This window comes from Malania oleifera, chromosome 11 (genome assembly GCF_029873635.1).
Source record: "Malania oleifera isolate guangnan ecotype guangnan chromosome 11, ASM2987363v1, whole genome shotgun sequence".
NCBI classification, from domain to species: domain Eukaryota; kingdom Viridiplantae; phylum Streptophyta; class Magnoliopsida; order Santalales; family Ximeniaceae; genus Malania; species Malania oleifera.
This window is the reverse complement of record NC_080427.1, coordinates 11,572,725-11,644,813: the sequence shown is the minus strand read 5'-3', so window position 1 is coordinate 11,644,813 and position 72,089 is coordinate 11,572,725.

The following is a 72,089-nucleotide window of genomic DNA, read 5'->3' as shown; positions in this document are numbered from 1 at the left end:
TAGACAACAGTTCTAGCCTTATTCCTAGTTACTACCCTATTCTCATCTTTCTTATTTCTATATACTCATTTGGTTCCTATAATTGTATGATCATTAGGCCTAGGAACTAGGGTCCACACTTTGCTTCTTTCAAATTGATTAAGTTCTTCTTGCATAGACATTAGCCAAGACTCATCCTCTATTGCTTCTTTAATATTTTTAGATTCTTCTTAGGACAAGAAAGCCGAATGACTCATTAGGTTCTTCAAGGAAGATCTTGTAGTTACACCACGAGATGGTTCACCTATGATTTGATCTATAGGATGGTTTTTAATAAATTTCCAATCTTTAGGTTGCTCCTAAACTTCATTTTCATTATCTTTAGATGATTTATCATTTATTTTTGAATTTTCACTTGCATTGTTTTCAATAGATAACTTGTCTAAGCATTTTCTAATGTCAATATTGTCTTCATTATCTTTCTTAGAAAATGGATTAGATTCATCAAATACTACATGGATAGATTCAATGACAGTCATTGTTCTTTTATTGAAAACTCTATATGTTTTTCTATTAAGAGCATAGCTGAGGAAAATGCCTTCATTAGATTTAGAATCAAATTTCTCTAGATGTTCATTATCCCTAAACACGAAACATTTACAACCAACAACATGAAAATAGGAAATATTAGGTCTATGGTTGTTCCACAATTCATAAGGGATTTTATTAAGTGACGGTCTAATCAACACCCTATTCATGACATAACATGCAGTATTTATGACCTCAGTCCAAAAATATTTAGGTAACTTATGCTCATTCAACATAGTCCTACCCAATTCTTATAATGACCTATTCTTTCTTTCTACCACACCATTTTGTTGAGGGGTCCTAGGTGCAGAAAAGTTATGTTATATGCCCTCTAGGTCGCAATAATTTTCTATCCCATCATTTTTAAATTCAGTGCCTCTATCACTTCTTATGTGCATTATCTTATAGCTTTTTTCATTTTGAATTCTTCTACAAAGCTTGGTAAACTGTTCACTTGATTTATTTTTATGTGAGAGAAATAGCACCCATGTGAACCTAAAATAATCATCAACAATCACAAAGGCATATAACTTTCCACCTAGGCTTTACACTGAGTTAGGACCAAATAAGTCTAAATGAAGCATTTCAAGTGGTCTAGTGGTAGATATGAATTTATTTTTTTTAAAACTTGATTTTGTTTGCTTACCCATTTGACACGCATCACAGATTTTATCTTTCACATATGGTGTTTTAGGCAAGCCTTTTACTAAATCTTTTCTTACTAGTTTTGATAATAAGTCCAAACTAGCGTGTCCTAATCGCCTATGTCATAACCAACTAGCTTCATTTATTGCAGAAAAACAAGTTACTTGTTGTGAAGCTAAGTTATCAAAACTAGTAGTATATACATTTTCATGGCGATCTGTAGTAAAAAGAACTTTATCATTTGATTTACATTCAATAATGCATTTATCATTTTCAAATGACACCTTGTATCCTTTATCACATGATTGACTAATGCTCAGCTAATTATGCTTCAAGCCATCAACTAATAGAACATCATCATTGAATAGAGAGGGATCCTTACCAACCTTACCTATGCCAATGACGTGTCCCTTTGCATTGTCGCTAAACGTCACGTACCCTCCATCCTTGGGAGTGATTAACGAAAATTTTTCCGTGTCGTCGGTCATGTGTCGTGAGCACCAGCTATCTAGGTACCACCTATCCTTAAAAGATGACGATCTCAAACACACCTGCAAGATAGACTAAGTAACTGACGCTAGTCCACAAATTTTGTTGGGTCCACGGGGGTAAGTGATTAGATCACCCTTAACTACCCACACTTTTCTAATTTTTACACGTCTATTTCTAAGTGTGCAATCAAATTGAATATGACCAATTTGTTTGCATTTACAACATTTCATTCTATACTTAGGATCTTTAGGTGGGATTTGAGATTTTGATTCACGAGTGAAATGTCTCAAGTAAAGATTAGGTTGTCTAATATTTTCAACACCATTAAAACCAAGACCCTCTTTAGGAAGAGAATTTCTTTGGACTCTAAGTAGTTTTTCAAAATTGTGTTGGCCCTCAGTGAATTTAAAAATAATTTTGGAAGTATCCTCCAATTTTCTCTCAAGCTCAACAATAGTCTAATCTTTTTCTTTCAAAATCGAAGCATGAGATGTTTTTGCAATTCCAAACAATTTTGACCAATTGTCACACTTCTTTTTCAAATCGTCATTTTCTTTGGTCATTTTATTAAACAGTATAGAGACATAAATATATTCAAATTGCAGTTCTCTAAAAGTAGGCATGCAATCAGATTCACAATCATCAGAAGAGTAATATGAAGATAAATAACAAGAAGACGATACCTCATCATCATGTGCCATCAAGTACAGATTAGCAACCTCTAAGTCGCTATGGTCCGAGTCTGAGTCACAACTACTTAATTTATCCTATAAAGTGCCTGCTTTTATGGCTTTCTTATTTTTCGTAGCATCCTTTCTTAGTAGTGGGCAGTCCAGCTTCATGTGCCCAACTTTGTTGCAATTGTAACACGTGGGAGCATTTGACTTTTCTTTTCTTTTACTAGACTCTCCCTTCTCAGATGCACACTCCCTATATCTTTTGTATGTCTTTCTATTCTTCCTGAAGAATCTACTGAACATGGCCATATCATCCTCAAAGTCAGGTTCGTTGCGTTCACTAGATGTATTAGTGAAGGTTTTTAATGCAGTCACCATTTTTGCCCTATTATGTTCATTGAGTCTCTCATTTATAGCTAATTCATAGGTAATCAGGGAACCTATCAATTTATCTAGAGTCATGGCCTTAAGGTCTCTACCCTCAGAAATGGTCGTAGCCTTAGCTTCCCAAACAGGAGGCAAGCCTCTAAGGATCTTCTTAATCATCTCATATGTAGGATAGGTCTTACCTAATGCATGTAGTGAGTTTATACTATGTGTAAATGTAACGACCTGTATAACTTACTACATAATAAATCACATATAATATAGTCAACCCGAACTCGTGGGTAACGGGGACATACATGTCATACACAGCGGAAACTTAAACAACAATAAAATAAATTACATTCGCCAAACCATATAGTGCATAATACCAAAGTTAACTACAATCCACAATAATACTGTGCTTATATACAATCCCCAAAGCTACCAAAAAATTATATCTAGGATCCCACAACAAAAATCTCCTGATCCTAGTTCAAAACTTACCCTCCTAGCGGGGTAGCACAACTAACTCAACGGCAGCCTCGATTCGCCGGTCTGACTAGATTTCCTGAAAATTATTTAAGCTGGGGTGAGACACCTCTCAGTAAGGGAAAATAAACTAAATACAGTAGTGTGGCAACATGAATATTTAGTGCTATAGTAGATATACAATACATTTCACATTCTAGAAAACATTGATTATAACATAGCTGAGTAAACATATAATTTCATAATTCTAATAAAACATATTGTTCATGAATTGTCTGATATAACTAATAATACTGAAATTTACCCAGGATGTATAGCCAGACGATGTCATGTATTACCCCCCATGACAAGTGGTGCAGCTCAAAGGTGAGACCCAACAATGGTTAACCGACCACTGTCAAGTAAAAAATATGTCTGTAAATACAATGGGCCCGCCAAACCATGGTTCGGACTACCAGTGGACGTCTACAACTCTACACTAAAAGCCACATCGACTATCCATCTCCCACTCCCTCTACTTGTAGGGGCGGTTAGCACAAGTCTGAGCTGTAATAATTTGAACTGTATAGCTATGGTACCGTGCTCCTGAAACTGAACTGAACTATCATCTGAGTTCTGAAAACATATAATACATGATAATATACTATTTAATGTAAATATATTGATAACATTTTCTGTAATAACATAAATAAATGCGGCCCTACACCGAAATCATTCATAAATACAGCCTTGCGTCGAACATTTCATACATATTGATATGAATAAATTTATTATTTATCATGTATTCTAAAATCATAATGTACTTATTCCATAATTTCTAAAAATCACTGAAATATACTTTATCTGTAAAATTACCTTAACATGATACAATTTACGTAAAATAATATTCATGCCACACAATGCTGAATAAAATCATACATTCTACTCTGAAATCATATTTTCTGTTATTTTATACTAAAAACATACATTCTAGTGTAATAGTAGTGTTTTCCCAAATATGCATTTTCTAAAAAATACTCAGATTTAATACATGCTTTCTGAACATAAATCTGCTAATAATTTAATAATATTTTTCATGAAAAATTACTGTTTTAGTTTATTCCCTTACTTGACAACTGAAAAGGGCCCTATAAAATTATAGTCCTGCACTCGCAGGGTTCCCCGTTCAACACGCTGAAAAAAATATCTCTCAGAACTAAACTTCAGTATTTTTTCATGTACAACTTTTTCTATAACTATGGAAAAGCCAAATTTCAAATAAGAAGCCTTACCTTGTGTCGCGATGTCCTAGAGCGCGGGTACCCTGGGCGGCGAAATAAAAAATGTGATTTAAATTTTCAAGAAAAATAAGGAATATCAGAGTTGTCACTAACCTTTTAGTGTGGTTAGAACACATGATTACTACCCCGTTAAGGGTATAATGGGTCTACGTTACCAGATTTGGGGTCGGGAGTTCCGTTACGCGAGGGGAAGGTACGAGCACCCCCTACGCACCTGTTCTTACGAACGGTACCTAATAAATTTGGAATTATCCCTAAGTTAATCTAATAAGTCTTTCAAATTACTCCTCTATTAGTGGATTTACAAATATACATGCAATATAAATAAATAAATAAATAAACAAATAATACAAGAATATACATAATATATAAATATATACATATTCCCTTAGAACTAAGCGTATGTAAAGCCCGAAAGCTTATACCCTTACATTAAAATCATAGGGAAAAAATCAAAAATAATTTGCAAAATACATTCCCAAATTTTGGAAATCCTATAAGGTTTTTCTAAGTATAAAAATACTAGTTTGGGAGGTTTCAATATAGGTTAATAGGATAATAAGCTAATATATTAAACTACCATAACATGCACAATAATTATAAGAATACATATCTACTAAAATATCGCGAATACCATAATAAGTAATAAAATACCATATACCATATATACATTAAGATACTAAAAAAAAGGTAATACCATAAATATTAGAATACTAACAAATATCCACTAAATAATAAATATAATCACAATAATAATATGTAACATAGAATGCAATACTAAAAATGACATAATATTAAAATATAACCATATTCTTAATATAGACACTAAATATGAACAACAACAACCCTAAACTCTAATATTGGATATAACCCTAATGTGAACATTACGTATAGCATACCTAAACACACAAATATTAAACAATAACGCCCTTAAGAAAATAAGTACAATAATAACAACCATTCTAAATACATAAATATTAAACATGCAATAAAAAAAAAACGACCCTAAATTTGACTATTTAACATTAAAATAGCTGTAATAATAATTAAACCTACAACATGAATACTAGACACATGACCGCACATTATAACATTAAGGATCGTACAATAATAATTCAACGAATACAAAAGGGTAAACTTTAAATATCAAAACAAATTCCCACTATACAAATTCCACAACAATACTAGTAAAACAATTAGCCTATATAATAAATGCAACAAAAAACTTACCATGACTATTAAATATTAAAATAAATATAATAACTATAAAAACCCTGCAAGATGAACGTTAATCGTTTGATATAATAAACACAACCTCAACATGAATATTAGACATACCTGCATATACAATGAAAACTCAAACATTAGACTAAATCAAAACAATAAAATGAAAAAGATAATAATACAAATAATAATAAAAAGGAATATGTGTGCACGTGTGTGGTGATAGAAAGAGAAGGACTTTTTAAGTAGGCTGTAGCTGTGGGGGAAGATGCTACTGTGGTTTGTTGTTGAAGCAGGGGTTGTTTGGGTTGGGGTTTGCTAGAGGTGCGGCCGAGAGACATAGGAGCCATAACTCGTGTGGTCGGCTGTCTGGCGAAGCTTTGTTCTACCGTGGAGAAGTGGCTCGGGCTCGTGTAGTACTTGAAGGCCTCTCTGTTGCTGCTATGTCATGCGTGGGCAAGAGTGACTGTTCATGGAGCAGAGAGACTGGTTCGGGTTTCAGCAGGTTGGCATGGTGGTTCACGGCGGCCGCAGCAGGGACGTCGGGGTGCTGGAACTAGCGAAGGTGGAGAGGTTCGATAGAGCAGGTAGAGGGGCTGGTTCTGGAGCTGATGGTGAGGTCGTGAGGGTTGATGGAGAGGGAAGCTGGAAGATGGTTGGAGAGATGGGAGAAAGAGGAAGAGGCCCTCGGCTATGCGTGAGGGATAGAGAGAGATATAGAAGAGAGGCAGGAAAAATCTAGGTCTTTTCTCTAGGTGTGCTGCGCCCAACGCTGCTGTGTTGCGCCCCCCTCCCCCCCCTTTAGACATACCTGCATATACAATGAAAACTCAAACACTAGAATAAATCAAAACAATAAAATGAAAAAGATAATAATACAAATAATAATAAAAAGGAATATATGTGCACGTGTGTGGTGATGGTGTTGAAGCAGGGGTTGTCTGGGATGGGGTTTGCTGAAGGTGCGGCCGAGAGACAAAGGAGTCGTAGCTAGTGTGGTCAGCTGCCTGGCAAAGCTTTATTTTTCCATGGAGGAGTGGCTCAGGCTCGTGCAGTGCTTGAAGGCCTCTCTGCTGCTGCTATGTCGTGCATGGGCAAGAGTGACTGTTCGTGGAGTAAAAAGACTGGTTCGGGTTTCAGCAGGTTGACAAGGTGGTTCACGGCAGCAGCAGCAGGGACGTTGGGGTGCTGGAACTAGCGAAGGTGGAGAGGTTCGACAGAGTAGGCAGAGGGGCTGGTGCCAGAGCTGATGGTGAGGTCGTGAGGATTGATGGAAAGGGAAGCTGGAAGATGGTGGGAGAAATGGGAGAAGGAGGAAGAGGCCCCCGATTGTGTGTGAGGGATAGAGAGAGATATAGAAGAGAGGCAGGAAAAATTTAGGTCTTTTCTCTCAGTGTGCTGCGCCCAGTGCTGCTGTGTTGCGCCCCCCCTTCCTTTAGACATACCTGCATATACAATGAACACTCAAACATTAGAATAAATCAAAACAATAAAATGAAAAAGATAATAGTACAAATAATAATAAAAAGGAATATGTGTGCACGTGTGTGGTGATAGAAAAAGAAGGACTTTACCAGTAGGCTGTGGCCATGGGGGAAGACGCTACTGTGGTTTGGTGTTGAAGCAGGGGTTGTCTGGGCTAGGTTTGCTGGAGGTGCGGCCGAGAGACAGAGGAGTCGTAGCTAGTGTGGTCGGCTGCTTGGCAAAGCTTTGTTCTGCCATGGAGGAGTGGCTCGGGCTCGTGTAATGCTTGAAGGCTTCTCTGCTGCTGCTATGTCATGCGTGGGCAGGAGTGACTGTTCGTGGAGCAGAGAGACTGGTTCGGGTTTCAGCAGGTTGGCATGGTGGTTCACGGTGGCAGCAGTAGGGACGTTGGGGTGCTGGAACTAGCGAAGGTGGAGAGGTTCGACAGAGCAGGCAGAGGGGCTGGTGCCGGAGCTAATGGTGAGGTCGTGAGGGTTGATGGAGAGGGAAGCTGGAAGATTGTGGGAGAGATGGGAGACGGAGGAAGAGGCCCCCGGCTATGCATAAGGGATAAAGAGAGATATAGAAGAGAGGTAGGAAAAATCTAGGTCTTTTCTCTTGATGTGCTGCACCTAGCGCTGCTATGTTGCAACCCCCCCCCCCCCCCTTTTAGCTTATGCATGAGTAAGCCTATATATAGGCTATATCCCCAAAAACCCTAAGAATAATAATAATAATAAGATTAAAACTAATAACTTTAATAATACTAAAAATAATAATAATAATAATAATAATAATAATAATAATAATAATAATAATAATAACACTAATACTAATAATACCAATAATAATAATAATATAATAAAAAAATAATAATAATGATAGCAAAAATAACAATAATAATAATAATAATAATAATAAAAATAATAAAAGTAATAAAAAATACTAATAATAACGATAATAATGATAATAGAAAAATAATAGTCAAGTACTAATAATATAGGAAAATAGTAATAATAATAATAATAATAATAATAATAGTGAAAATAATAATACTAATAAATAATATAACTAATAATAATTAAAATCATAATAATAATAATAAAGTATCAATATTGAATAAAATAATAATAATAATAATAATAATAATAATAATAATAAAAAAAATAAGGTAACAATAATAATAATGAAAATAATAAGAAGGGAATCCTTGTTCTATTTGGTTAGGGCAAAAATAGGGTGTCTACACCTTGAATCTAGGATGAATTCCAAGGTAGCCTCACTGACGATCCACTCCAACAAATTTATAGAGAACTTTCCCAAGAGTGTCGTGGTGGTCTCAGATCGTCGAACCGGTGAGAATCTGGCCCGAATTCTTAGAGAGAAGGAGAATGGGTCGTACAGGAGAGAGAGAGAGAGAGAGAGAGAGAGAGAGAGAGAGAGAGAGAGAGAGAGAGAGAGAGAAAGGAATTTGTGTGTGAGTTTCTGCCAAAAAATGAAATTTAGGCCTATTTATACATTGGCCTTTGTCAACGAGCCACATCACTTCGTCAATGAGGTCAAGAAGGAAGTTTGTCGACGAATGCATACTCCTTGTCGAAAAAATTCAGAACTACGATATATCTTCTCGGTATCTTCTCGTCGACGAGACACGTCCCTGTCGACGAGCCCCTCATGTATTCTCATTGACGAATTCCCTGTGTTCGTCGACGAGACCCTGTTTAAAATCCTTCTTTTCTCTCCTCCTCCTATTATTAAATTATGATAATTATTTGGGTCTCTACATTCTCCACTCCTTATAAAATTTCATCCTTGAAATTTACTATTCATATGATTAATCATCCCTTTAAAAAAAAATAAACGGTCTACTTATTTTATTACTTACCCTCACTTATGGCGGAGGAATACCATGGTTACATTCCAAGTCCTGGGAGATTACATATATATAAAATAAAATTCTCCCAAAACTAAAAGACTACTTACTAGCTAAGTTATTACAAGTACCTGAAAAAGAAACATTGCATAACTATCTATACCTTACCTGGTTATAATTAACCTTCTTGGAATAATTGCGGGTATTTCCCTCTTATCTGTTCCTCAAGCTCCCAAGAAGCCTCTTCTATTGTATGATTTCTCCACAAAACCTTTACCAGAGGAATCTTCTTATTACGCAATTCCTGTTCTCTTCTCTCCATAATTTGTACTGGTAACTCCTCATAAACTAGTGAATCACTGAGCTCTAGTTCACCATAACTGATTACATGAGAAGGATTTGGGACGTATTTCCTCAACATGGAAACATGAAATACGTCATGTACCCTGTACAATACAAGTGGTAAAACTAACCTCAATCAAACCGATGAACCTAGGGCTAAGTTTACCTTTCCTTCCAAATCTCATAACCCCTTTTAACGGAGCTATTTTCAAAAATACATAGTCACCAATATCAAATTCCAATTTCCTACAGCGATTATCGGCATAACACTTATGTCTGCTCTAAGCTGCACTGGTTCTATCTCTGATGAGCCAAACCTTATTGCACGCTTGCTACACTAACTCTGGTCCCATAACTCACCGCTCACCTATCTCATCCCAATATAAAGGAAAACGACATCTCCTACCATAAAGTGCCTCAAACGGTGTCATGCCAATACTGTCTTGATAACTGTTATTATACGCAAACTCCACAAGCGGCAAAAACTGGGTCCAACTACCCCCAAAGTCTAGCACGCATGCTTGAAGCATATCTTCTAATATTTGTATCGTCCTCTCAGTCTGCTCGTCTGACTAGGGATGGAATGTCGTGCTAAAAATAACTGAGACCCTAGAGCTTCCTGCAAGCTCCTCCAAAATTGTGTCGTGAAACGTGAGTCATGATCTGACACTATAGACAGTGTTACTCCGTGAGAACGAACTATCTCTTGAATATAAATCTCCACCAAATGATTAAGGGAGTAGCTAATATTGATAGGAAGGAAATGGGCGGTCTTAGTCAAATGATCCATAATCACCTATAATGCAGAATTCCTCTCCTTGACTAGTCTGTACTCTGACCATCACCTCTGCTAATTTTGGATCTTCCTTATGTGCAACTTTAATCCTTTCTTGCAGAGTAGGTTACACCACTAAACTAGCAATACATGCCTGAGAGTTACTCTCGACTAATTCTATGTAGAGTTTCTCCAAATCCATCAAAATTGGATACTGAATCTCCATAGCTGCCAACACTGGTCCCACAGACTTCCTGCTCAACGCATTAGCTACCACATTTGCTTTTACTGGGTGATAACCGATGGTACAGTTATAATTTAAATTAACTCCAACCACCTTCTCTGTCTCATATTCAATTCCTTCGGAGTAAAGAAGTACTTTAAACTTTTATGGTCGGAGAAAATTTCACATCGCTCTCCATACAAGTAATGCCTCCAAATTTTCAATGCATGTACTACTGCAGCCAATTCAAGATCATGGGTAGGGTAGTTCTTTGCATATTCTTTTAGCTGCCTAGAAGCATACGATACCACTCTACCATGCTACATCAATATACAGCCAAGTCCCTTCAAGGACGCATCACTGTAGATAACATAACTCTCACCCCCTGACGGGATGATCAACATTGGCGCCGTGACAAGCCTTTGGTTCAATTCCTGAAAACTCTATTCACAGCTATCGTCTTATTCAAATATGATATTCTCCCTAGTCAGTCGTATCAGAGGCCCTGAAAATGCTAAGAATCCCTCGACAAAATGACAGTAATAACCAGCTAACCTCAAGAAACTTCTAATCTCCTAGACGTTCCTCGGTCTAGCCCAATTCACTACTACATCAATTTTACTAGGATCCATATAAATTCCATCCCCTAAGATAACGTGCCCCAAGAACATAACTTCCTTGAGCTAGAACTCACATTTACTAAACTTGGCATACAACTTCTTTTCCCTGAGCATCTATAAAACTTGCCTCAGATGCATCTCATGCACCTCATAGCTCCTCAAATAGACTAGTACATCATCAATAAAAACAGCAACAAACTAGTTTAAATATGGATGGAAGATCCTATTCATCAAATCTATAAATATTACAGGAGCATTCGTCAGACCAAACGGCATAATAAGAAACTCGTAATGCCTATACCTAGTTTTGAAGTTCGATACATCTTCTGCCCTTACCTTTACTTGATGGTAGCCTGATCTAAGATCAATCTTAGAATACACCCATGTACCTTGAAGCTGGTCAAATAGATCATCTATACGGGGTAGAGGATACTTGTTCTTGATTGTCACCTTGTTAATTTCTCTATAATCTATACACATCCTCATGGACCTGTCTTTCTTTTTGACAAATAATACCGGAGCCCCCCACGGAGTTACACTAGGCTGTAGAAAACCCTTATCAAGCAAATCCTGCAACTGATTCCTTAATTCTACCAACTTTGCTGGCACCATTTGGTAAGGTGCTTTAGAGATCGGCGTAGTACGTGGAAGTAGATCAATAGGAAAATCTACCTCACGATCAGGTGGCAAACCTGGTAATTCATCTGAAAAAACATCTACAAATTCTTTCACCACTAGCGTACTAGCAAGCTTCAATTCATTCCCTGATCCTTCCTTCACAAAGGCCACAAATCCCTAACAACCACTCAGGAGCAGTCTCCTCTCCTAAACAGCTGAAACCATATGAGGTAGAGATTACACTCGTGATCCTATAAATCTAAATTTTGGTCTTTTTGGGGGTCTGAATATCATTTCTCTCGAACGACAATCTATAATAGCAAAGTTTGTTGCTAGCCAATCCATGTCCAATATGACATCAAACCCATGCATGTCCAGCACTATCAAATCAGCAGATAAAATTCTCCCCTAAGTATCAACTGGACAGCCATGAAGCACCCTACTACACCTCACTGCTGACCCGATCGGTGTGGTTACTATCAGTTCAACGTCTAATAACTGTGCTTTTGCCCCACATAATTTAATATACCTTATAGACACAAACGAGTGTGTGGCCCCTAAGTCAAATAATGTAATAACTTTATATAAAAACATATTAACCATACCTATCACACCACATCACCAGCTATCTCAGCCTCACTTGGCGTCAACGCAAAAACCCTGGCGGGAGCCATATTCCTCTTCTGGCCTCCACGTGGTGCTTGATAGCCTCCTCGAGCAGGTTTAGGAGCGAGAGCAGCACCAATATGAGCTTGAAAATTGCTCATTACATGCCCTGGTTCCCCACATCGGTAGCAAATACCTCGACCAGCACGACACTCACCCGGGGATCTCTTCCCACAAGTCGGGCAAGCTGGAAATGGCTGCATACATTGAAAACCACGATTCCCTGTCTCTTGTATCTAGTCTCTGTAGTAGCTACCTCTCTTTCATGAACCACAACTAGACCCCTAATGGGAACCAGGTGGTGTGGATCTCTTCCTCTATCTCTGCTCCTCAGCCTCCAATCGCTCTCCAATTTCTACTATAGTGGCCTATCCACCAACTCAGTAAAATCCTGCAACTTCAATATTGACACCTGTTTATATATCTCTCTCCTTAGACCTCTTTCAAACTATCGTACCTTTTTCACCTCATCTGGAATAAAGTACGGGGCGAAGCGAGATAGTTCAATAAACCTCGCCACTTATTGCTGCACCGTCTGCTGTCCCTACTTCAGATTCAGGAACTTCTCAATCTTAGCTTCCCTAGGCGAGGCTGGAAAATACCTGTCGAAAAATATCTCCTCAAATCGCTCCCATGTCATCTCCATAGGTACTGTCCTCTACTACTCTAGGAGTTTCACTACCGTCCACCATCTCTCGGCCTCTCTAGTTAATTTATATGTAGTGAACGAACCCTCTGCTCCTCAGTACACTGTAGCACTGCAAACACTTTTTCAATCTCCTACACCCAGTTTTCAGCGATTGTAGGATCAGTTCCTCTTAAGAAAGCCGAAGGATTCATCTTAATGAACTATTCTTCCTGAAGAATCTGCTGAATTTTCTAGTTAGCATGGCCATATCATCCTCAAAGTCAGGTTCGCTATATTCACTAGATGTATTAGTGGAGGTTTCAATGCAGTAACCTTTTTCGCTCTATTATGTTCATTGAATCTCTCATTTATAGCTAATTCATAAGTAATTAGGGAACCTATCAATTCATCTAGGGTCATGGCCTTAAGGTCTCTACTCTTAGAAATGGTCGTAGCCTTAGCTTCCCAAATAGGAGGCAAGCCTCTAAGGATCTTCCTAATCATCTCATATGTAGGATAGGTCTTTCCCAATGCATGTAGTGAGTTTATAATGTGTGTGAATGTAACTTGCTCAACTTACTACATAATAAATCACATATAATATAGTCGACCCAAACCCGTGGGTAACGGGGACACACCTATCATACATAGTGGAAACCTAAGCAGTAGTAAAATAAATTACATTCGCCAAACCATATAGTGCATAATACCAGAGTTAACTACAATCCACAATAATATTGTGCTTATATACAATCCCCAAAGCTACCAAAAATTATATTTAGGGTCCCATAACAAAAATCTCCTGATCCTCGTTCAAAACTTACCCTCATAGTAGGGTAGCACAACAAACTCAACGACGGCCTCAATTCGTCGGTCTTTTTGGATTTCATGAAAATTATTTAAGCTGAGGTGAGATACCTCTCAGTAAGGGAAAATAAACTAAATATAACTGTGTGGAAACATGAATATATAATGCTGTAGTAGATATACACTACATTTCACATTCTACAAAACATTGATTATAACATTAATGAGTAAACATATAATTTCATAATTCTAATAAAACATATTATTAATGAATTTTATGATATAACTAATAATACTAAAATTTACCCATGATGTATAGCTAACTGAAGTCATGTATTACCCCCCATGACGGGTTGTGCAGCCCAAAGGTGGGACCCGACAATGGTTAACTGAACACTGCTAAGTAAAAAATATCTGTTAGTACGATGGACCCGTCACACCCTGGTCCGAACTGCCAGGTGGAAGTCTACAACTCTACACTGAAAGCCACATCGACTATCCATCTCTCACCCCCTTTACTTGCAGGGGCGGTTAGCATAAGTTTGAATTGTAATAATCTAAACTGTATAGCTACGGTACCGTGCTCCTGAAACTGAACTGAACTATCATCCGGGTTCTAATAACATATAATACATGATAATATACTATTTAACATAAATATATTGATAGTATTTTCTGTAATAACATAAATAAATGCGGCGAGGATTACTTTCATATATGCGACCTTGTGCCGAAATCATTCATAAATACGACCTTACATTGAAATCATACACAATACACGGCTTTGCGCCAGCCATCAATCACGGCCTTGTGCCCAACATTTCATACATATTGATCCGAATAAATTTATTATTTATTATGTATTCTAAAATCATAATGTACTGCATTTTTCCATAATTCCTGAAAATCACTTAAATATATTTTATCTATAAAATTACCTTAACACGATACAATTTTCATAAAATAATATTCAGGATACACAATGCTAAATAAAACCATATATTCTACTCTAAAATCATATTTTCTGGCATTTTATACTAAAAGCATACATTCCAGTGTAATAGTAGTATTTTCCCAAATATGCATTTTCTAAAAAATACTCAGATTTAATACATGTTTTCTGAACATAAATATGCTAATAATTTAATAATAATTTTCATGAAAAATTACTGCTTTAGTTTATTCTTTTACCTGACAATTGAAAAAGCCTCTATGAAATTTTAGTCCCACACCTGCAAGGTCCCCCGTTCAACACCCTAAAAAAAACATCTCTCATAATAAAACTTCAGTATTTCTCCATGTACAACATTTCCTATAACTATGGAAAAGCCAAATTTCAAATAAAAAGCCTTACCTTGAATCTAGGATGAATTCCAAGGTAGACCCACTGACGATCCACTCCAGCTGATTTGTAAAGAACTTCCCCAGGAGTGTCGTGGTGGCTTTAGATCATCAAACATACGAGAATCTGGACCAAAATCTTAAAAATAAGGAGAATGGGTCATACAGGGAGTGGGGGGGGGGGGGGAGAGAGAGAGAGAGAGAGAGAGAGGAATTTGTGCATGATTTTTGGCCAAAAAATGAAGTTTAGGCTTATTTATACACTGGCCTTCATCGATGAGCCATGTCACTTCGTCGATGAGGTCAAGAAGGAAGTTCGTCGATGAATGCTTACTCCTCGTCGATGAAATTCAGAACTGTGATATATCTTCTTGGTATCTTCTCGTTGATGAGACACATCCCCATCGACGAGCCCCTCATGTATTCTCATCAACGAATCCCCTGTGTTCGTCGATGAGACCTTGTTTAAAATATTTCTTTTCTCTCTTCTTCCTATTATTAAATTTGGATAATTATTTGGGTCTCTACAGTGAATCTAGCGTACATGCCTTGAATGGACTCACCTACAATCCTCTTAAAGGCCTCATATTCACTAGTCAGCATATCTATCCTACTATCTTTCACATTCCTAGTACCTTCATATGTAACTTCTAATTTATCCCAAATTTCTTTCGCAGTAGTACATATTATTACTCTATTAAACTCATTCACATCAATACCACAATACAGATTATTCATAGTAGTGGAATTTAAACTAACAGCTTTCATGTCATCATCATTAAGTTCTTCCTCAGTTTTAGGAACTCTAGTTGTGCCCTTTGTTTTCATATGAACATAATTTCCCTTAGAGACAACCCTCCACACCTTCCCCTCTATATTTTGAAGGTAGATGCACGTCCTCTATTTCTAGAAGGTGTAACTAACACCACTGAAAACCAGAGGTTGTGTGGAGGATGGTCCCTTAGGGAAAGAGGTCATAGTGCTATGAGCCATCTAAGATCTTTTGCAAAATAACTATTGACTCTATGCTACGTGGCTTTGAAACCAATTGTTAGCTTTACCGTGAACCCAAAAGGGGGGTGAATTGGTATTTTCAGAAATTGAGGCCCTAGGTCAATCCCCTAACAGCAGTATTGCACAACCTTAAGGTCAATCTAGTGCAGATAAATTAACTCAATTTAAATGTACAGCGAAAGTTAGATAGCACAATTAAATTAACCAATTATGCATGAGAAAGCTGTAAATAAAGATGACACCTAGAAATGTTATCGAGGTTCAGCAAACTACCTACGTCCCCGCCTTGGCTAACAATCATAAGGATTACCACAATAGGGCTCATTTAACGGGTGGAGCGGCACCTAAACAATCAGGTCAATTAGCATAGGGCTAACCTCAACCTTTATAGACAATCCTTACCGGGTTAGATTACCGCCCCCTTAGGCCACGCCTGGAATATAATAGTATTTCTCAATCAAATTTTCGTACAATAGATATGTTTCTCAACTAAGCATATTATGTACCAATGTAATCAATCACAAGCACATCCACAGCATAGAATATGTAAGCTTAGTGATGTGAATATTTGTGCAAGCAACACTCAGCAAGATATTATCACCAGAATGTTCAAGAGTATTCTAAACAAGCTATGTATTTGAAACAAGTTATATTAAATTTCAATAACAAATCAAAGTTTCAAAGATGCAAATCAAATACTCAAACTATCTCAAAGGATTTACTTCAATGAAATATGCACAAGAGTAGTTTGAAAGTATTTTAGCTTGTAGAAAATATGTTTGCACAAAAAAATCAAAGCTATATAACACTTGCAATAACAATGCAAATATCTTAAAGCTTGTTAGTTTATCCCAACACTAGATTTATAATATTGAAATCTGTGGGATAAACTTAACTGAAACTCCCCAAGAATAACTCAAACAATCAAACAAGAATAGTGGGAGTATTAGTAATATCTAGTAATCACAAGCACACTCAATAAGCTCTCACAATATCAAGATGTATCAAGGGAATGAATTTTGAGAGTATTTGGGCAAAATGCGCTTTTGGAAGTAAAAAGGATTTTCACTTAATGATTTTTTCTAATCACTACTAATCAACACATGAACTCATATTTATAGACCAAGGCTAAATTATGACCGTTTAGGATATGTGGGGTATTATGAGAAAATTTTTAAAATAATTTAGTAAAATTAACCCCGTTTAAAAATATTTTAACCTCGATAAATATTAAGTAACCCAAGAAGATTCGGGTGGCTGAACTTAAGTTCGGTCGCTCGAAAAAACTCAGCCAATAATTTATTTTTAAATGGTTCAGATGCCCGAAATTTGATTCGGTTGGCTGAACCAAAGTGAGAGACATTGGCGTGCAGTTCGAGTGCCCGATGCAAAGTTTGCTTAACCGAACTGACCAATTTAATCTCCTGAGGCCTAATTTGAATTGAGAATTTTGACAGCCCGAGTAGGTGAGAAGTCCCTTTCTAAGGGTTTAGTCGCCTAAGGGCGATGCGTTCATGCTTGGTTCAGTAGCTCGAACCTAAGTCAAACTGCTGACTTTCCAGTAGTTTGGGTGCCCGAGGAGTTTTGAACTCCTGGGGTTCGGTCACCCGACCTCACTCATTTTATGCTTATTGTATTCAATTCAACTCCTTCTTACACATCTGATTATGAATGATATTTGTGCATGAGTGTTGGGACCTAAGGTCTTGCTAAGGTCTTACTAAGCTTACAATATATGCATGACATATAAGTAATTATTACAAACCTTATATCCGACTTACTATTACAGACCCATATTACATACAATGAATTTACAATATGAAACAAAATTTCAGGATCTTCATGCTTTCATGTGCCATTACTTGATGTTCTAAGGTGAACCTGCACATACACTTGAAAGCCATCAAATACTAGAGTATTTGTCATTATCAAAATCGGGTGTGACCAATAAGGTCATCTCTCTCTCTCTCTCTCTCTCTCTCTCTCTCCTCTATTTCTCTATCTTCTCACTTTTTCTAACCTCTTTTTCTTCTTCCTCTCCTCTCTCTTTTCTATTCTTTCTCTCCCTATTTTCTCTCTCAATTTTCTCTTTCTGATTTCTCTCCCCGCCTCTCACTCTCTCTCTCTCTCTCTCTCTCTCTCTCTCTCTCTCACTCATTTTATTCTTCCTCCTAATTCTTTCTCTTTCTCCCACTTTTCGTATTCTCTCTCTCTTTTCATTCTTTTTTATCATTTCTAATCTTGTTTCTTTCTTTCTTTTTTTTTTTTGTAGATTTGAACCAGAAGGAGAGGGTGCACCAGGAACTTCAAGTTCTTTGTTTTCAAGTCCAACACTAAAAGATAAGTTTTCTTTTCCTTTATCTCAATTTCTTGACCTTTCCTTGCATTTTCACTCACTTTAACATGAGCCAACAGGCTCATTAACTTGACCTAAGTTAGGTTTAATCCTGGGTTCGAGTTAGGTTGGGGCTGAGGTTAGGTTAGGGCTGAGTCAGGTTAGGCTTAAGTGGGTTTGATCTATGATTGGGTTGATTCGAATGTTTGGGCCCAGCCTGTGACTGGGCCAAAGGAAAATTGGGTCTGAGAGTTAGGCTTTGGGCTTGGGCTTTGGCTAATTTTAGGGAATTGAGCTTAATTCAATTGGGTTGGGCCCAATTTTGGGTGACTAATGGACTTTGGTCCAATTTGGAATGGACTTGGTTGGTTGGGCCGAGGCTCAATTTGAAAATGGGCCAAAGTCCAATTGTTTGTGGACTTAAATATGATGGGCTAAACTCTCTTAAACCTTAGTTGGGCTTTGGGTCTGAATGGGATTAAGCAGTAGTGATGGGGATCAACATGCCTTGACTGTTTCATTTGCCGATATGGTGACACGTGGACGACCTCCGATGTCCACTATCATTCAAATTGTTTTGTAGGTACACATGAAATTATTTGAAGACTTAGGTATCTCTTCTAGAATACTTTTGGTGGGTGAAGACCCCAGTCGATATATTGAAGCAAGATCGAGTCCAAGATCCATGTGGGCCCCACACGGTCATATGGACCCTACAAGATTATGCTCTATGGACCCCCACACGTTTTTGGGCCTCTTTTTGGCACATGTTTGAGTTCCATATTTAAATTGTAATAGTGCAAGACAACTCAACTAAAGTGTGTATATTTAATAAGTTGGAGAATATTTATTATGTTAAGAATTAAGTGTAAGAGTTTAGTACTTTGTCCCCCTATGCTTTGTTTCCTATGCTTTGTACCCACATGCCTATATGAAAGTTGTGAGTGTGTTAATGCGTTGTCCACCCCCCCCCCCCCAATGCTAGATTTTATATCCTTCTCATTGTAAAATTCTGTAGAGTTTATGTTTGAATATTGAAGAGATTTCCATTGTTAAAGCGCAAAAGTTTAGTCCAATCTTTTGATTGCGTAGTGTGAGACTACATCATTCTCTTTGGAGATCACATTGTTAGATACCACCCTATCCAGTACTATCATCATCCCTACCTATCCCTTATACACCCACACGACCACTTTTCTACACATAGCATAGCCACTTCTATCATTGTGTTTAAAGCTTGTTCAAAGGACTTCTGACATGATCTAATCTCATGGTGAACAATGTTAAGTCATACAATGATTTTCTTAGGTAAGCTTGTTACTTTTCTTAAGACCTTGTTGATTGTGAACTCTTTCTTGAAGCTCGGCAGCCCTTATTAAAAATAAACCCTCAAATCCCTAAATTTCCTTAAAATCTTGTGGGTGTTCAGATGGTTGAAGGCATAGGTTCAATCGACCAAACCGCTACTACCAGTTCAGAAATTATGCTTCTAAATTCTTTAGGCAATGAGCCCTAAGTTCAAGCGACAGAAGTCCTCCTCAACCATTAGTTTTCAATATTATTAGTACTTGCTCATATCAATCGTGGGAATATTGATTTGTTAACATAGAACTTGCATTCTTAAACTTTGAAATAACATCTTTTCTACATAAAAATTAATTACTTGATAAAGGAATACTTGGGACTTAATTTCTAGACAAATTATACACCTTTTCAAAAACCTTGCAACATGTGAATCATAGTATAATTTATAATGTTTACATTTGGTTGGTTGAGTTCTTAAATTAAAGTGCTTAGGTGTATGTGCTTGCTTGAAGGTTGTCCGTAGCACTAGGTCAACCACACCCGTCCTACATCAAGTAGGCTTTTGATTAGGGCATTGGGTCACCTTTAGGTTAAAGATGAAATCCAGGGTTAATGGACCTAGATCCAGATTGAACTTTGGTCTCGGGTCATTGAGTCCACTTATCAAAGTGGGTCAGATCCAATTTTAATGGTCGGCTCAATGGATCGATTTCGGTTTAATGGGTCGTTCAGTAGGTCAATTTCAAAATTATTTTTACATTATGAGAATTATGTGATTAAACATGAAAATAGAGCAAAACATAAGAATAAAACAAAACTAACCTTAGGTCTTCAACTCCTCCAGTCTTCTCTTTAGTTCTTTTCTACTCCCCTTTGCTCCTGGTCTCCTACTCTATGCTCCTCGAACCTCTGACCCTGAATCTTTGCCCTAAAACACTTTTAGGCCTTCCTAAATTCAATCTGTAGGTTCTCTTTTCTCTAATATTTCAATGATCAAAACTCAACTTACTCTAGACTAACTTTATCTGCTCCTCCATCAGTCAAAGTTCTCTGATTTCCCTCACGATTGCCTATGTTGTCTTTGCGACTGTGTATGTGTGTGAGTGTGTGTGTGTGAATCTTTGTGATTTCTTGTGAATGTGTTTTTTCCCCCCTCAGAAATCTTATATTTATAGGCTTGGGGGCCTTGACCAACAATAAAATCAAATCAAAATGAATCAATCAAATTTAGAAGCAGATCAATCAGTGTTTATTTCTAATTTGCTAATTGCCTATCCTACCATGTGTGTCCCGCCCTTCTTAAATAAACTTCCATTATAGGTTTGGGAGCATTGAAACTTGCTCTTTATTTCTGATTTCCTTCCATGTCTGTCTCGGGGTATTTAAACTTGCTCAAATAAATTTAAGAACAGATTAATCAAGTTAAGAAACAAATCACTCAATCTATATTGCAGATTGATGAGTCCCTAGAATGCATAATTTTAGACCCTTATCTACCTTTGTTTATCCTTACTTTATTATGTATTTACCCATTGTTATCATTGTGCAGAGTTATGCAAGGTTTGTTGGTATTTTTAGGAAAAACGGGTTAAAACCAAGAAGTTAGGCATATGAGAAGCTAGAGGAGAATTTGGAGTCCACAAAGCTCAATCTAGATGTTTAGCCAAGTTCCTAAAGCCTCGGATCACCAAGAGAAAAGAATACTATGTTCAACCAAGTGGTGCGAGTAGCAACACAAGGGGCGACTAAGTCATCATCTATAGACTCCAAGGTTTCGGACTGAAGAAGAATTGCTGCAAGGATCAACCAACTCTTTGACCAAGTGACTCTAATGGGGCAACCACATCGAGATATTAATGCATACTGAAGCCAAAACTACCTAGAGTATCGATGAAGTGTTCAACCAGATAGACCATTAGGGGCGTCTATGTCGAGTTTCTAAGATTTCTTGAAGTTCAAGATACTACGAGTCTCGACCATCAACTTGACTAGCAAGACCCTATGGAGCGACTTAGTCGAAAGTGCTGAAGATTCAAATCCCTTATTTCCCGCGAGTCTCAACCATGGCGCGATCAAGGGAAGCATGGGAGTGACTTCGTCAACAACGACAATCTTTTGCGCGAGATTTGCTGCAAACTTTCCTAAACTGAAAATCAAACCTTGTAAATCATAGAGCCTATAAATATTCACTACGAACATGAGCTCTAGGTTCTTCTTTGACCAATTCTAGGTTAGTGACAGACCTAGAATGCCATAAAAAACCACTATAGAGTAAATTTACTTGCTTTCCTTTACATTCCTATTGTGGTTCTCTTTTGTATTTTTGATTGTTAGTGATAGAAGAATCCATTTGCAATAAGAAACCATTTTTCCTAATTTCCTTTAGATGCTTTCAATTTACATGCTTTGATTTACTGCTTTGATTTACTACTTTGATGTTGATGAAGTCTTGCATAATAGAATAAGCACTACTACAGTCTCAACCGGATAGAATTAGTTGGCTACGGAACCACAGAGGTGCTTGTGTGATCATTGAGATAGGGTATACTTCGGTTCTCAACCGTGCTCTGGACGTTTGGTGCACCCTTGCTATGTTGTGCCCTCAAATGACCCTCTCCCACTTGGCCTGAGATTCTCGGGTTAGTACTCTTATGTATATATGGTTGAGCATAGTCAGAGGCATCATGTCCTGAGTCTGTATCATGTCTAAGCATTGCTTTGTAGGAGTAGGGTTAACTTAGATTTTATCTGCTTTTCAATAGTTGTTAGCACACTCAATGCAAAATACCATCTTTTTCACTTTTCTTTTATGCAAGGCAATAATAAACTAATTGAGAAAATGTTTATACCTATACAGTTTAGTCCTTATGGCTTGACACCCGACTTCCTCACTTTCTATTGAACTTGGGATTGTTAGGTAGTATAAATATTATTTTTGATAGTTAAGGAGCCAAGCCTTGGCGAACCTACCAAATTTTGGCACTGTTGTCGGGGATTAAGTAATGGTCATTAGCCAATTTCTAAGTTAATGTATTATTGCTTTTTTTTTCTTTCTTTGCTCTCCTTTTCTCTTATTTTTCTTTTTGTTACATATATTGAAGTCTTGATTCTGTGTGCTTAATTTGTGTATATTGGGTTTGTGTTCTTTGGATCCCGAGTTAGTGCCTATAGACCTCGAAATTGAGAGATCCTATAGGTCCCTTAAGAAACCCACTTCGAATCATGAGTTTGTAGAGTCATCTGAACTTAAAGTAATGGTCGAACATCCACTAGTTCCTTCTATTCAAATACTAAAAACCCAAGCTCCTAGCTAACCTGTGGTGGCTGAGCAACCACTTAGGCCTCTTAGAAACTACTTTGTGCCTAACACACACACTTTGCCAACTTGAATATGATATCCGGATGTTTAGGCAGCACAATTTGAGTTGAAACCTTCTGTCATCTCGATGCTTCCCCACTTTTAGGGGAATTCAAACAAAAATCCTTATAAGCATCTAAATGAATTTCTCTAGATTTGTTCCATCATCCACATCCAAAATTTTAGAGAAGATGCCCTCCACTTAAGGCTTTTCTCGTTCTCTCTGAAGGATAAGACCTTCGTTGACGTCTTTAGAGCCGAACTCAGTGACCGACTGGGCCACCATGCAGCCGAAGTTTTTGAAAAAGTACTTCCCAATTAGGAAGACTAATTAGCTGTAGAGAGCCATCACCGGTTTGTCCCAAGTGGATAGGGAACTATTCTACGAGACCTGGGAGCGCTTTAGGGACCTTCTATGTACATGCCCACATCATCAGGTTCCTAAGTGGCAATTGGTCCAAACTTTCTACGAAGGGTTGGCTGAGAGAGATAGGTCCATGGTAGATGTGTCTTATGGAGGTACTTTCCTCACTAAACAAGAGACTGAGGTCTGGGTTCTCTTCGAGAATATTGCCGAGAATTTTTAGCAGCATGTTGTTGCTGCTCGTAGGCCCTTTAGACTATCCACTTCCAAGTCTAGGGGAGTTTATGAGTTGGCCACAGACTATGACCTAGCACCCACCCTGCACACTATAGTTCAAAAGTTAGATCGGGTATTGTCCTTAGGACAACAACCACAACCCATGGCATGTGCAAAAGTGTTTTCCATGTGTGCTAATCCTTCCCACACTTATTACAATTTCCCATATGTGCCACCCCTACCTGAGCTTGTGCAGGAAGATGTTAACTTTACCCATAATTGGTACGATAGGCCATTGAATGACCCCTACTTCAATATGTACAATTCTAGGTGGAGGCAATATCCCAACTTCTCCTGGAGGCCACAAGCTTCGGGTTTCTAAGCTCAAAGACCTCAACAATCACCCAATGCTCCACCTCCTCACCCATATCATAGTTCGCAAAATCCTTCCTTTCCTACCCCTCGACCATCATCTTTTCAGTATTCTTCTCCTCCTCCCCTTAACTACAATTCTTTCCAAGAGATAGTGTTGAAAGCCCTTAAGGGTATCGAGGCTAATCATCAGATTAATCAGCAATTGCTCCATTCCCACTCGTAGACCATAGCAAAGCTTGAGGCCACTATGGGCCAACTAGCTACATCCTTGAGTAGGCAGTGGAAGGATAAGTTGCTGAGTTAGTCCCTCGTCAACCCAAAAGGACAACAAAGGGTAGTGAGTAATCCAGTTTCCAACCATTCGACATATCATGAGAAAACCCAAACCGTGATGACCCTTAGAAATGGTAGGGAGGTGGACAATAATAAAAATTTGGACGTAGGTATGGGTAGGGGGAAGATGGGGATAAAGCCCAATGTTGAACCATGCAACCCTTTTTTTCCCAATCCGGTGAGTAATCCTGTGATACCCACCTTCTCCAATGATGGAGCATTGCCCCACTACATCCCTACAATGCCATATCACACAACTCTTCACTCAAACCTCAAGTCTAAAGAGAAAGTTAATGTTGAGTTCATAATGGATGCATTTAACCAAGTTAAGGTTGACCGTCCTCTTGCAAACGCAATCAAGCTTCAGCTTAATAGCCCTTCCATCTCAGGCCTAGAGGACCCGTATGAGAACATTTCAACTGTTTGTGACTCAACCTCTAGTCTAAAGAGAAGGTCTTGGATATGTGTGAAGTGGGATAGTGAGGGATTAGTGGAGAAGGTTCTTATTATTGATCCCGGTTGAATCCGACATGAGCTTTCACTGTGTCTCACTAAAGATGATAAACTTAGCATTAGTAGGAGGCAACCCAATTGTGTTTCTTATTTTTCTTACTTCTTTTAGTCTTGAGGTTGTACATTGTAGAGTAGACAGAATTTAGGGTCCTTAGTGTGATGACCTGATTTTTCTGCTTTTTTTTTTAACAAATATATATTAATCAACAATGATCAATCATCTATCAAATATCTATCAAGTAACTCTGATATCAAATATCAACATGACCCAACCCAAAGTGGGGTACCAGGTAATCAGTCCATCCAAACATACTAACCATGCAGTGGAACAAATATGTATGCCATCCCCAAATACAATACTAGAGTGCTACAACCTCCATACATGCACATATACATCCCCAAAAATCTTCAAAATACTCTCCACCACTTAACCTGAATACTAGGATACCACAAACTCCTCTTCCTTGGAACTCGCTCCACTCGTCTGTCTTGATTTTTTGAAATGTTTAAATTCTGGGTGAGACACCTCTCAGTAAGACGGAATAAATTATTAACAATGTGTGGCAACATGATTTTTAATATTTTTATAACACATTCATTTAAATGAATATATCAACTAGGAAAATATATAGATATGTACTCATAATCACACACACACACACACACACACAGATATATATATATATATATATATATATATAGCATAGTTTCGTAAGCTTTCATATCATTTCTTATAATCATATATCATATGCTTTCATAAGATTTCATTTCTCATAATCATATACTAGCTCATATTCTCATGGGTTTTCATATCATTTCTCATGTTCATATTCTAGCTCGTGAATATCCTCCAGCATATAGCATAACACATTTGTAATTCACAGCTATTCATTCCTCATTTCATTCCCCATATTCATATTCTAGCCCATGAGTATCCACCAACATATAGCACTACACGTCCATAACTCATGGTGGTTCATCATATCTAAGACATATAATTATCTTTCATTTTCACTTTTTATAAACAAGTTCTAACTCATTAGCATCCACCAGTATATAACACAATGCGTTTGTAGCTCATGGCTGTTTATCATATATGTCATATAATTATCACATTTGTAATGAGCAACCATCCTGAGGATATTCACATCACATCGTCATGTATTAACCCCACATAACTGGGTTGTGCGGCTCGAAGGCGGGACCTAACCGTGGTTGGCCTACCAAGTTAGATCAAAATTATGTTCGCGTTTGTAATACGATTAGCCTACCCAATCCTAGTCCAGACCTTAGGGGATACCTTTACTCTACACAAGCCCAATTCATTGTCTTGCCAAACTCTATTAAAGTTGTGTGGTTGTAGTAACACAATATCTAGCAACGGTACTCTGCTCTCTGTATGTCTATGGTCCAACAGGGTTCTCATTTCCGCATTTCTGTATTCATATTTCATCATGTTTATACATCTCATCATATCTATATGATTCTCATCATTTTTGTATCATTCTCATCATTTCTGTATAATTCTCATCATTTATGTATAATTCTCATTTCATCATATTTGCATAACACATATTTGTGTATATTATCTCATCTCATATCTGTATATATATGTCAATTCAATATTTCTGTATAAAACATCTCTGAGTATATCACATATCATTATTTCAGTATAAAACATATATGTATTTCTCATATCACCATTTCAGTATAAAACATATATGTATTTCTCATTTCATCATTTCTATAAAATGTTTATGCATATCACATATTTCATCATTTCTCAGTAAAACATATCTGCATATCACATTTCATCATTTCCCAGTAAAAACATATCTGTATCATAATCTCATATCATTATATCTATACAAAACAATACTGGGTTTCTAATATCTTCATATCTGAATAAAAAATTTCAATATATATCATAATATCATTTCTCAGTGCAAATCACATATTTCAATTTCAATCACATTCTCAGTATAAATCTATTATTTCATATTCCTCATGCCACACAATTTTGTCTGATAATCATAATATAATAATCATAGGGAAAATATTCATATTCTCAATTTCACAAACTTTAATCTACCAGTTAATTTCCCAAATATATTTGTTATAATTTATTCCCCTTGCCTGCTTACTGAGAGAACTCTTGCAAAGATCCTAAACCCACGACCGCTGCGTTCAGAGCTCAAAACCCTGAAATCATATTTCCCTAGTTCAATCAACTCAATCCCAGAATTATAATCATATTCACATTTCTTAGGCCCACACACTCCATTCAATCAATTAAATCCCAAACCTTTAACATTCTCATCACCCTTACCTCAACTTTAGAGTGGTGCCTGGAATACCTAAATCGAAAATCTGCTCCGATTAACTTGCTAAGAGTCGCTCCTAGGACCCCATGGTGGTATCTGATAGTTGAATTGGGCTGAAATCGGAGAGAAATTAAAGAGAGAATGGAGAGGATTTTTGCTGTAGAGAGAGAGAGAGAGAGAGAGAGAGAGAGAGAGAGAGAGAGAGATTTGATTTTGAATTTCAAAAATGGCTTGCAGGATTTGTTTTATTCTGCACTGCCAGACAAAATCGTCGACGGTTTTTTCTGAAATCATTGATGGTTTGGCTTTTTTACCAAACCATTTTTCCCATTTTACCGTTACTGGGGTGCTGTTACACAAAAACGTCAATGATTTTCTGGCCTCTCACCAAACCACTAACGGTTTGGTCTACACCAAACCGAATTTCCTTCTTTTCTTTATTTTCTCATTAATTCAATTTTTCGGGTCTCTACATTTAGAGTAGGTCATAGGTAAGTTAGGGGTGCCATTGACTCAGATTAGGCCAGGGGTAGTTCTTGGGATTTTTTTATGCACTCTGTGTATATACTATCTTCTTTCCTTTTATTTTGTTTCTTTTCTCTTATTTGTATTTTATTTTGTATTTTGCATCACCATGCTTTTGGAAGGTTTGTACCTATTCTCTTGATGATCTATATACATTGTAGTAATGAATATAAATGAAAATACATGGTGTTTTTGGTATCTCTATGTCTTTTGTGCTTCAATGTATTATTGCATGCGATGTCTGGATTTTATGTTTCTTACTTACGCAAGTACACTGCTTGATTTTTATTGCACCATGTCATGTTTCCTCTCCCATGATTCCTAGGTCCTTTCTTTTCACACTTCATTGAGGACACTGAAGTTTTAATTTGGGGGTAGGGGGTAGGAAACCATTACATGGCACATTTCAAAGCACAAAAATGACAACATTTTAAAATATTTTCGTGAACACTGTGTATTTTATGGCATGCTAACATCTATTATACTCTTTACATAGTCTTAGATTACCTAGATTTTACATGCATAGGCTTATCGGTTATATTACCTTATTATGCTCACTAACGAAGTAGTGAGTTATTTGTGTGTAGTTTCACATAACATAGCCTATGTATGGATATAACACTCTACGTGGGTTGAATGGTGATGCATTTGTGTTAGTGTGGTTATGTAAAATCTTGTATTCACATGGTATGCCACGAGGCTAGAAACGTACTTACACGTGATTTGTAGCACTTAGGGTTCCTTGAGAGCACTAAGAGAACAATCGTGGAGGCTATGACACCCTGTGAGGTATTGTTGAGTCATTCATTCATTTCTTGAGTTGTTAACGTCTAACTCTGAGTTTATGGAACTCAAATTTTTCTTTATTTCTGAATTTTCATTACCCTCTAGTCTTGGTTCTTGCATTTTCTAGCCTAGAGGTGATGTCTAGGTGGGAGATAAACCTAGGTCTTGTAGCCAATTGAAGACGTGAAAACTAAGCCACCTCTAGAAACAGACTTAGTTCATGGACCCCTTTTCGAGCTTAAAGTCCCATTGGTGATATGAAGACATAAAAAGTTGTGAAAAATGTCCTAACTGATCGTGAAAGAAAAATGATAAAAAGCATGAGCATAAGAAAAAAAAAAAAAATGAAAAATATGTAGAATACCTGCTCTGTATATGAAAAGGTCGAGCTAGGGACACAACACATGATTCTATAAGACTCTTCAACTGTCCGATGCATGAGTTGTATTCACACTTGGTCTATGAATAGGTCAATCTATGGTGGTCTTAATTGGATGTGGAGAGTAGGTGAGAAGACATTAGGGTGAAGGGCCCGACACCTCATAATAGGTTGGATCCCATTCTGATGAGACTAGTTTACTCCATGTTTAACGTTAGTTCTTCAAAATATGTGGGATGTTTCATCATGACCTTCTTCCTCATATATGAGAGTTAACCTTTCTTTCTTGAGTGTTTTTTAGGATATGCTAGTGAGGCTGAGTCAAGACAATTGTTCTATAGGTGTCTAAGGGTATCTTGAGTGTGGCAAATTATGCACTTTACACATGCCTTATGATGTAACCTATCTATACTTGAATTTACATGATAATATTATCTCTCAATTGCAATTTCTGGGTGATTCTCTATGAGTGTATTGTTTCTTATGGCTCGGTACTGTAGATACTTGCATGAGTAAATTTCTACGAAGTGTGAGTCATGTATGAAAAGTCCTGTATGTAACTAGGTTATATTCTTGTATGTAAAATGGTATGACTGTGTTGCATGCAATCTTATTTAATGTTCATTGGAATTGGTGTTTGTGGGTATCACCCTAGAAAGCCTCACGAGACTAGAACTCGTCCACTAGGATCAACCTAAGGCTTCCAAGCCTTGTTACATACGGTAAATGAAACCGTTTTTCCCACGAAAAAGGAGGTAGCTAGGATTTTAGAATTTTATGAGATTTTGCTTTGCTCGAGGTCTAGAGAAGTGTAAGTTTGGGGGTGTGATGAGTCCCTAGAATGCATAATTTTAGACCCTTAACTACCTTTGTTTATCCTTACTTTTTTATGTATTTACCCATGGTTATCATTGTGCGGAGCTATGCGAGAGTTGTTCGTATTTTTAGGAAAAACAAGTTAAAACCAAGGAGTTAGGCATACGAGAAGCTAAAAGAAAATTTGGAGTCCACAAAGCTCAATCCAGATGTTCAGCCAAGTTCCTAAAGCCTCAGATCACCAAGAGAAAAGAATACTATGTTCGACCAAGTGGTGCGACTAGCAACACAAGGGGCGACTAAGTCATCATCTACAGACTCCAAGGTTTCAAACAAAAGAAGAATTGCTACAAGGATTGACCAAGTCTTCGACCAAGTGACTCTCATGGGGTGACCATATCAAGATATTGAAGCATACTGAAGCCAAAACTACCAAGAGTGTCGATGAAGTGTTCGACCAGATAGACCATAAGGGGCGACTATGTCAAGTTCCTGAGATTTCCTAAAGTTCGAGATACTGTGAGTCTTGACCATCAAAATCAACTAGCGAGACCCTATGGAGTGACTTAGTCGAAAGTGCTAAAGATTCAAATGCCTTATTTCCCATGAGTCTCGAATAGGGCGCGATCAAGGGAAGCATGGGAGCAACTTGGTTGACAGCGACAATCTTCTACACAAGATTTGCTGCAAACTTTCCTAAACTAAAAATCAAACCTTGTAAACCCTAAAGCCTATAAATATTCACTATGAACATGAGCTCTTGATTCCTCTTTGGCCAATTCTGGGTTAGTGAAAGACCTAGAACTCCATTAAGAACCACCACAGAGTAGATTTACTTGCTTCCCTTTATATTCCTATTGTGGTTCTTTATTGTATTTATGATCGTTAGTGACAGACGAATCTTTTTGGAATAATAAACCATTTTTCCAGCTTTCCTTTACATGCTTCCAATTTACATGCTTTAATTTACTACTTTGATTTATTGCTTTTGTAGAGACCCGAAGAATTATAGTATTTAAATAATACAAGAAGGGAGGAAAAGGAAATTCAAAAACAAGAAATTGGAAGATTCTAGGATCCTTTTGTCCATCATAGGTGGGGGCTTCTATCCTCTACATCCTTTTATGGATCACGACGGTCCCTACGTTAAGGTCTCCTAACATGAAGGTCATCAACGTCATAGTCTTCATCATCCCAATGTTGGGCATAGGTCTCATGATGTGGGGGTCTACTAGCAAAGTCATCCTGATGATTCAATCTCCATTGTGGAAGGAGAGGAGGTCTCTCTTAGGTGGTCCTCTTTCATCACTAATCCTATGACCTCGGTAAGGATTCCTGACTTGAGTAGACATCCTAGGGGTTGAACAAGGATTCGGACACACTAAGGAAGCCCTTGGAATGGTGTTTGGTCACACAAAGTAGGGTCAAGTGTAAACCTAACCAAACTATGTTCCAAATATCCAAAATTATGAATATAGGTGGGCTGGCCTGGGCAAAACCATCACTCGTTTTTCTAGAAACCCGAGAGTTGCTAATGGATTTTCAACCACGAACACCCTTTAGTATTTGGTGCATAACGTTTGCTACAAAACTCCAAATAAGGTGATTCTTGTGTCAAAAGAAAACTAAGAAAATTTCCCACAACTTTTTGATTAATGCTTTTGAAGATGGGAAGGTGTTGATAATGAAAATCACACATCAATTTGGAAAATGGACAATGAAGATGTTGGGACTTAGAAGGTTCGCCTAATCTGACCATCTGCTCTGATACCAAGATGATGTAGGATGGGGTAGGGTAACCTAGTCCTACGGGTTTCAATCCTCAATCAACACACATAAGAAACTCTTTAAAATAAGAATTGAATCAACCAAACATTAATCAATCAAATCATGCTTTATCACACGGGTCCAAGGATTTTGAAAAGGTCTATAGTTCAATTCGAAATTCAATCCCAAGTGGTTTTTCACAAAAGAATCAAGTGCTATGCTTATGAAAAGGCTATTCAATCATTCAAGAAAATAAGTCTATGTTATCACAATCATATTCCACAATTGACAAGCAAATATATGTTAAAATTCTGAGAATTTAAGTTCTGGGGAACTTCAGTCGCCTGGGGAGAAAAGGTTAGTCGCTTAGGGTAACAAAATCAGGGTTTTTGGCTAGTAGAGCAGGGTTAGTCGACTAGGCTTGGGAGGGTCAATCGACTAAATGAACTTTCAAGTGAGATGCCGAAAGATGAAAAGGGTCAATCAACTGGGCTTTGTGGGTCAGTCGACTGACTGGATGTTTGTGGGAATACCGAGAGTTAAAATGGGTTTAGTTGACTAGGCTTTCAAGGTCAATCAACTAAACAGTGGGGAATGGAGATAAAAATAGGATTTTTAAGGGTTTTTCGAAATGGAGGCTTATGGGGACTTAAACAAGCATCTTAAACAAAATTAGGGATGGATTAGGATCAATATTATCATGTGGAATCGCTGGATATCTTACCAATGATCAACGAACTCGAATCAAATCAAAAAATTCGTCAAGATCGAGATGAACTGGTGCGGGTGCTGTTGTTCTTGTTGAATACAAATGGTGTGGGAATATGAGATGGTGAAGATATGATGGATAGATGTGTTGGTCTCACACCAACTGATCTCCGGGGAGAACGTTATAGCCTCTTGCCACTCAATCTCAGGGATCGGAACAAAGCTTTAAGTTTTCAAAGGAAGAACCTTTATTCAATGAATAATAATACTTGGCTAAAATTGTTTTCCACCGTTTACAATAGTAATATATATAGGGAAAATAAAATGATATCAATAAATGACCTAAACATCCCCATACAGGCATAAGAGACAACTCACTTAATGTTCAAATATTAACTCACATAAATCTCGCAAAAATTAAGTACTTAACAACTCATAATGTAATTAATTAAATATAAATAAGTTAAAAGGGAGGCCCAAGCTATGTGGGGCCTAGAGTAGTCGTGTGGGGCCTAATAGGGTCTTGAGCTCGAAATCACAACTCGGTCTTCTTTATTATGAAAAGTCTTCAATTATCTCCATAAGTTCCTTCAATGGCTAGTAAGCATTGTGGACATCTGAGGGTCGTTGACGTGTCACCATGTCAGCGAACAAAAGGGAAAGTGGTTTTTGATCCCCATCATCTAAGCATTGTGGACATCCGAGGGTTGTCCATGTGCACCATGTCAGCGAACAAAAGGGAAAGTGGCTGCCAATCCCCATCAATGAGTTGAAGATAAAATACAATGAGAAGAGCATGTCCTAGGTTTAATTGGACCAGAGCCCTTAGACATCATATTATATAGCTTTTCCACCAAGGAAGTCCCCCTTTCATCATGATCTGCGGATGCTTTTTCCAGATTCTTTGAGATAGATTTTGTAGTGTATTGTGCTAAGGCTTCATGGAAGCATTACTCATTTTTATCTTCTTCAATGAATCATGTCTTGAAGATCTTTTATCACTTTTTCTATTAGAAGCAACCTCGATCTTTCAAATCTAAAGGAAAGAACTATATGTTTGGCTATGGACTGTGATTGTTTTTAATATATAGTGGATGAAGAAAATGGAAGAGCTGTTATTGATAGTGAATATTGGTTGGAAAGGTTCTCTAAATTTCAACCTCTTCAAGTCCATACTTTTTGGAATGACCATGTACAGATCAGGGAAGGTGTAGTCTATATATTGTAGATGTATATATTACATTATGAGTATATAATATTATAATATATAATTTAAACCTTTCGAGGGGGATATATAAGAGCAAGTTGCGTGCACATGCAGGGGGATACTGCAAATGGGAACAACAAATTGTAGCTCCTACTTACAAAATATATAAGAAAGTACGTACAATTATCCATACGTGTCAGTTTGTCATGCTGCCACCTATATAAACACGTACCATGCATTAATTTCCTTGTTATTTTTTTTTCTTTTTTTCCTCAAACAAAAAATTTAATCTAAATTGAGGCTAAATAAATTTTCCAAGTTATAACTTTTAAACATCCCCTTAAAAATTATTTATATTATATTATATATATTAGGCATAGTATTTTAGTAATTGTAATAGTCCATTATTAGTGAGGGTTTAGAAAAAATGTCACTAAAAGTCTGTTTATAGTGACAATTTAGAAAAACCAGTCACTAATAGTTTGTTTTTAGTGATGGTTTAGAAATATTGCCACTAATATTACTTTTATTTAAAAAAATATAAAAATAATTTATTTACATATTAGTGACAGCTTTAAGGTATTAGTGACTATTTTAAAATTGTCACTAATACTCTAATCTTGTAAAAACCCTAAGACCCATGTTGATGTTCCCTTATTTCCCTCCTCCCTCCTCTCTCATTTTCCCTCCTTTTGACTTTTTGAGTCTGATCCATGTTTTGATGTTAACGAAGTACTTGGATCTAATGTGTGCATCTAGTATTTGAACAAGTTAATTATTTAGAACACACACAGATGAGGGAAGTGGAAGCCAAGACAGGACTTAAAGTGCATACAACTTGGCGTATTCCATGAAGACTGAAGAGTAAAAGACAAGAAGACATTTGAATTTTATTGTAAATGCATTTTCCATTTTATAATTTGGTCTGTAATAATGCATTCCATGCATGATGTGATTAAAAGCTCAAAATGACCATAGACATATCATAGGAGACCAACAAAGTTTCAAGAAAATTATTTAGGGTCAAAAATAGGGCCAAAATTAAATTTAAAAAGATCGACCAATGTTGCATTTTTTTAGGCTTAATTAAAAAGCCTCGGCCGACCGAACCCTTCCGATTTAAATCACCTCAATCAATCAAACACACTTAAGGCCAGAAGTTAAATAGTCAACCATGCCTCGGCCAATTGACTAGAAAATGAACATAACTTCCACGATCGATCGACCTTCAAACTTGGCTTCTCTACCGTCCCAGAGCAACCAAAATTTTAGTTCAAATTTGCCTTGGCTGACCGGAAAACCGAACCTTAGGCCAGGTGACCAAATCATGAAGGAAAGGAAAATCGCCCTAGATTAGCCAACCGACCCCTTGCTCGGTCGACCAAACCCTTTTGAAATTAAAAAATGTGCTGTGAGAGGACAGCCGACCGACGCCTTGGTCCTGTCGACCAAACCTCTCGAGTTCTTAAATTTTTACTGCACTAATCTGGGTTAAAACTTAATTAAAAAATTTTAAAAATATCTGTTATGTCCCTAACAGTCAATATTCTCCCAGACTCTATATATACCCCTTCATTACTTATTTTTTAAGCATGAGATTAGATTGAAAATCCTCTAAAAATATTTTTGATTTTTTCATTCCTTTATACTCTCCTATACTTATTACATTGAAAATATTTTCAAGTGTATATTTATTTGGGCATTTATTTTTCACAACAATTATCATTTACTCCCCTTTACTCTTATTTTTCAAAATCATTCCTTAAGAGTATAGTTTGAGTTCCTCCACATATTTCTTTGATAAATATCTTGGGAGAAATCTTATTCTGGCTTGTGAATCTTTAGCATTTCTATTGCTAAAATCATAAAGCTCATCTTGCCTTTGTTGCGAGAATCCGTTTTTAGGCATAACTCTAAAATCTCCTATACTTCATTGTGAAAAATATTTTAGAGATTGTTTTTGAGGATTTGAAGATCTTTGAAATATACTTTGCATATTTTTTTCATCAAAGATCATTTATGTTGATCTTACAAGGCTTAACATCCTATTTTGATGCTAACAAACGACTGAAACTTAACATATTTGGTTAAGTGATGTCATTTCATGATTCAATGATGAATGCAAGGTCGAGTGTTTAGAAGGATTCATGAAAGTTTATATTTCAAAGAAGGATGATCAATATGAAGCTTAAAGCATGGATTCAAAGATAAAGCTTGAAGATCATGAGAGCATGAATATTAAAGAGAACTTGATGAAAGCTCAAAGAAAAATGAAGCAAGTATAAAAACCTCAAGGAATTCAAGAATTGAAAATTTGAAAGAGTCTGTAGGAAATTTCATGTAAATACTTCAAATAATTTCAATATGGATGTATGAAACTCTTAGGTTAATTTCTTGAACCTAAATACCTTTTAACATACTTCAAAAATATTTTTATAAGGTCAAATTTTATTTCAAAAAGGTTAGAATCATTTTTGGAATGAAAAATACCAAAAAGAGGATTTTCCAAATGCTGTTAATTTTTCTACATCCGCATTGAGGTGCATTTTTCTCTTTCAAAACCTCCTTATTTTAAGCAGTGTTCAACATGAACGTTGTAGGCGTTTCTCTTAGTTTTCTTTTGACACCAAGTTCATCAAATTTGGAGTTACATATAAAACGTTATGACAAACAAACCTAAGGGTACTCGAAGCTAACAGTAGCCTAACAGTGTTCCACCAGTTGACTGACTGTGCCCCACTAGTAGACTGCCAGAGCTCCACCAGGTGACTGCCATCCTACTAGCCCTTTAAAATAACTAGACAGGTGACTGACCAAAAGTGTTAGTCTACTGCCATGCGGCAGATTTTAAACTTTTATAACGGACAAATTTTTTAAATGAGATTGCTTGGGGCTCAAACATTGTGAAAACTTGGGGAATACTCCAACTCACTTGGGGATCAAGTTTCATACTTTTTTCAAGTCTATAAATAAGCATCAATATCATTGAATTAATTACCAAGAATCAAATTCAGCACTCAATATCCACTCAACTGTTCTCATCATTCAAAGGCTCTCAAGCTCACATATTGTGCACGAATTTCTAATTGAGTTTTTGCTGATATTCTTCCATCGGAACTGAACAATCAAATTCTGAATCTTTTGATCATTGAAAGAATTAATCGGTGATATACTCCCTTGAGCTTCAAGTTAAAATTCTATATTGTTATTTATTTTGAAGTATATTGTGCTGAAAGTGTACTAATCTACTCTATTTTGAGAGTGATATTGTACGTAGCTTGTATCTTGGTTTTTCTTGTAGTTCTTGGACATTCCAAGGTGTTTGGATCATTGGCTAAGCATGGGGTATCGTTTAAAGAGGTGGGCTCTAGCTAAATTGAAGGAGTGACCGAGTGAGGGGATATCACTTGGAGAGGCGGGCTCTAGCCTAATGAAGGAGTGTGTAATGGTGTTGTTCCGCCCGGCAAAGGAACTGGTTTAGTGAATCCTTTGGTGGTTTTCCAAATGCGAGGACATAGGCTGGGTATAAGCCAAACCTCGTAAATATCCCAGTCTCAATCTCTCTTTCCCTTACTCTCTTTATTTTTAGCACATATAAAACTACGTGGATGTTTTAAATATCTAAATCATAAACACTACGTGGATTAGATATTAAATAACTTAATTTTAATTTGTTTTTGGGATTGCAGAAACTAAAAGGGAGTACATTAGTTGATCAATATTTTGCGGAAATCGTAAAGTAGTACGTTGATTGATTCAACACCCCAAGACTCTTTAACTTAAAGTTTATTTAAGGTCTAAGTATTTGGAAAGAGTGATTGGATGTTGTATTAGATATCAAATTGAGAGACAAATCTCATATATACAGGGCTTGATTCAAATTTATATAAACAGGACTGCACACAAGTTGAAAAGTTGAGAATTTCCATTAAGTTGCAAAGTATATCTTGATTGAATGTTTTATGATTGAATGGCTTGGTTAATTTGTTTGATTGAATGTTTGTGTGGTTGTGGATTAAATATAAATAATTAAGTTGTTGTGCATTATCAACAAAAGGTTAAGATTTCATTAAAGTAAATAAAAGGAAATTTTAAAATCCAATTCCCCCCCCCCCCTCTCTTGGGACTACACCTTTGTTTTCAATTGGTATCAGAGTGGGGTTATGAAAAATCCTAACAAGTAGTTATGAAAAGATCTATATGGCACACATAGGAGTAGCTCCTTCGGAGAAGGTCAATCCTCAACCTGGCCACCCATCTTTTGTGGTTTGAACAATACTTTTTGGAAACAACGTATGAGAATTTACCTTCAAATCATTGACTGGAAAGCTTGGGAGGTTGTCATGGATGCTGATCTAGTTCCTACCAAACTAGTAGATGAAAAATAATTCCCCAAAGAGAAAAAGGACATGACTGAAAGAAACCATAAGATATTACAAATAAACTCTAGTGCTATGAATGCATTTTATTGTGTCCTTGATATGAATGAATTTAATAGAGTAATGGCTTGCAAATTGGCCAAGAAAATATGGGACAAGCTAGAAGTAACCTACTAAGGCACTATAGATGTTAGGGGTAATAGGATTGATATGCTTACAAGCGAATATGAAACTTTTAAGATGAACCTAGATGAATACATAACTAGCATGTACACTAGGTTCACTCACATAATAAATTCCCTAAATGCCTTAGGAAAAACCTACACTACCTATGAGATGATAAGAAAAATTCTTAAAGGGCTGCCACCTATATGGGAACCAAAAGCTACAACCATAACAGAAGGAAGAAATTTGAAAAACACCTCCTTAGATGAATTAATTGGTTCTCTCCTCACATATGAAATTTCAATGAATGAAAGGAATGAAAAAACTAAAGCCCAAGGATCTATAGCTTTTAAAACTTCAAACAAAAACTCTAATGATGAGGAAAAAGATGAAATGATGAAGATGAATTAGCCTATATATCCAAGAAGCTAGCAAGAATTCTTAGAAAAAAGAACAAGTTCAAAAGAAGATTCTAAAACTCCGAATCAGATGAAGAAGAAACCAATATAAAAAAATCAAAGAATAAAGTTACCATATGTTATAATTGTAACAAAGTTGGACATATAAAACCGAAATGTCTACTACTTAAGAAAAAAAACTAAGAAAAAAAACAAAAAAGCCATGAAAGCCACTACTTGGGATAATTTGAGCACAAGTAGTTTGAAATGTGAATCAAGTGACCAAGAGGTTGCTTATACTTGCTTCATGGCATGGGATGATGGCAAAGAAGAATGTTCCTCATCCAAATCGGATAATGAATATGACAGTGATTCATCTAACGAATCCGATAATGAGAGCACGTCATCTTATGAAGAACTTTAAAATGATTTATTCAAGGTGCATAAGATGTTAATTAATGTGACTAAACAATATACTTCATTGAAGAATAAGAATGAAGGTATAATGAAAGAATTAGAATCCCTTAAAACTACTGAAAGAGAAAGGATTCAAGAATCAAAAAAATAGAGAGTAAGAATGAAGCTATGAAAAAGGAGTTAGAATCAAAAAATCTTGCTAAAAATGAAAGAGAATTGAAAATCAAGAAATTAGAAAGCAAGAATCAAAAGATGATGAATGAAATAAAAGACCTTCAATCTCTATCCTCTATGGAATATGAGAAAGACAAATATATTTCTAAATTAAAGGATAAGATCAGAAAAATGTCTCAAGAATTAAAGAAATCTCAAGAGAATGTTGATGGCAAGAAAGATATTGAAATAAAGGATCTCAGAAATCAAATTAAAGATAAAGAAAATGTTGACTCAATGAGTCCAATCCTGTTTTGATAATGACAAATCACTTGGTATCTGATCTGTGCATTGAGATTGTGAACATGAACTATATTAAGCATGCACGGAAGGATAACAAGTCATGGAAGCCATAAAGAATAAAGCATACATATCTTGGCAAGATCCATGGAACTCAAAGAGTACAAAAATGAAGATGCAAGCAACAAGTTCAAAAGCGTCATGGGAATGGGTTTTTAGAACCAATGTATTTACATTTTCATATGATTTAATTTGAGGCTCAAATCATAAACTAGAATGACCTTAGGTCTCATGCATTTCATAAACATCATTAGGGGACATTCATGGACTTAGAAATATTTTTAAAACCCCAAAAAATATTTTTATAAAAGAGCCAAGAAAGAAAGCAAAATAGAATTTTGAACCGAAAATAAAAAATTCAGGATTTAGGAACTTCAAACAACCGAGCTCAGCGGTCAGTCGCCTGAAGTTGCCACTTCAAAAGACGGAAGATTAAGTTCAGTTGCCTAAAGAATTAATGGTGAAACACTAAAACCTAGCAGAAGCATCTCAGAAGACTGAACTCAGACTTCGGTCCTCTGAACTTGACACTTCAGTCAAATGAACCCCAAACTTCAGTTGTCTGACCCTATGTCCAGGTTATTTTTTCGAAGCTCTAAGGAACTTTAGTCATCTAGGCCTTTGACCTCAGTCATCTGAACTTGTGGGAAAACTTAAAAATATAATTTTTAATGAGAGAACTCGCAGGATATTGTTTTGATCCAACAGTTCAAATTGATTCTAAGGGTAAGACACCTATATATTGAACATCTAAACCCTAGTACGAAAGCTAAGATCAAAGAGAAGAGAAGAGAACATTACTTTTGAAAGAGAATTGAGAAACTTGAGCATATAGCTATATGATTGCCTGCACTCTAGTTCATACTCATCAAGCTCGGACAAATCAATTCTGAAAATCAAAGGGGATTCATTTATACATCTTGATTTCAACTTGGTATTGAGGTTTGGTTAATCCATGTGGTGTTTTCAAGAGTTTCTCATATCATCATCTGTTATTGAATATCATTAGAGAGATCAATCTTGAGTTTTCATATTCATATAGAAATTGTTTTGACAAGTTCATTACTTGAAAAAGTTTTTTCTTTGGCCATTGATTAAATAGTTATCATTCAAGTGTGCTCTTAGTTAAAGACTTGATATTTTGGACACTTCAAAACTATTTGATTAGATATCCTTAGAAGTTCATAACTATATATATATATATATATATATATATATATATATATATATATATATTTTGAAGGATATTTTCTGAAAAATCTTATATTAAGTTTTGATCTTTGGTAATCACATCATATATATACTAAGTTGCATATTACAAAATTTTATTGTGGTTGAAAACTTGAAAGAAATATTGTTGTGACAAAGTGTGATTCAAATCTCTATAATCTTCAAAGTTGTTTGTGTATTTAGAGATTTAACTTAAGTTCTCCAAAGCTTTTACTTATATCATCATTTTGGGAGATTTGATTTAAAAAAAAAAAAAGGAAATTATGTGTTGGAATTCATCCATATAACGATTATATTGTTACATTCATTCTGAGCTTCAAGTTTCATCATATGATTATGTGCTAGGAATTTCAATTGTACTCACTAGCTTTGTTAGAAGTAACTTTGAGTGTTTTATAGATTTCATTGTATTCACAGTTCGGGTTGTGAAACGGGTTTAAGGAGAGAGCTGTATCTCTTGTAAGAAGCATATTAGAAGAAAGTTGTACCTCTTATAAATAGGGGATTATAAGGGAAGCTCCATCCCAATTTAAGGAGCAAGGATTATAGTGGAATCCTTGAGTGGGTTGCTCAAGGCGAGGACGTAGGCCAGGTTAGCTGAATCTCGTAAAATCGTGTTTGCCTTCTCTCTTCCCTTATCTTTTTAATTTTCGCAATGCACTTCATTACTTACATTGCATGTATGTTTGTTGAATAATCTCACACAAACTTGATAAGTAATTGGTTAAATTTTGACTTGGGGACTAAGTGGTGAATAAGTTTCAAAGAATTTTTAAAATACCCAATTCACCCCCCTCCCCCCTCTTGGGAATACACCTAAATCAACATTTGGTATCAGAGTGGGTTTACATAGCCTTAATAGATCATTTGTAAAAAGATCCCATGACATACATCGGTGTAACTCCATTCGGTGAGAGACACTCATTTACTAGACCACCAATTTTCTCTAGTGTAAATTACACCTATTGGAAACGTAGGATAAGCATATACCTGTTAAACGTAGATTGGAAGGTATGGAAAATAGTTACTAAGGGAAACCATGTTCCTATGAAAGTAATTGATAAGGTAAATGTACCTAAATCTAAAGAGGAATATACAGAGGAAGGCTAGAAATCAGTGCAAATAAATTCTATTGCGATGAACTTACTTTTATGTGCACTAGATAAAAATGAATTTAATAAGGTAATGGCATGTAACTCTACTAAAGAAATTTGGGAAAAATTAGAAGTTACATATGAGGGCACTAAGGAAGTAAAAGATAGTAGGATAGACATGCTCACCAGTGAATATAAAGCATTTAAAATGACTACTGATGAATCTATTCAATCCATGTGCTAGATTCACACACATCACAAATTCTTTAAATGCACTTGGAAAAACTTACCCTACTTATGAGTTGATCAGGAAAATACTCAGGGGATTACCTCCAATTTGGGAAGCGAAAGCTATAGCAATAGCAGAAGGGAGAAATCTCAAAAAGATGCCTATTGACGAACTCATTGGATCACTCATCACCTATGAGTTAGCAATAAATGAGAGGAAGAATGAGTAAAGAAAAGCAAAGAGAGTCACATTACTTAAGGCATCATCAAACAACTTTAGTGAGGAATGTGATTCAGAATTAGATGACGACATGGCCTTGCTAACAAAGAAGTTCAGAAAATTCTTGAAGAAGAATAAGAAGTTCAACAGAAAATTCCGGAACTCAAAATCCGAAAGAGGAGAGTCAAGCATGAAGAAAAACAAGGAAGATCCACCAACATGCTACAACTACAGAGAGGTTGGACACATCAAGCCTGAGTGCCCCAAACTAGTGAAAGCCTCAAAGAAAAAGAAGAAGATGCTAAAAGGCGGTTGGGATATGCACAGCACAAGCAGTTCAGAATCTGAATCCAGCGATGATGAGATTGCCAATCTGTGTCTAATGGCATATGATGACCTTGAGGTACAATCATCATTCTCATCATCTTCTTATTATTCTAGTGATTCTGAAAATGAAAATGATATGATTTCATATGATGAACTGAAATAAGAATACTTGTACTCTATTAAAATACTTGAGAAGAAAACAAAGAAAATTTCTGAGTTGAAAAGTAAAGTCAAAGAACTTTCAAGTTTATTTGAAAGCCAAAATGAATCTCATGCATCTCTCATGAAAGACAAAGATTTGAAAATAGAGGAGTTAGAAAAGGATTTGAAAGATAAATTTGAAATTATTGGTAAATTTAGTGAATGACAAAATAATTTTGAAAAACTCCTAGGAGCGCAAAGAAATTCCCTAGAAAAGGAAGGTCTTGGTTTTAATGGGAAAGAAAATCTAAAATAAAGACATATTCACATGGGATATTTTGTAAGAGAGTCAAAATCATATGTTCCAACTGAGGATTATCATAGAAATATTACATGTTTTAAATGTAAAAGGTTGGGTCACATAAAATTCGACTGTCCTTTCAAAAATAAAGATGTCAAAATTAAAAAAGTATGGAAGGTCAAAGGAGAATCTAGCACTAACCCCCCTAAACCCAAGAAAATTGGGATACCAAAGCTAGTTGTCTGATTGTGTCTTGCAGATTTGTTTAAGATCATCATCCTCAAAAGACAGATGGTATATTCACGTCACATAATCAGGAATAAAGAGAAGTTCACATCCATCACACCCAAGGATGAAGGATTTGTCACTTTTGGAGATAATGCAAAGGGAAGGATCTTAGGTGTAGGTAAAGTTGAAAATAATTCGTCATTAATTATAGATGATGTTTTACTGATTGGCGGTTTAAAGTACAACTTATTAAGTATAAGCTAACTGTGTGATAAGGTTACAAAGTGTCTTTTGAACATGACAAGTGCATTGTGGAGCACAAAATTGATAATAAGATATTGTTCACTGCTAAGCATCATGAAAACATATATACAACCAGTTTTGATAACTTAACCTCACAGAGTGTGACATACTTCTCTGCTATGAATGAAATTAGTTGGATTTGGCATAGGAGACTAGGACACGCAAACATGGACTTAATATCTAAACTAGTTAAGGGAGACTTAGTTAAAGGACTACCTAAGACAAAATTCGTCAAAGATAAAATTTGTGAGGCTTGTCAACTAAGGAAACAAGCAAGAACAAGCTTTAAGAAGAAGAAAGAAATACCCACTACTAGGCCACTTCAAATTCTACACTTAGATTTATTTGGTCTAAATCCAATTCAAAGTTTAGGAGGAAAATCATACGCATTTGTCATAGTTGATGATTTTTCAAGATATATATATATGGGTACTATTCTTAGGTTACAAAGATGAAGCATGTGAACAATTCATAAACCTGTACAAGAAAATCTAAAATGAAAAGGGATATACTATCACTAAAATTCGAAGTGATAAGGGTCGAGAATTTAAAAATCAAGGCATGGAAGACTACTGTAATTCATTAGGAATAGTTCATAATTTTTCGGCTCCTAGAACACCACAACAAAATGGTGTAGTTGGAAAGAAGAATAGGTCTATACAAGAAATGGTGAGAACTATGCTTGACGAAAATAAATTACCTAAGTATTTCTGGGCTGAGGCAGTGAATACCGCCTGCTATGTTATAAATAGAGTATTGATTAGACCATCACTTAACAAGACTCCGTACGAGTTATGGAATGGTCATAGACCAAACATACCATATTTTCATGTCTTTAGCTGTAAATATTTTGTGCTTAGAGACAATGAACATTTAGGAAAATTTGATGTGAAATCAGATGAAGGTATCTTCCTAGGGTATGCCTTAGATAGTAAAACCTATAGAGTATATAACAAACGAACATTGATGGTTATAGAATCTATTCATATAGTGTTCGATGAGTCAAATCCCTTCTCCAAAAGAAATGATGAAGATGAAATTGAGATAAAGAAGAAATTTGAGAAACTATCCATTGAGAATGATTCAAAAAAGAAAAATGAAATTGAGGAACCATCCATTGAAATAAATCACATTGAAATTGAGGTTAATGAACCACCTAGAGAATGGAAGTACATAAAGAATCATCCCATTGAACAAATAATAGGTGAACCATTTCGTGGAGTAGCCACACGATCCTCACTTAGGAATATGATTGGTCATTTTGCCTTTCTATCGCAAAAATAATCTTGGAATGTGAGTGAAGCAATTGAGGATGAATCGTGGGTGTTGTCCATGCAAGGAGAATTAACCCAGTTTGAGAGAAACAAAGTATGGACGTTAGTTCCTAGACCTGAGGATAAGTCAATCATTGGAACAAAATGGATATATGAGAACAAGAAAGATGAAGATGGGATAGTTGTTAAAATTAAAGCTAGACTAGTAGCTTAGGGATATAACCAGGAAGAAGGTATAGATTTTGAAGAAACCTTTGCACTTGTAGCTAGAATGGAAGTCATTCGAATGCTTTTAGCCTATGCAGCTTTTAAGAATTTCAAGCTATATCAAATGGATGCCAAAAGTGCATTTTTAAATGGCTACATAAGTAAAGAAGTGTATGTAGAATAACCCCCACGTTTGGAAAACCATAAGAATCTAGATCACGTGTATAGACTGACAAAAGCCTTGTACAGTTTAAAGCAAGCTCCTAAAGCTTGGTATGAAAGGCTAAGTAGATTTCTACTAGAGAATGGATTTATTAGAGGAAAGATAGATACAACTCTATTCATGAAGCCTAAGAAAGATGACATTCTCATAGTCCAAGTATATGTAGATGATATCATATTTGGAGTTACAAATAAAGAATTGTGTAATGAATTTGCTAATACCATGCAAAATGAATTTGAGATGAGCATGATGGGTGAACTAAATTTCTTCATAGGACATCAGATCAAACAAGAAAAACATGGAATATTTATAAATAAATCAAAGTACTAGGTACACTTATGAGTGTTTCATTGAAATTAGACAAAGATGAACAAGGTATACCAGTAGATGTCATGTTTTATCGTGGAATAATTAGTAGCTTATTATATCTGTTTGCTAGTAGACCAAATATAATGTGTAGCGTATGTCTGTTTGCAAGATTTTAGGTTACACCAAAAGAGTCACATTTGCTAACTGTTAAACGAATACTTAGATACATGATAGGAACCGTTGAAATTGGGTTATGGTATCCTAAGTACACATCTTTTGAGATTATCAACTATTTAGATGTTGATTTTGCCGGTAGCAAAGTGGATAGGAAGAGCACAAGTGGTACACGTCATTTCTTAGGACATTCGTTAGTCTCTTGGTTTTCCAAGAAGCAAAATCCAATTGCTCTTTCTATAGCTGAGGCAGAATACATAGTGGCAAGCAGTTGTCGTGCTCAAACGCTATACATGAAGCAACAACTGACGGATTTTGGATTAAGCTATGAAACAATCCCTATAAGATGTGATAATACAAGTACAATAAACATCTCAAAGAATCCCATATTACATTCACGAACTAAGCATATAGAAATATGATATCATTTTCTTTGTGATCATGTACAAAAAGAAGATGTGACACTTGATTTTGTATGCACGGATGAACAATGGGTAGACATATTCACTAAACCCCTTACAGATGATAGGTTTATCCAAATTAGGCGAGAATTAGGGCTGACGCATAGTCGAGAGGTTGCCTAGAATTATATTAGATGACATAATTCGGGGGGAGCAACGTCACTTAATATTCACAATCTGTCAAAAGTTTCATATTTAGCTCACATGTTCTCATTTGATATCACAATAATCAACATTGGTATCCTCACATAATCTTTGAAATTTGGCACATTATGTACGTTCACAATGTAATTTACATTCGACAACACCAATTTATGCATTAGCAAGGGGGATGGTTAATGTCAAAAAGAGGAGAAGTAAATTTTTTTTTGTCAAATATGATGGTTGAACAAGTTTAAAACTTTAAGATTTCAAATGTGAGAAGAACATAAGGTTATATCCACTCATGATTTATTATTATACACCTTTTTGTTGATGTCAAAAGGGGGAGAAGAATCTAGCTTTAGGCACAAATGGGCAAAAATGGTTGACAATACTAATTGTGTAAAGGGGGAGAAGAATCAGGCTATGAGAAAAATCAGGCTATATGAGAAGAATCAGGCTAAACAACGTATGTATGAATATGATCATATTTTATTTGGAATCAGGCTAAACAACATGTGTATGAACATGAGCATATTGTATTTGGCATGTGCATATTTCACTTACTGAATATTAGATGCATTATTTGAGGGAAAGCCTTGTTAGGCGTAACCCATCTTTATTCTATATTTTTTCTCATTTATTTGTCATCATTAAAAAGGGGGAGATTGTTGACTCTATGAGTCTAATCCTGTTTTGATAATGACAAATCACTTAGTATCTGATCTGTGCATTGAGATTGTGAGCAGGAACTATATTAAGCATGTACAGAAGGATAACAAGTCATGGAAGCCATAAAGAATAAAGCATACATATATTGGGAAGATCCATGGAACTCAAAGAGTACAAAAATGAAGATGCAAGCAACAAGTTCAAAAGCATCAATGGAATGGGTACTTAAAACAAATGTATTTACATTTTCATATGATTTAATTTGAGGCTCAAATCATAAACTAGAATGACCTTAGGTCTCATGCATTTCATGAACATCATTAGGGGACATTCATGGACATAGAAATATTTTTAAAACCCCAGAAAATATTTTTATAAAAGAGCCAAGAAAGAAAGCAAAATAGAATTTTGAACTGAAAATGAAAAATTCAGGATTTAGGAACTTCAAATGACCGAACTAAGCAGTCATTCGCCTGAAGTTGCCACTTCAGAAGACCAAAGATTAAGTTCAGTCGCCTAAAGAATTAATGGTGAAACATTGAACCTAACAGAAGCACCTTAGAAGACTAAACTTAGACTTCATTCATCTGAACCCCACAGTTTAGTCGTCTGAACCCCAAACTTCAGTCGTCTAAACCCCAAACTTCAATCGTCTGACCCTATGTCCATGTTATTTTTTCAAAGCTCTGAGGAACTTCAGTCGTCTGGACCTTTGACCTCAGTCGTATGAACTTGTAGGAAAACTTAAAAATATAATTTTTAATGAGAGAACTCGCGAGATATTTTTTGATCCAATGGTTCAAATTGATTCAAAGGGTAAGACACCTATATATTGAACATTTAAACCCTATTATGAAAGCTAAGATCAAAGAGAAGAGAAAAGAACATTGCCTTTGAAAGAGAATTGAGAAACTTGAGCATATAGCTATACGATTGCCTGCACTCTAGTTCATACTCATCAAGCTTAGGCAAATCAACTTAGAAAATCAAAGGGGATTCATTTTCACATCTTGATTTCAACTTGGTATTAAGGTTTGGTTAATCCATTTGGTGTTTTTAATAGTTTTTCATATCGTCATCTATTATTGAATATCATTAGAGAGATCGATCTTGAGTTTTCATATTCATATATAAATTGTTTTGACAAATTCATTACTTGAGAAAGTTTTTTCTTTGGCTATTGATTAAATAGTTATCATTCAAGTGTGCTCTTGGTTAAAGACTTGATATTTTGGATACTTCAAAACTATTTGATTAGATATCCTTAGAAGTTCATAACTATATATATATTTTTTAAGGATATTTTCTAAAAAATATTATATTATGTTTTGATCTTTGGTAATCACATCATATATGTACTCAATTGCATATTACAAAGATCTTATTGTGGTTGAAAACTTGAGAGAAATATTGTTGTGACAAAGTGTGATTCAATTCTTTGCAATCTTCAAAGTTGTTTGTGTATTCAGAGATTTAACCTAAGTTCTCCAAAACTTTTACTTATATCATCATTTTGGAAGATTTGATTTAAAAAAAAAAAGAAGGAAATTGTGTGTTGGAAGCATATTCATCCATATAATGATTATATCGTTACATTCATTCTGAGCTTCAAGTTTTATCGTATGATTATGTGCTCGAAATTTCAATTGTACTCACTAGCTTTGTTAGAAGCAACTTTAAGTGTTTTACAAATTTCATTGTATTCACGGTTCGGGTTGTGAACTGTGTTTAAGGAGAGAGTTATATTTCTTGTAAGCAGCAGATTAGGAGGAAGTTGTACCTCTTGTAAGCAACAGATTGTAAGAGAAGTTCCATCCCAATTTAAGGAGCAAGGATTATAGTGGAATCTTTGAGTTGGTTGCTCAAGGCGGGGACGTAGGCCGGGTTGGCTGAATCTCATAAAATCGTGTTTACCTTCGCTCTTCCCTTATCTTTTTAATTTCTGCAACGCACTTCATTGCTTACATTGCATATATGTTTGTTGAATAATATCACACAAACTTGATAAGTAATTGGTTAAATTTAGACATAGGGACTAAGTGGTGAATAAGTTTCAAAGAATTTTTAAAATACCCAATTCACCCCCCCCCCCCTCTCTTGGGATTACACCTAAATCAACAAAAAAGATCATTTACAACTTCACAAAAGGAAAGTAAAACTTTGACAAAATGATAGGCTCACAAAGAATGTCATTGAACAAAGAAGGCATTGGTTTTAATGGAATTGAAAATATAAGGAAAAAAAGTCTTTACATGGGATATTTTTTAAAAGCATCCAAAGATTATGCTAGCATAACTTTTAATGCCTACACTAACACCATATGCTATTAATGTAAGAAAAAAAAGACATATAAAGCTTGAATGTCCATTTAAAAGAAAGGGTGTGAAGACTAAACTAATATGGAAAAAAATTAAACGTCACTTATGAAACCTACGGGACCTAAAAAGATATGGGTACGTAGATAAAAAGCCTTGAAAATCTCAAAGTGTTTATTGAAAGACATAAAAACACAAATAACATTGTTGGCCAAAATCAAAGGATGAGTCATACAAGCTTAAATATGAAAGTTTTAAAATCAAAATAAAATCTGAGCTTACTGCATAAGTTTTTTTTTTAAGAAAAGATATTTGAGAATAAGAAAAAACTTGAGCAAAATTATAGTACAAAGCAAATGATAATTATATGCTCCCTACTTATGTGATGTGCTAATATGCTATATGCTACATGTGTATGACTTGACTTGACTTGACTTATATTGATAATTTATGGCTCATTGTGCTGAAAATTTGAGCATGAGATTATTAAGCATAAGCATGAATTTTGATATGAAATTAATTCTTGACTATGCTTGCTATTGATGAATCACATGAATAAACTTACTGCTCTTTACATTGATATATATGAGCTACGAAATATATAATAGTTATATTGGTATCCATGAGTTATGCATGATAATGACTTTGGTATCTATTAAGTACTTTGGTATCCATGAATATTTTAATTGATATCAAAATTTAAAAGCTTACTTGGTATGACAATCTAACAGTTCAATTTGTTTTTTTAGCATGACAAGTACGATTATATCTATGAGCATGGTATGACATTGATGACATTGACATGAAATTGATATTTGATACATGATCAATGTTTTGAAACATGGGATGACAAAAACATAATTGGTAACAAAACTGGATGTATTAAATTCAGGGGGAGTGTTATGACTTATTACTTATATTATGATCGTTTCCCTATTAATCAATTGGTTTCATGAATTAATAAAATTTTAAATTGATATCATGAATTAAATTTTAAATTGGTATCATAAAATCAACAATTGGTATCTTGAATAATGTCAAAGGGGGAAAAAGTCGTTAGTAAAGATGTTACAACTCATATACATGACTATTAAAACACACTACACATTCTATGTTGAAAAATAATAAATTGAGTGTATACATATATTTGATATGCATGTTTGATGATATGCTCAAAATGTGATTTTATTTGAACTTAATCATTTTTTTTTCTTTACTCTTTTTGATTGATGTCAAAAGGGAGAGAAGTTTTAAGCAAAAATTTAGCATGAACATAATACATATATATATATATATATATATATATTTATATATATCAAAAGGGGGGCAAGTATTTGATATTCATTGATAAACTTGAACTTGAATGAAGTGATGAGCATGATTGTAAAAGAGATTTTGACAGTGATACTGATCTTGCAAATATTGTTATGATGATGCTTCATGAAAGGGGGAGTCTTTTTAAGGCTCACTCAAATTTTTGCTCATTTGTCATCATAAGAAATGGGGAGATTGTTGGTCTTACAAGGCTTAGCATCCTGTTTTGATGCTAACAAATAAGTGGAACTTAACATATTTGGTTAAGTGATGTCATTTCATGATTTAATGATGAATGCAAGGTCAAGTGTTTAGAAGGATTCATGAAAGCTTATATTTCAAAAAAGGATGATCAATATGAAGCTTAAAGCATGGATTCAAAGATAAAGCTTGATGATCATGAGAGCATGAAGACTAAAGAGAACTTGATGAAAGCTCAAAGAAAAATGAAGCAAGTATAAAGACCTCAAGGAATTCAAAAATTGAAAATTTGAAAGAGTCTATAGGAAATTTCATGTAAGTACTTCAAATAATTTCAATATAGATGTATGAAACTCTTAGGTTAATTTCGTGGACCTAGATACCTTTTAACATACTTGAAAAATATTTTTATAAGGTCAAAAATTATTTCAAAAAGGTTAGAATCATTTTTGGAATGAAAAGCACAAAAAAAAAAAAAAGGATTTTCCAAATGCTATTAATTTTTCTATATCCGTATTGAGGTGAATTTTTCTCTATCAAAAACTCCTTATTTTAAAAAGTGTTCAACATGCAAGTTGTAGGAGTTTCTCTTAGATTTCCTTTGACACCAAGCTCATCAAATTTTGAGTTATATAGAAAACTTTATGACAAAGAAACCTAAGGGTACTCGAAACTGACAGCAACTTCACTGTGTTCCACTAGTAGACTGACTGTGTCCCACCAGTAGACTGCCAGTGCTCCACTAGGTGACTACCATCATACTGCTTCTTTAAAACAACTAGACATGTGACTGACCAAAAGTGTCAGCCTACTGCCACACGGCTGATTTTAAATTTTTATAATAGACAAATTTTTTAAATGAGATTGCTTGGGGCTCAAACTTTGCGAAAACTTAGGGAATACTCCAAGTCACTTGGGGATCAAGTTACATACTTTCTCAAGTCTATAAATAAACCTCAAGATCATTGAATTAATTACCAAGAATCAAATTCAGTACTCAATACTTACTCAGCTGTTCTCATCATTCAAAGGCTCTCAAGCTCATATATTGTGCACGAATTTCTAGCTGAGTTTTTGTTGATCTTCTTCCACTGGAATTGAGTAATAAAATTATAAATCTTTCAATCATTGAAAGAATTAATCGGTGATATACTCCCTCGAGCTTCAAGTTAAAATTCCATATTATTATTTATTTTGAAGTATATTGTGTTGAAAGTGTACTAATCTACTCTGTTTTGAGAGTGTTATTGTACGCAGCTTGTATCTTGTGTTTTCTTGTAGTCCTTGGACGTTCCAAGGTGTTTGGATCATTGGCTAAGCATGGGGTATCACTTAAAGAGGTGGGCTCTAGCCTAATTAAAGGAGCAACTGAGTGAGGAGATATCACTTGGAGAAGTGGGCTTTAGCCTACTGAAGGAGTGTGTAGTAGTATTGTTTCACCCAGAAAAGGAACTAGTTTAGTGAATCCTTTGGTGGTTTGCCAAAAGCGAGGACATAGGCTGGGTATAAGTCAAACCTCATAAAAATCCCAGTCTCACTCTCTCTTTCCCTTACTCTCTTTATTTTTTGCATATATAAAACTGCGTGGATGTTTTAAATATCTAAATAATATACACTACATGGATTAGATACTAAAGAAACTTAAGATTAATTTGTTTTTGGGTTGCAGAAACTGAAAGGGAGTATGTTAGTTGATTAATTTTTTGCGAAAACCGTAAAGTAGTGCGTTGATTGATTCAAAACCCCAAGACTCTTTAACTTAAAGTTTATTTAAGGTCTAAGTATTTGGAAAGAGTGATTGGATGTTGTATTGGATATCAAATTGAGAGAAAAATTTCATATATACAGGGCTTGATTCAAATTTATAGAAACAGGGCTGCACACAAGTTGAAAAAGCTAAGAATTTTCATTAAGTTGCAAAGTATATCTTGATTGAATGTTTTATGATTAATTGGCTTGGTTAATTTATTTGATTAAATGTTTGTGTGGTTGTGGATTGAATAAAAAGAATTAAGTTGTTGTGCATTATCAACAAAAGGTTAAGTTTTCATTAAAGGAATTAAAAGAAAATTTTAAAACCCAATTCACCCCCTCCCCCCATCTTGAGACTACACCTTTGTTTCCAATTTATTATTATTTCGGCATAAATTGATTTGAGTGCAAAATCCTAGGTCCTCCTACACTTCATTTGAAAAATATTTTTGGGAGAAAATTTTTTTATTTGGGTTTGCATCTTTGAAGTGCTTTAGTATATACATCTAACTCAAATATTGCATAAGTTATTTTGACAAAATCATATACTCACTGAGCTTTGAATTCATATCATATGTGAGTGCATATAGAGCTTTATTGTTGTACACATATGCTTCTTTGAGAAGCACTTTGGTTGTACAAAAATATTATATTTGTTGTATCCCTAATGTATCGTCGAAAGAGGATTGCACTAGCCTATAACGTGCACCAGATTGCTTAGACCTGGTTAAGAAAACACTAGATTGCTTAGACCCGGTTAAGAAAGCACTGGATGGTTTAGACCCGGTTAAGAAAATTAGGTACACCTTTCCAAGGTGTCGTTGTATAAGTTGGTGTTAGTCTTGTGAATCTAACTTGGAGTATTTCTTACCCAATAAAGAAAGGAGGCTTGTAATCGGCGTCGCTCCACCCATAAGCGAGCAATTAGTGGAATCCTCTTACTTATGAGCTTGAGGCAGGGACGTAGGAAGTATTGGCTGAACCGTGATATCATATTGTGTGTCGTTCTATCTTTTCTTGCACTTTCATTTTTTGCACTTAAATTCATGCACATGTATGCTTATATTTAAATTTTTTATGAATGTGCGCATGTTTTAAACAATAATTGGGAATTACTAAGTCTGTTGTATTTGTTTTATTTATCTGCTTAGTTTTATATTTTTGGGTAATTGGTATTTGCTTTGACAGACCCTAGATTGCGAAATACTGATTGTGGTTTTGATTAAACCTACGAATAATTTTTAAAATACCCAATTCACCCCCCCCTCTTAGGAATACACCAATTCCAACACCTCCCTCCCTCCTTTTCCCTCCTCTTGATTTTATTTCCCTATGCATCTTGCCACTGTTGCCCCCACCGCCATTGTTGCTCGTGGGTGCTCCTCCCATCGCCACTACTGCTACCACTCACTTAAAGTTGCCCCACCACCATTGGCTCAGCCGCTCACCTGACCTAGACCTGCCGGATTACTGAAACTCGTCAGGTTCTTCTTCTTCTTCTTTGTCTTGGTCTTCGGCAAATCGTAAGGTTTCAACGAGTGCGCGCGCGCGTGTGTGTGTGCTCGTATGTGTGCGTATGTGTCTAAATGTGTGTGTGTGTGTGTGTGAGTGTGTGTGTGTCTGCATAGGTGTGTGAGTGTGTGTGCCTGTATGTGTGTGACTATCTGTGGGTGTGTGTGTAAGTGCCTGTCTGTGTGTGTGTGTATGTGTGTGTGTGTGTGTGTGAGAGAGAGAGAGAGAGAGAGAGAGTTCAAAAGGTTGAACTGAGTTCAAAGGCTTGCATATGGATTTGAATAATATTTGATTTGATGGGTTTAAGGTTCAATTAAGCTCAATCTATGTAATTGAGGTTCAATTTGTGAAATTGAAATTCAATTGGATCTTAATTAAAAAATGAGAGGTCAATTGTGGTTTGGTTTTTAAGGTTCGGTTGGGTTTTAATTTGACAATTACAGCTCAAATAATCCTTACTTAGGGAATTTGAATTTTTTTGTGATCAATTTTGAATGTTCTTGATTTTAAGTTTGAATATTATATGAACTTATTGCATTTTTGTGTTTGCATGAACTTTTTTGATTGAATTTGATGAGTACATGTATGTTTTGCAAATGAAAGACCAGGGAAGATTGAAGTTTGAAGTTTTTTTTTTTTTTAATAATGTATTTTTCTAGGATTTGTTTTATTGCAATTTACTTTCAATTTATTTTGTGATGTGAATGAGTGTAGGTCTTAAGCTATAGTAGGAAAGTTAGTAATTCGAAGGTGAAGACGTAATACATACCCATTTGAATATGAAAAGACCTTAAAGCAAGGGCACATCAAATTCACTTGTTCATTTAGAGGTGTTAGAGGCAAGAATAAGAAATTGATATGGGTAATCATGAAAGCAAACCCTTTAAGACCTAAGGAGGAATGGATTCCGATTAGAATTACATAATTGCTTAATCCTTCCTTAGTTCTTAGGATTAGGGGTAGTGATGACTAAAAGACTTAGGAAGTGATTTGTGCCTAAAATGACAAATCTTGGTATATACATTCACTATACACCATTGGCATACTAAGAACTTCATAAAATCAAGCCATTATGAAAATTGTAGTAATATATATCCAATTTGAACTTAATGCATATATATATACTGAATCGCTTAAATATCCTGGATTGCATATTTTTCTGGAATGCCAACTGCATAGCTGATGCAATATTGTGAAATGCATGCTGATAGGTGATAATAGGAGTGCATGCTAATTAAACTGAATGCCACCTGCATGGCTAATGCAGTGACTTGTGTATTGCATGCTGGTAGATATTTTTAGGTTGTTGCATGCTTAATGTGATTTACTTGTTGTAAACAACCAGGTTTTTGGAGCATGTCTTTATGAGAAAGTGTTCTATTTAAAGATGGCATGCTGCCGAAATTTTGCTAGAATTTTTCCAAAATAATCAAAAGTCCATAAACCATGCGCTGAAATGAGTATGCTATATTGCATGCTAAAATATTTTTGAAAGTGATGTTTGTATTTCAACCATTCTTGAATTGTCTAATATGGATAGTTTTCATAGAGTTCATTTAACAATTTAGCATCAGAAACTTATTATATGAACCTATAAGAGTGAAAGCAGAAAGTGCCTTTGTGTATGGATCCCACATTAGGTGTTTAGTATAGAGATCTTGGGCGTATAATGATAGTTTGAGTTCCAAATAAATAAGGCATCTTTTAGAACACCTTACATAATACATCAAATTAAGAAGATATGAATATGAAAAGGATTAATAAAAGCACCTCAAGAGCAGTGGGTGGGTTGCTCGTGAAGATAACTACATTTTAGCATGGTCATTAAGAGACTATCTTCATAGCAGTGGGCAGATGAAAACAATTCATGACATTATCCCTAGAAGCAAAATCATATATATATATATATCAGGTGATAGATTTGCAAACCTCGCTAGTGTGCTTGACATCACAAATGAGAACCTAAATGAGTTGAAGATAATATAGAATGAGCAACCCATGTTCCTTTAAGTAGAATGCTTGAAGAGAAATACTATCACTAGTAGTCTTATATTAGTGATGGCTTTTACAACCATCACTAATAATGCATTTGTTGAGGAGGAAAAAAGTTCAATAGGTTACCAAGTATAGAGGACTCACACGCGGGCAGTCTCATTGAGAAGAAATTATTCGCTAGCTTCACCTTTATAAGTCGACTCAAGATCCCCCAAAGGGGTGGATTATTAGTGTCGGTTTTACAAATCATCACTAATATAGTGGATTATTAGTGACGATTTTTTATAACCATCGTTAATAATGAACATTAACAAAAGAATAATCTGTGTTGATTGGTTAAGTTTAGACGACGAGCTACGGTTTTTCGTTTGGTGCTTGGGTGCTTATGAGCTAGTTGGAATAGGTTGTGTAGCAAAGTATCTGCCACATTAGGTGATAGTGAAATTCAAAATGGATCAATAACTTCCTGGCAAGGTTGACTTCTTGCCCATCCTGCAAAGATCATTCCAAGCAGGGGCTTCCATTAGGCACTACAACTGGTGGAAGAGTCATATGTTGACCCGAGCAAATTGTAATGAAGTATGTGTTTATGAAGATGAGTAAGCCTAAGACATCACCATTTGATCAAGCAAGAAGGCACAGGAAGATGTTACGATTCCTCTACATCGAGGAATCCTAGCAATTGTAGTGAAGGACCTTCCAAGATGAAGGTAGAGATGGTAAGAGAATGGAGCAATGAGTAGGAAGATTTCCCTTCGGATACGGAGGTTCAACCCAGTCAACAAATGCATTATTAGTAATGGTTTTAAAAATCATCACTAATATAAGAGTACTAGTGACGGTCTTTCTCTTCAAGCATTCTACTTAAAAATACATGAGTTACTCATTTTATTTTATCTTCAACTCATCTATATTCTCATCTATGGTGTCAAGCACACTAGTAAGGTTTGCCAATATATCACCTGATATATATCTGTTTTTGCTTCCTAGATAATATCAAGAATTGTTTTCATCTGCCCACTGCTACAAAGATAGTCTCATAATGACCCTACTAAAATGTAGTCATCTTCACGAGCAGCCCACCTATGCATGCAAGCAAAGAAAGGAGGGAGATGGTTGAAGGTGCCCAAAACATGTACTATGATTATTATTGTCATATATATAATTTTTTTTTAGTTGCTATTTAAAATAAATGTACAATTTGTTCTCCTTACTATGCTATGTTAGTAAGTTGAACTAAAGGATCCAAAATACACTAAAACTACATTGGTTGATCGAATGTGTACGATTAAAAGGCCACTAATGGTCTCATCAAATGTGATGAGGATGTGCTTTAAGCTGAGTAAGGGTTAATGAAGTCTCGAAATTTGTGACAATAATCCAATCAATTAATATCTTACTTTGATTAATTGCTTTCGTGAATGTTTTTATCTTTTCAGCACATCTTGTGAACAAAAAATAATGGATGTTCGTTTTTGTATTGTCTTGTAAAGGGGGTTTAGTGGTCAAAATGAAACTACAAATTAACTCATTGTTCTATATGATATTATAGCTTCTTTTTTCGATTTATGAACTAATATACTATACTTTATTTAGAGTTGAACATATTTTTCTTAGACACAATTTAACAATGGAGAACTAGCGTACCGCCCTACTAACTTCTAGTTCATATTCAAAATAAGAAGGTGATTCTAGTGTTGGAAGTGTTGTCTGCCATAAGGATATTTATAGTTTAAATGTCAAGAAAAAGTCAAGCTTGTCTCAGTCTATATAGAAAGATTTAGATATGGGAGGGGAAACTTCACTAATGAATAAAATCACTACCTATGACCATTTCATGTTAATTGACAATTTGGAGAAAGACTTGTCCCCAAAAATAGTTGTTGAATTCATCCATAAGAAGACTACCATATCAACACAAGTTTGCATTTTCCAAAGCTTTTCTTTAGAGACATATACGAGGGAAACCATTGGGTTGGGTTCTAAAGAGAACCTGGAGAAATTATGGGAATTTTTGGAGAATCCAAATCACATTATAACATCTTCAATAGAAAGGTATCTACAAATGCATTATTATTGTTGATTGTACAGTGTCCCCCTTTTTTCTCTATTTCTATATCGGATTATATTTGATTTGGAGTAATTGCTTTCATTAGAACTTATATTTCCTTTGTCAATTAGTTTTCATTGCTTTGTTCATTTTCTGTAGGCTGTGGGTGATAACTGAAAAGATACGAAGGCATGGATTGCGCCCAAAAATTGGGAACCCAAAAGAGAAATCCCTGGCAAGTTCTTTCATTTTTATTTTTTTTATTTTTTGAGGAAATATCATCAACTATAAAAGTGAGATTTTGTGCTAGTGTTGGAGCTCTTTTGTGGAATTGTATAATTGATTTTATGATCCCTATTTTGTAGCAGAAATTACAAAGCACAAATGCTATAATTGGCGAAGAATTAGAGATATATTGATTAGGAACTGCAGCATACAGGATAGTTAAGTAGCTAAAGGATTTATTTGTGGAGTTTGCAGATCATCAGAAGCTACTGCACAAAAGGCTTGCATTGGAAGAGAGAAAAATCCTAGACCCGTCTGCCCCATAAGTTCTTGTGGATGTGTTATCTATACCTATATTATGGTAATGTTCCATGTCATTATTTTTTTCTATACTTTTGAAAAATTGGTACATGCATTTTTGGTTCATAACACGCACAATGATCTTCCTAGCAAATCTTGCTATGAAATTCAGTCCAAGCTTGAACACCTTCTCAAGTAGTTGATTCTCCACACTTGGGTCTATGTAACTAGATATTATATAATTATCTATATATTCAAGAAGTTCAGTATTTCTATACATGTTATAAAGCTTTGTGTCTCAATTTTTTAAAATTGAATGTGGTTTGTCTCGACATGTCTGTCACATTGACTTGGGCGTGTTGGAGCTAACGGTGCCCAAAAACTCCTCCTCAAGAGCTTTTTCCCCACTTAGAAGTGAAGTTAAAATACAAACAAACTTAGTATACTTAGTTCATTTTAAGCACCCAGGTGTCCATTCCAAGTATATGAGGTCCAACCTGAGTGTGGTCAGTCCCGACATGTCGATCACATTGACCTAGACGTGCCGGATCTGACAGAGCCCAAAAACTCCTCCCCCATTGAAAATTATACACTTAGAGGCAAACTTAGTAAACTTAATTTAGTTAAAGCACCCAGGTATCTAAGTCACACATACGAGGTCCAAACTGAGTGTGGGTAGTCCCGACACGTCTGTCATATTGATATGGACATGCCAGAGCTGACGGTGCCCAAAAACTCCTCCCCAATTGAAAATTATACTCTTACACAAAACTTAGTAAACTTAGTTCATTTGAAGCACTCAAGTGTCCAATTCAGGAATATGAGGTTCAAACTAACTAGGGTCAGTACTGACACATCCGTCACATTGATCTAGATGTGTTGGAGCTGAAAGTGCCTAGAAAATCTTCCTTGGGGGCTTATTCCCCACTTAGAATCAAAGTTAGAATATGAAACATAGTAACCTTAGTTTATTTTAAGCACTCAGATGTCCAATTCAGGTATATGAGATCCAAACCAAGTGGGATCAGTCTCGACATGTGCGACACATTGAGATGGACGTATCGAAGGTGACAGTGCCCAAAAACTCCTCTTTGAGAGCTTTTTTTACACTTAGAAGTAAAGTTAGAATACAAACAAACTTAGTATACTGAGTTCATTTTAAACACTCAGGTGTCCATTTCTAGCATACGAGGTCCAAACTGAGTGAGGCTAGTCTCAACACATCTATCACATTGACCTAAACGTATTAGATTTAACAGACCAAAAACTCCTCCCCAATTGAAAATTATATGCTTAGAGGCAAACTTAGTAAACTTAGTTCAATTAAAGCACCCAAGTGTCCAAGTCATGCATACGAGGTTGAAACTGAGTGTGGTCAATCCCAACACGTCCATCACATTAACTTGGATGTGTCAGGGTTGACGGTGCCCAAAACCTCATCCTTGGGAGATTTTTCACCACTTAGAAGCAAAGTTAGAATAGAAACATACTTAGTATACTTAGTTCATTTTAAGCACTCAGGTGTCCATTTCAAGTAAATGAGATTCAAACTAAATGTGTTCAGTCCTGACACATCCATTACATTGACGTGGATGTGTCGGATCTGACGAAACACAAAAACTTCTCCCCAATTGAAAATTATATGCTTAGAGGCAAACTTAGTAAACCTAGTTTAGTTAAAGCTCCTAGGCTTTCAAGTCATGCATACGAGGTCCAAACTGACTGGGGTGAGTCCTGACATGTTCATCACATTGACCAAGACATGCCGAAGCTAACGGTGCCTAAAAAATCCTCTCCAAGAGCTTTTTCCCCACTTAAAAGCCAAGTTAGAATATGAAACATAGTAACCTTAGTTCATTTTAAGCACTCAGGTGTCCAATTCAGGCATGTGAGATCCAAACCAAGTGGGATCAGTACTGACACGTCTGTCACATTGAAATGAACGTGCCGAAGTTGATGGTGTCCAAAAACTCCTCCCTAGGAGCTTTTCATTACTTAGAAATAAAATTAGAATACTAACAAATTTAGTAAATTTAGTTCATTTTAAGCACTTAGCTTACAATTTGAGCATACAAGGTTCAAATCAAGTGGGGTGAATTCCAACTGATCAACTTAGTTACAAGTGTATCCTTTTTTTATACTATGTCCAAATGTGCGATCATTTTGTTATCAAATCATTTTTAATTATGGTATATGCATATATGTTCAAACATTATAATATACTAGCAAAATTCTTAAATAATTATTATTTTGTAGGGTTTGCAGCTGTCAAAACACTACGACGATACCACGCACTACAGTCGGGTTGGATGCACGGGTAGCTTTTGACTTTTTCTATATTTCTTTTTATATGAACAGAATTAATTTTTTTATTTTAATTTGAGTTTGTATTTGGATGTATTTGAATTTTGAACAATTTGTATTTTAAATTTTAATAATTTATGAATGTTCTAGTAATTCTAGTTTAATTTTATGTATGCTGAAATGTGATTACAGGTTCTTAACGAAATTTACAAACAAAAATATCAATTTTTTCAAAGTATTAGTGATGGTTCGAATAACTGTCACTAATAATAGTTGAGCACAGTATTAGTGATAGTTTCTAAGCCGTCACTAAAGGCTAAAACCATCACTATAGATTTAACTTTTTCTAGGTTCAAATTTGTCACTAAAGGCACAATATTAGTAACGGTTTTATAACCACTACTAATAGTATATTATTAGTGACGGTTTATTGACCATCACTATTAGTGTCATATTAGTGATGGTTGTTAAAACCATCACTAATACTTCGGCTTTAGTGACCAATTTGAGCAGAGAATATGTATGATTTATAGTGACAGTCTTACAATATTAGTGATGGTAGTATTCTATCACTAATACTCCACTATTAGTGACGATTTGAATTGTTCGTCACTACTAATTATTAGTAGCCGCAAATATAGTGACAAAGTTAGAATCATTACTAATATTGATCAAACCATGACTAATACTATTAGTGATGATTTTTTTATTATTAGTGATGGCTTAAAACCATCACTAATAACCTTATTTCTTGTAGCAATTAAACAAATGATTCAATAAGAAGCCATGCACGTGAAGAGAGGTCTTGGGTCATGAGAGTCGTGCGCTGGCATGCATGCAAAAGTAGACTAGGCCATGAAATTTGTAGATAAGCTGGGCCACGTATGAAAAGAAGAGGAAGGCTATGAGAGTTTTTGAGGACTCTACATGGGCCTTTTGCATGGCCCATGCACTGGGAGAAAAGAAGGGTCGTAGAGCTCGAATGATAAAAGGGGAGTAGGGTTTTATTAAAGAGGAGAGTAAGGTTTTATTAAAGAGGGGAATAAGGTTCCTTTAGGGAGATACTTGACGTTGGCAACAAAAAAAGGGGGGGGGGTGCAATGTGTGTTATTTTGGGGTGTTGTGCCATGAACAGAGGAAGAAAGCTTCTTGCAGCAGCCTTGGGGCAGCTCACCTATGGCCATCTTTTCATCTCTCTCTCTCTCTCTCTCTCTCTCTCTCTCTCTCTCTCTCTCTCTCTCTCTCTCTCTTACCTTACTTAAATTTAATGTTTGTTGAGTTAATTTTATTGTTGAGTTTACATTGCTTTCATTTAAATTTATTGCAAAAATTAATTGCTTGTTTTAGTTAATTAGTGTGTTAAGCTTATTTTATTGTTGAAGAATTTTCATTTAGACTAATTTATGTTTAAACACTCTCTCTCTCTCTCTCTCTCTCTCTCTCTCTCTCTCTCTCTCTCTCTCTCTCTCTCTCTCTCTCTCTCTTGCCTTGTTTGAATTTAATATTTGTGTTAGTCATTTTCATTAATGAGTTTAGTTTGTTTTCCTTTAAAGTTATTGTTGGAAGTAAATTTTTTTTAAAATTAATTAGTGTGTGTAGGTTTATATTATTGTTGAAAAAAAAAATTTTATTAGACTAATTTTTGTTTTAGTTCTCTCTCACTCTATCTTATTCTCTTGTTTCTTTAATTAATTAGTTTGTTTAAACTTCAATGTTATTTTGCTATTTAATGGAACTTATTATTGTTGGATTAATTTTCATTTAAGGTCATTTTAATGTGGATTTAATTTGTTTACGTATTTGGTTGAGTTTAAGACTTTGTTTAAGTTAGTTTATTTTCGCTTAAGACTTTGTTTAGGTGTACTTTATTTTTGTTTAGGCCTTTGTTTAAGTTTAGTTCATTTGCTTGTTTAATTTCGTACTGTTTACTTGAATGGTTGAATGAGTCAATGAATGGATTATATTGTTGGATTAATTTTCATTTAAGCTCATTTTAATGTGGATTTAATTTGTTTACGTATTTGGTTGAGTTTAAGACTTTGTTTAAGTTAGTTTATTTTTGCTTAAGACTTTGTTTAGGTGTACTTTATTTTTGTTTAGGCCTTCGTTTAAGTTTAGTTCATTTGCTTGTTTAATTTCGTACTGTTTACTTGAACGGTCGAATGAGTCAACGAATGGATTATATTGGGTTGGCATAGTTGGTTGGTTTATTTAATTGCATGGTAGTTATTTTCTATTTAAGCATGTTATATCTTTAGTTTAGGACCCGCTTTGTTTTAATTTCATCACAAACTCTCAAAAACCACAAAGAAATCAAATCTGAAATGTGTTCAGTAAACTTTCTTATTTTCTTCTTTTTGTTTTAATGAGATTTTGAAACTAACTTTCATTCCTTGAGGAGACGATTTGGTCTTTTGGGCTAATTATTACACGATAGGACTCCTATACTTGGGATAGCCTCTGTGCTGCTCATTTTTAGTGTGAGTCAAGTTTTTGGCGCCGTTGCCGGGGAATTTGTTAGATTCAATTTCAAACTAGTGTTTTCTTGTTATTTTGATTTTTTTCATAATCAAAAAAGAGAAAAAAAAAAAAGAAAAAAAAATTCATGAGTAGCTTTATCTCTGTTACATTTTTGTGTGTTTTCTACTATGTTAGTGAATGACTGTTATTTGAATTGATGTTTAATGCCTTGGGTCAGAGACATTTCAAATAGATTATATAAAATTTCTCTCAGTACCAGTAGTGACACACACAACACAGAGTCTGATAGTTCTTCTGTCTCTTTTGCAAGTGAGGATATTGAAATTGATTTATACAATCATTTTGTGGAAAAGATTTTTGAAGAAGTTATGGCTGCACTTGCACCATACACTCATAAGAATTTTTTGCAGCCTACACGAACCACTGCACCATCTTGCATTGCTTTACCTAATGATGCACTTAATTTCACAATTAAGCATGGGATGTTGTCGATGATACCTCAGTTCCACAAGATGGATTCTGAGAGTCCTTACCACCACTTGACAAGCTTTGAGTTGGCTTGCACTACTTTCATTGCTAGAGTTGGAACTGATGAGTATATTAAACTTCATTTATTTCCTTTCTATTTAAAGGATAAAGCGAAGATTTAGTTTAATTATTTGAGGCCTAACTCTATTTCTAGTTGGACTGATATGCAGCGTGAGTTCTTACATACATTTTTTCCATTTTGGAGAATCCAGTTTCTGCAAGAGCAAATCAACCAGCTTATGCAGAAAGGTGATGAGACTTTCCAAACTTGTTGGGAAAGATTCAAGGAGCTGATAAACATTTTTCCACATCATGGGTTTGAGTCCTGGAAGCTAGTCAACTATTTTTATATCACTCTCACTCCTGAATGCAAGTAGTTTGTTCTAACCATGTGCAATAGGGAATTCTTTACAATGAACCGGATCAGGAACTGTCATTTTTTGATTACCTAGCTGAAAGTGCTCAACAATGGAATACACGATCTAATCGAGAACCATTGGCAGTACAACCTCTCAGAGCAATTGGTGGTGGAGGTAAATATGAAATCAAAAACGAAATTGATGTCTGGGCTTATATTGCTGCTTTGGCTAGGAGGGTAGAAGTTATGGAATTAGAGAAGGTGAAAACTGCGAAACATGTTTAGGTGTGTTCTCATTGCACCAATTCTAGCCATAAGACTTAGGATTTCCTGATTATGCCAGTATTACAGGAGAGTAGGTCTGATCATATGCAATCAGAAAATTGAATTAACAGAGCACCAAATCAGCCTTTCTCGAACACTTATAATTTGGGATGGAGGAATCATCCAAATTTTTTCTAAAGGAATGATCAGTCTTATTAGCCCTAGTGGCTAAGGGTTCTCATTCCAGCTTGTTTTGATATCAACAACCCATTAGTGGTTCTTAAGTATGCTAACATTTTTCCTCAAGTTCAATTCAGATATACAGGACGGTTCCAAGGCAAGCACAAGGATCAAACATATATCGAATAATCAAAGAGCAAATGACCATCAACAAAGTTCCACACATGGCACATCAGGAGCTCAACTACCCAAACAAAGCATATATATAACTCTGCATTAACTGTCTTTTTGTTGGGTTGTGTGTGTGAGAGGTAGGATGTATGTTACAACTCTTGTGAATATGGTGTGGTAAAGAGTATCTTGCAAGAGAAGATCAAATTACATATGCATATAGTTCATAACAGGTTAGAACATGAATTCCAAGCCACACATACATATCGAGTCACTTAACTGCATAAGATTTCAAAATGGCTTTCAAACGTATTTTATCAAAGGAAGACATTTTATAATTGGTAAAAATTAATTTTGCATAAGATTGGACTTTAACTTGACAAAAAAAAACCATTTTTGGACTTGTCCACATCCATTTAGGTCCTTATATAAGTAAAACAAAGGGACTCATCGACGAATATAGGGGATTTGTCAACAAATACATGAAGGGAACTCGTCAACGTACATAAGGGAATCATTGACGATGAGATCTTGAGACCATCTAAAATCTCATAGCAGACTCATGAACGAATACAAGCGATTCAGCAAAGAATACAGTGGTGGCTTATCAATGTATACAGGAGAATCGTCGATGAAGAGACAGTGAGACCTATCTAAATTTAGTAGAGAATACTCATCGACAAACACAGGGGATTCATTGACGGATGCATGTGTAAGACTCATTGACGAGGTCATGGAATCGTCGACAAGTGTTAGGCGGCAGAACGCATTTAATGCGCAATAACGGCTAGTTTTCAAATTGTCTTTTCTCTATCAATGCCCAATGGCTCTTTAGCGAGCTACTCATCCCTTTGCCCTTTAATATGAGTCTTGTGCATTCATTTCACAATAGTTGAGCACTTGATTGTTAAGCACATTGATTGAGCATTCATTTCTAGGCTTTCATATTTGCTCATACTCTCTTGCTCTTTACTCTTGTCCTACACATCATTTACAAAGAGAGTAGTGGGAGGTTTGATTTGTATAATCAGCTCAAAAAGGAGCACTTTTAAGTTGCATCTAGTTGTTTTGATTTGTTGTATTGAAGGGTTCTTTGTGAGCCTTAGTAAGGTGACTTTCGGTGAGCATCTTGTTGTAGCTCTTAGTGACCAACTGGGGTGTGTGCCCATGATTGTAGAGGCTTCTCCGTCTTGAAGAAGGATTGCTTAGTGGATTTTAGGAATCCTTGAGTTGGTCTCAAGGCGTGGACGTGGGCTTGGTGCCAAACTACATTAATGTCATTCTGTTGAGATTTTCTCTCCCTTCACTATTTACTTATTGTGAATCTTTTTACTTGTTATTTATTGTGATATATTTCACTTGTTTCTTGTCCAAAGTCAGTTTGTAGAAAAATTTATATATCCGCGAAAGATGTCTATTCACCCCCCTCTAGACGCACACTCGGGCCAACAAGTCTAGTCAATCTTCTTCACAGTTTTAGTAACCGCCTCAGTCTTATGCACCACCTTCTCAACCAACATATCATCTGGCTGCTCCTCGATGTCAGTATCAGTCACATTAGATTACTTAGAAGTATTCACCTCTAGGATTTCAATCCAATGTAGCACCCGCTCCATTAAAGAAGTCTCTTGATGACAGCATGGCACAGATGGCTAACACACTTCAGTAATTTATGCAGATTCAGGTCACCACTAACATTCAGAACACTCAAGCCATAAATGAATTGTGGGTCCCCATTAATATGATGGGCATGACATTGAGTACCCTAGAGAAAGGAGAATTTTTGGCATAACCTCAACATAATCCTTAAGTATACCGGCAACAACAGCAATAGGTACATAATGTCTCAGGGGACTCTATTGAGACAGCGAAGGTCATTATTACTTTGAGAAGTGGAAAAGAAGTTTCTAGACCTAAGATATCCAGTGAGAGACAAACAGTTGTCCCGACACTTGAAGTTGCAACTAAGATAGATGAAGCCAAAGAAAAATGAGAGGAAGCAAGCCCAGAATTGAAGAAGTCGGTCAATGTGGAGACCGAGACTAGTAAGGAGTACCGACTTGTGGTACCATATTCTCAGAGGTTGACAACTAGCCAAAAGAACAAATATCACAATGACATTTAAGAAATCTTCAAGCAAGTGAAGATTAATTTTCCACTTTTAAATGACATATAATAGGTTCCTTCATATGCAAAATTTTTAAAGGACTTGTGTATAGAGAAGAGGAAACTGAATGTAAAGCAGAAGGCTTTCTTGACAGAGCAAGTCAGCACATTGATATTGAGTGGAACACCTTAAAAGCTCAGGGATCCTGATTCTCCCACTATTTCCATCATGATCAATGAATCTCGCATTGGGAGAGCTCTGCTTGATTTGGGGAGTAGTGTGAACTTGCTACCATTCTCGATATATGAGCAGTTGGGGTTAGGTGAGTTGAAGAAGACATTCATGATGCTACATCTGGCCAAAAAATCAATCAAGGAACCACAGGGTATTATTGAAGATGTGTTGATTCAGGTGGAAAAAGCTTATTATCTAGTGGACTTTGTAGTTTTGGACATGTAAGAGTCAATCTCCACCATTACCAGGCACCTATCATTCTTGGACATCCGTTCCTTGCTACCTCCAATGCGTTGATCAACTGTTGGAGTGGAGTAATGAAGCTATTATTTAGGAATATGATATTAGAGATGAACGTGTTTAATGCCTACAAGATTCCAAGTGGTTGTGATGACTCAGTGGTACATGTAGTTGATCTGATAGATGACTTTGACGTTTCATAGTTGTTATCGGTACTTGATTCTGATAGTGCATTTGAGAATGACTCTTCTAAGCATCCTAATGTTTTTTATGAGACAGTTTCTTTGTCTAGAGAGTTGACAAAATCAATGGGGCAATTCATAAAGATAGATGGTTCCCCTTAGTTATTAGATGCAGGTTACACAAGTAGTTAGTGTAAGCCAACTTTTGACGCTCTTGACTTAGCGGAAGTCATGAAGTCATCAGAAGAAGAAGTCCCTACACTTGAGTTGAAGCCACTACCTGAGGAATTGAAGTATGTTTTTCTAGGCCCAACTGAGAGTACATTCTCGGTGGTAATTTCTTCTTATCTTACTTTGAAGCAAGAAATTGAGTCATTGCAGGTAGTGAGACAGCATCGAGGAGCATTAAATTGGACTATCACAAACATCAATGGTATTGACCCTTCAATCTGTACCCACGACATTTTTATGGAAGGAGATGTGAGACTAGTTCATGATGTATAGTGGAGATTAAATCCTACCATGGAGGAGGTGATGAAGAAATAGGTGCTGAAATTGTTAGCTGTAGACATCATTTATCCTATCTCTGACAGCAAGTGGATAAGCCCAACATAGGTAGTTCCAAAAAACTTTGGTTTAACTATTATTGAAAATTCTAGTGGAGATTTGATCCCATCTAGGAAGGTAACGGGTTGGAGAATGTGCATTGATTACTGTAATCTAAATTAAGTTAGCCGAAAAGATCATTTCTCGTTACCTTTCCTGGAACAGATACTCGATAACGAAGTTGGTAATGCTTTTTATTATTTTCTGGATGGTTTTTCTGGATACTATCAAACTGTCGTAGCACCAGAGGATCAAAAGAATACCACCTTCACTTGTCCATTTGGTACTTATGTTTTTCGTAGAATGTCATTTGGTTTATGAAATGCACCTGCTACTTTCCAACATTGTATGATGAGCATTTTTTTTGACATGTTGGACGATATGTGAGATGAATGATTTTTCTGTGTTTGGTAAATCTTTTGATGTTTGTTTGGAAAATTTAACTGCTATTTTGAAAAGATGGGAAGAGAAGAATCTGTTGTTGAATTGAGAAAAATGTCAATCTATGGTCAGTAGTGGTTTGGTACTTGGTCATTTAGTTTCTAAGCGTGGTATAGAGGTCGAAAAAGCCAAGGTAGAGTTGATTTCCCAGTTACTTGTCCCTAAGACAGTGAGAGATATTCGTTCTTTTCTTCGCCATGTTGGCTTCTATAGGCGTTTTAGTCAAGGTTTTAATAGTATTTCTAAACCATTGTATGCTTTATTGCAAAATAATATTGATTTATTATGGACTGATGAATGCCAACAAGCCTTTGAGACCTTGAATAAACACTTGACAATTGCACCCATTATGCAACCTCCTCAATGGGACTTGTCACTTGAAATTATGACTGATGCTAGTGATTTTGTTCTTGGTGCCATTCTTGGTCAAAGAGCCGATAACAAGCCTTCTGTTATTTATTTTGCAAGTCGTACTTTAAATGATGCTCAAAAAAACTATACACCACCAAGAAGAAGTTGTTAGTTGTAGTGTTTACTTTAGAGAAATTTCATTCTTATGTTATTGGGTCATGCCATATTCTCGAAATCTTTGATTATTGGGGAATTGATTTTATGGGACCCTTCCCAAACTCTTTTGGGAATTCCCACATTTTAGTTGTTGTAGGCTATGTGTCAAAATGGGTGGAAGTCATACCTTGTAGGAAAAATGATTATAGGGTTGTCATCTGATTTCTTAAAGAGTTGTTTGCACATTTTGGCATGCCTGAGGTGATCATTAGTGATGGAGGGTTGCATTTTTGTAATAAACCTTTTGAAAAACTCATGTAAAAATATGGGGTGACCCACAAAGTTTCTACTCCATATCACCCCTAAACTAATGGTCGAGCTAAGTTGGCCAATAGAGAGATCAAGATCATATATGAGAAGACAGTTCGTCCTACTCGTAAGGATTGGCCAAAAAAATTGGTTGATGCACTCTAGGCTATAGAACTACATTCAATACTAATTTAGGTATGTCTCCTTACAGGTTAGTTTATGGTAAGGCTTGTCATTTGCCTATTGAAATTCAACATCGTACTTCATAGGCTATAAAACAGATTAACTTTTCACTTGATAATGCCAAAGATTTAAGAAAGTTGCAGATTTGTGAGCTTGAAGAATCCAGGAGGGAAGCCTATGCCGATGCCCGCTTAGCAAAGGAAGGGGTGAAGTTGCTGCATGACAAGAAAATTGAAGACAAACAACTTTTCTCTAGTCATCAAGTGCTTCTCTATAATTCAAGATTGCATCTTTTTCTTAGGAAACTGAAGTCTCGATGGGGTGACCTGTACATCATTAAAGAGGTCCATTCTCATGGCGCAGTAGACATTGTTGATCTAAAGAATGGCAATAGCTTCACAGTCAATAGACAACGTCTCAAACCTTTTATGACTCCCTTCGATCCAAATAAAGAGGTCTTGCTTCTACAAGACTCTGGGGGAGTCCTCTGACCTTTCTCTTTTATTGTCTTTCTTTTTCTTTTTATTTTTATTTTTATTTTTCTTTTAGTTTTATTTATTCTTATTTGCATCTTTATTTTCTCTTTTTATTGCATTTGTTGGTTGTGCTTTTATGTTTTTTTCTGTTGGTTTGTTTCCCCTGAGCACATCTTTTCCATTTCCCCTATACTTTCACATTGAGGACAATGCTTCTATTTAGTTGGGGGGGAGAGAATTGGCATGTGCAATTGTGTGCTGTCATCTGATGAGTTTTAATGTGATATTTGCATGTTATGTTTGCATATATAGATAGTTTGGTCCTCATTGGGAAAGTACTGATATTGAGCTCAAAGAATGCTGAATTCCTTATTTGTGAACGTTACATGCTAAAAAAAAAAAATTTCTTTTTCAGGATATGGAACATGTAGGATGTAGTGCAAATCAAAGTTTAAATCAAAAAAGAACTTTATCCATTTCACTTAGTTTCAACCAAAGGAAGGATGTTGAAAGTTTGCTAAACACACACAATACAGGTCAAAATACTTAGAAAGGCTACCTTAGATCATTATTGGTTGATGTATATTTCAGTTGTTTTGGACTCTAATGAACCATATCTTAATGGCTTAGAAAAGAGAGAAAAATAAAAATCTTGAAGCAAATGAAAATGAGAAACAAGCCAGGGATCACTTGTAAAAAAGAAGAGAAGAAAAAGAGAGAAAAGAACCAAAATAAATAAATAAATAAAAAGAGGGAAACAACTGTGTATTGGAAAGGGCTACCTATTACTGGGGTCCTAACTAAATAAAAAAAGTGGGTGCCTTCTAAAGTGTAGTAGCGTGAAAGCCACCATTGTACATTCATGCTCTGGAAACGGCTACCTACTACTAGGGTCCTAACTAAACAAGAAAGTGGGTGCCTTTTTAAAGTGTAATAGTGTGAAAGCTTCAACCACAATGGTTTTGAATTAGAATAAGACCATGCGGTTGTCTCAGATTAATTGTTGCAATTGAAATCGTTAATGTCTATTTGTAGTCAATCTCGGAATTTTAGCCTTATTTTATGCACGCAAGTTTTGTTACACTCCATTACCTTGGTCGACTTACCAAATAGTGTATAAATCTCTCAGTTGATACTTAACTTAGATGAATTTGTTTCCTGTGTTCCTAAACTCATTAAGCATATTTCATGGCATATGATTTTCAAAAGTATTAGAATTATGGTTGCTACTCCCCTAATATGAATGGATTCATGTTATTTGCTAGAGACTAGCAAAACGTTAGTTAGAGGTGTAATTACGCGTCAAAGTTGCATAATTAGGTGCTTAAAATCATGAATTAAGGATTTCAGTTTTACTCAAATGCCTAATTATGTCCAGTATTTAATCATTGAGCTCAATTGATTATATTAAGATAACTATCCTATTTTTCCATAAATTTACAAAAATTCATGTATAATTATTGCACGATAATTTTCAAAAGTTAAAGGAGACACAAACGGGTCGTGTGCATCGAATGGAGGCCTTCCATGCACGTACATTAAGGAGGGTGTGAGCATGTGAGACCCGTGCATGCATGGGCCATGCATGCGAAGGAGGTCGTAGCAGCTTTAAAGGGGTCTCAAGCCGGGCCATATATGAAATTGAAGAGCCATGCATGCAAATTGGAAATTAGGCCACATATGAAACTGCAATTTGTACGTAGCCAGACCATGCTATATAAGCTACTAGCAAGGTTCCATGCATGAAAGGAAGTGTGAGAGTGTGTGTTTGAAGAGGAGAGCCCCATGCAAACATGCATGGGCCATGCAACATTAAGGAATTACATAGGTTGTGCGGAAGACAAGGAAGCTGAACCATGCAACATCAAGGGTGTGTGGGCGGTGCACTGGGTCGCGGGCAAGAACTGTATGGGCTTTAATTAAACAAATGCAGCTTATAAAGAAGCCATGCATGTGAAGAGGGGTCTGGGGCCATAAGATCCGTGTGCTAGCATGCATGCAAAAGGAGACTAGGCCATGAAATTCAT